Source organism: Salvelinus namaycush, chromosome 6 (assembly GCF_016432855.1).
Source record: "Salvelinus namaycush isolate Seneca chromosome 6, SaNama_1.0, whole genome shotgun sequence".
NCBI classification, from domain to species: Eukaryota; Metazoa; Chordata; class Actinopteri; order Salmoniformes; family Salmonidae; genus Salvelinus; species Salvelinus namaycush.
Genome location: NC_052312.1, coordinates 14,573,384 through 14,644,244, shown reverse-complemented (window position 1 = coordinate 14,644,244; position 70,861 = coordinate 14,573,384). Strand labels below are relative to the sequence as shown.

General features: G+C 40.8%; 7 protein-coding genes and 2 pseudogenes across 7 annotated transcripts; all 9 read left to right on the top strand.

Annotated features, from left to right (window-relative positions):
- Window positions 1–2,039: 2,039 nt before the first annotated feature.
- Window positions 2,040–4,081, top strand: LOC120049666. Its single transcript, XM_038996011.1, has 6 exons — window positions 2,040–2,095; window positions 2,200–2,547; window positions 2,679–3,029; window positions 3,224–3,355; window positions 3,544–3,578; window positions 3,931–4,081. Exons 1-6 carry the CDS (start codon window positions 2,056–2,058, stop codon window positions 4,060–4,062), a joined length of 1,038 nt encoding a protein of 345 aa, XP_038851939.1. The 5' UTR covers window positions 2,040–2,055; the 3' UTR covers window positions 4,063–4,081.
- Window positions 4,082–15,114: 11,033 nt separating this feature from the next.
- LOC120049516 lies at window positions 15,115–17,061 on the top strand. The gene is made up of 6 exons (XM_038995767.1): window positions 15,115–15,151; window positions 15,305–15,667; window positions 15,819–16,169; window positions 16,455–16,571; window positions 16,720–16,769; window positions 16,930–17,061. The coding sequence occupies exons 1-6, from the start codon at window positions 15,115–15,117 to the stop codon at window positions 17,059–17,061; spliced, it is 1,050 nt and encodes a 349-aa protein (XP_038851695.1).
- Window positions 17,062–23,851: 6,790 nt separating this feature from the next.
- Window positions 23,852–26,940, top strand: LOC120049515. Its single transcript, XM_038995766.1, has 6 exons — window positions 23,852–23,855; window positions 23,988–24,329; window positions 24,545–24,889; window positions 25,095–25,125; window positions 25,240–25,289; window positions 26,882–26,940. The coding sequence occupies exons 1-6, from the start codon at window positions 23,852–23,854 to the stop codon at window positions 26,938–26,940; spliced, it is 831 nt and encodes a 276-aa protein (XP_038851694.1).
- Window positions 26,941–27,049: 109 nt separating this feature from the next.
- LOC120049669 lies at window positions 27,050–29,680 on the top strand. The gene is made up of 6 exons (XM_038996015.1): window positions 27,050–27,107; window positions 27,267–27,629; window positions 27,767–28,117; window positions 28,299–28,430; window positions 28,642–28,676; window positions 29,549–29,680. Exons 1-6 carry the CDS (start codon window positions 27,050–27,052, stop codon window positions 29,678–29,680), a joined length of 1,071 nt encoding a protein of 356 aa, XP_038851943.1.
- A 9,604-nt stretch (window positions 29,681–39,284) lies between these two features.
- On the top strand, window positions 39,285–41,928 carry LOC120049667. The gene is made up of 6 exons (XM_038996013.1): window positions 39,285–39,342; window positions 39,484–39,846; window positions 39,985–40,335; window positions 40,534–40,665; window positions 40,863–40,897; window positions 41,791–41,928. The coding sequence occupies exons 1-6, from the start codon at window positions 39,285–39,287 to the stop codon at window positions 41,926–41,928; spliced, it is 1,077 nt and encodes a 358-aa protein (XP_038851941.1).
- An 11,037-nt stretch (window positions 41,929–52,965) lies between these two features.
- On the top strand, window positions 52,966–54,326 carry LOC120049238 (annotated as a pseudogene).
- Window positions 54,327–55,571: 1,245 nt separating this feature from the next.
- Window positions 55,572–56,816, top strand: LOC120049514 (annotated as a pseudogene).
- Window positions 56,817–58,177: 1,361 nt separating this feature from the next.
- On the top strand, window positions 58,178–59,896 carry LOC120049513. The gene is made up of 6 exons (XM_038995765.1): window positions 58,178–58,228; window positions 58,367–58,708; window positions 58,917–59,267; window positions 59,377–59,505; window positions 59,614–59,663; window positions 59,780–59,896. Exons 1-6 carry the CDS (start codon window positions 58,186–58,188, stop codon window positions 59,894–59,896), a joined length of 1,032 nt encoding a protein of 343 aa, XP_038851693.1. The 5' UTR covers window positions 58,178–58,185.
- Window positions 59,897–64,279: 4,383 nt separating this feature from the next.
- On the top strand, window positions 64,280–66,397 carry LOC120049237. The gene is made up of 6 exons (XM_038995475.1): window positions 64,280–64,337; window positions 64,497–64,859; window positions 64,997–65,347; window positions 65,529–65,660; window positions 65,869–65,903; window positions 66,260–66,397. The coding sequence occupies exons 1-6, from the start codon at window positions 64,280–64,282 to the stop codon at window positions 66,395–66,397; spliced, it is 1,077 nt and encodes a 358-aa protein (XP_038851403.1).
- The last annotated feature ends 4,464 nt before the right edge of the window (window positions 66,398–70,861 follow it).

The window sequence follows — 70,861 nt, the reverse complement described above, 5'->3', positions numbered from 1 at the left end:
AGAAAGACTTTTATACAGCAACCTGTGTCTGAGACAGTCCAGCCAGGAGACTCTTTGACTCTGAACTGTACAATACACACTGAGACCTGTGTAGGAGAACACAGTGTCTATTGGTTCAGACATGGCTCAGGAGAATCCCGTCCAGGAATCATTTACACCCATGGAAACAGGAGTGATCAGTGTGAGAAGAGACCTGAGGCTGGGTCTCCTACACAGATCTGTGTGTGTCTACAACCTCCCCAAGAGGAACCCCAGCCTCTCTGATGCTGGGACTTACTACTGTGCTGTGGCCTCATGTGGGGAGATACTGTTTGGGAACGAGACCAAGCTGGACATTCATGGTAATTTCTTTCACTTCGTTTTTAATAGGAAACATTTGTTGTGTCATGTTAGCTGAATAAATTATTATTACTATATTAATTTACTGTTGTATTGCTAGATAATGAGCATAATAAATCATGTAATTCTTTGGTTTCAGAGTATGATGTCCCCCTGTGTAACGCTCGTCGTTGGAACAGCTCGTCGTTATTCCCGTATGGTGAAAAACACAGACACAGGAAACAACCACCCACAACACACAATGACAAACAGGCTACCTAAATATGGCTCCCAATCAGAGACAACGACTGACACCTGCCTCTGTATGAGAACCATATTAGGCCAAACACATAGAAACAGACAACCTAGACATACAACATAGAATGCCCACCCACATCACACCCTGACCAAACAAAAATTAGAAACATACTAAGCAAACTATGGTCAGGGCGTGACACCCTGACTCCCACTGCTCTTGCACTGGTCACATCAACCATTGTGGTTGTGATTGTCATCATTCTATTGACATGTTGGATATGCAAGGAAAGGACCAGAGGGCCTGAAGGAAGAGTCAGGCTTACAGATGTTTTGCATGTTTCCTGCATATGACTAGTTACACTAATATACTTGCTGTTGTGTAATTTTTCATTGACTATAATTTTTACGATGTCCAAACCATATTGATTGTTTTAGCGTGATAGCTTGTATACGTAACAAGTTATTTTCTTCTTGTTTTTAATTTGAAGATGAAACTGATAGATCACCAACCCCACCAGTCAATCAGGTAAACTATTTGTTGTATCACGTTCTTCTCCATCTCAAAAGGGTTTATCTAGTAGATGTGACAAGTATAATGTCTTGTTATGGCTCCACCTCTGTCACACAGAACCAAGACAGTGACGTGGTAAACTATGCAGCTGTGAGTTTCACCACCATGAAAATCCCCTCCTCCAGAAGAGAGAGAGCCCAGACCAGCAGAGAGGATGCAGAGTACTCTGAGGTCAGGTACCTTCAGCAGGAGTGAGACATGGGAAGAACCTCACCACATTGAACGCAAACCACATCCATCTGTCAATAGAAATAACTTCAAAGGCCTTGTGACGACTGGTAAAAAAAAAATAGATTTTAGGACGTAACTAATAGCTAAATAAAATAGGAAATAGCTCTACTTGTAACCTAGAAAAGCAACATGTATTCGAATATTCGATGAGTAGGCTTTCATTGTTTCTCCATTGTCTTAAATATGCAAATGACCTCTTAACTGAATAAATGTTGCTGATCAAAAATCACTGCTTAATTTATGAGTTTGTCGTTACATCCAAGTGTATTTTCATCACGTTATATGTTAACGTTTAGATATATTAAACTGTCAAAAAAATATACCCTGAAGTTGAACTGTAAAGTCAAAGTAAAGACAGGGAAGTCCCTAAGTAGGTTTGAGTTTCCTTACTCACAACATGGGTGACCCTCTGATCCAAACATCATATTTTCAGGCTGTGTTTTCTTGTATCTAGGCTCTCAAAGTGACACTGATTCAAACTTCATAGAAGGACTGTTTCTGTTCCACATATGACCAACTGAACAGCCAATCAGGTGTTCAGCTGAACACATTTAATAGACCAATCAGACCCCACCTAGATCTAACCAATCAGACCACAGATGTGTGATTCAATGTATTTTTACAAGTTGCACACTACAAATCACCCCTGATCCAGAAAAGCTAGGAGCGAGGACAAGATGGTTGAGCTCTTGGTCTGTCTTCTTCTCTGCAACTCCTGTAAGTGACACATTTCCTAAGATAGTCTACTTTCAATCTGGGTTCAATAATAAGTGTTTGGTATACTGTCTTTTTCTTAATGGAAATACTGGGTTTTGTTTCAGATGTGACCAAATCATCTGAGATTTCTCAGCCTGCTCCATTCATAGCAGCAAAGTTGGGGGACAACGTGACAGTTGAATGCCATGTAACCAGTAAGGTTGATCACATGGTGTGGTACAAGATGACCACTGGCAAGAAACTACAGTGTGTGGCAAAGGCAGAGATCTTTTACAAACATGCACATTATTTTGGTAACTTTAGAAATGGGCGTTTTGGTATATTGATAGAAGTAGGGATATTTCACCTAAATATATCTTCAACAATGCAAGAGGACATTGGGATGTACTACTGTGGAGTTTTGCACTTAAACTTCATAGAGTTTGGACCTGGAACCACCTTGATGCTTAAAGGTAATGCAATTACTTGTAAGAAGAAAATAAAGCTTGAAGTCATACGCTGAATAATGATATGCTGAAACATAATATGTGACAAGATTTAAAAAATATTTTTTACGATAAATCAATTACATTTCATTTCAAAGGGGAAGAGTTGAATAGTAAAACTGTTGTCCAGCAGCCTGCGTCTGAGTCAGCCCAGCCAGGAGACTCTGTGTCTCTGAACTGTACAATACACACTGAGACCTGTGCAGGAGAACACAGTGTCTATTGGTTCAGACATGGCTCAGGAGAATCCCGTCCAGGAATTATTTCCACCCATGGAGACAGGAGTGATCAGTGTGAGAAGAGCCCTGAGGCTGGGTCTCCTACACAGAGATGTGTCTACAACCTCCCCAAGAGGAACCTCAGCCTCTCTGATGCTGGGACTTACTACTGTGCTGTGGCCTCATGTGGGGAGATACTGTTTGGGAACGGGACCAAGCTGGACATTCAAGGTAATTCCCAATTAATATGTAAATATCCCCAAAATATACTGTATATTCATGCAAACGGCCTACCTCCAAATGATCCCATACATTTGTCTCAACAAGCTATACAATATCACCATCAGCTTTTGATTACATACTGTTTGATGATCTACCTAAGCGCTCGTGAGTACAATATGAATTCACTGATACCCTTTCCACAGTTCCAGAACATGATTCTCCATTTGATATGAGTCCTACTGTTCTGTCGTTGGTCGTCTCTAACATCGTTCTGGGGATAGTGTCCCTTCTACTTGTCTGGGCGCTGTGCAAGACTCTGAACAGAGATAGCAGAGGTATTACTTTATATCTAATGTATCTAATGTTATAGCTGATGTATCTAATGTTACATGCATCTCTATGCAATGTACATTCTGTAAATATCAGTTAGATGCCCAACATATATGCATTGTTAAAAAAAGAGATGGATTGTCATACAAAATAATAGCTTATAATAGCTTCCTCTATTTCAATCTCTTTGAAGGGAGGACAGATGTCCCAACGTCCCACGGCAATCAGGTAAATTTGTCAACATTTATAAATACAGTATATTTTCAGTTTTTACAAGAAACTGCCATTTAACTTTCTTTACAGCTAGTATTCAGCTTATTTGTGCGTTTTATGTTATTAAGCTTTCTTGGAAGTTATAGGTCACTGTACTAAATGTAGCCTTCTGATCTTTGTGCTCGCTGTTAATTCTTCCATGGAACTTCTGTCTCTGTTCCACTGACTGTCAGGTCGTTGTAGTGGGTGTACAGTCTGTACAGTCATGTCTTTTCTAGAGTGTTTTCTTCCACAGGAGAATAGAAACATTATATAGTAGATCATGCTGTCATCATAATGGTTTTCCTCATGGCTCCACCCCCCTCAGAATCAAGACAGTGACGTGTTGAACTATGCAGCTGTCAGTTTCACCCCCAAGAAGAAGTCCTCCTCTAGAAGAGCAAGAGAGAAGACCAGCAGAGAGGATGCAGTGTACTCTGATGTCAGGCATTTGCAGTGAAAGATGTCACCACTGTCACAAAGACACCAAGAATAACCATTTTACTTTTTGTAGCCTAATAAAACTGATTTTAGTAACTGAAATTAGTAGGGAACTTACAATGCAACAAATAAACTGTAACTTTAACATTGTCTATATATTATATTGATATAATCCTGTAATGCCTTAAATTGCCATAACTTTTTACAGCTTTTTATTGTAAGAAAAAATCATCTGACAGATTCCAATTTTTGCTGTATGACTGTGTGTTTTTAACATAATAAACCATTCATTTATACACTCCGTACATCTATATTCTCTGTCTACAGAACATCTCTGCCACCACATATACAAATATACAATATGATTAAAAGTAATAGCAGTTTAGCTGAATATGTGTCAGGCTCCATCACACCATTAGAAATGGAGGAACACCAACACACATCTATTTCTTATCACAGATGAAGTGCCTTTTTATTTAACTGTTATTTAACCAAGTTTAGAGTTGCTGAGATACAAATACATTTTTCAGGAGAGACCATGAGAATCTCTCTGACTCTACATACTGGACACAGATATACATGTATATGATTTACAATAAATGCGCTCTTTGTAAGAAGTGCAGTGTCGGTTTACACACCTACCAGGCAGTAGCGGTGCGTGGGTAAAATCACTGGGGAAGCCAAGCCATATTACAACCTATGTGTTGTGATAATTGTGTTGTTTGCTCTATAACCTGTTATATGCCTTGAGACAGTGATATGTAGGCCTAATTACCGAGACAATAAGACACAGTGGCAGAATAAATTCAACCACATCTTTGTTTTTATCACAAAACCAGATACAAACCTCTATCCAGTGAAGTCCACAAAGCATGTAAAGTATCAGACAGTTACATGACCTACCGCATGGTCAAGCAAGTTTATGTTTCCGACATTTTTAAACCACTTAACAACTATTGATTTAGAACCACAAAGAAAATCCACTTTTCCAGCACCATTTCAATTTCAACATTTCAACGTCATTAAATCACCTCTGCTTAGTCTAATACATTGACAACTAAAATATGCAATAAACAATTTAGTCCAATTAACATGAACTTAATATGATGTGGCTGTCCATGGTTCTGATTTCTGTGTGCGTGTGTGTGTGTGTGTGTGTGCATGCATGTTTGTGCAATTAGAAAAACATGTTGACTCACCCTACATGTAGAGAAACGCCCACGCCATCCTCCTCTCTTTCATGTTGGCGAAACGGTCTTTCACTCTGTCATACAGTACACGCTGTAATTTTTTGTTGTCCTACTGTGTGCTACCTGGCTAAAATGCTTGCTCGCTAGCATAACTTCCGTTCATGGGCAACGTTAGCTAGTTAACATTAGCCATATACATCTATCTATATATTGAACTTCCATCCTCTCAGGCCAGGGGCACGACAATGTATGAATTAATGGTTGGATCAGAATCAACGTTATAATCATTGGCCAGTACGGAGAATTAAGTAAAACCACAAGTCCAAATCCCTATCTCCATCCACGGCTAATTTCGGGAAAGGAACAATTTTAGTCAGCTTGCTAGCTAGCAACCGAAGGACAACAACACATCGATGCAACAATACAAGTTTTTCTGTCAATGACGTATCCTGTCAATTGGATTTGATAGTAGTGATGCCAAATCCAAGCTTGCTTCCCTTGACACTTGATTTTGGTGCGCCAGGACCATTCACAGTTGAGCTCGCTCAGTTTACCTCAACGCTAATTGGCAAATTTTGTAGACTTTTTTTGTCAAAGGAGGCCAGACGGGCGGCAACAATGTCGTACTCGTTTGGACCAGACAGTATCAGATAGATGGCCTAGAAGTAGAAAGATAGAGTGCCGCTGTTTCGCTCGCTCGGATGCTTTCTCCTGTGACATACATTCAGCCTCTTGCGAATTGAAGGAAAATTATGAAACACAAAGAGTCAAAAGATAAAAGAAAAACATTCTTCTCCACTGTAGAGTCAGTGTTACCCTGGATATGGCTGAAACACACACCGTGACATGGACTTGTACCCATGTAACAACATACCATGAAAAAGTGCAATTCCGGGGAGATTTCGCTGAGATGTCTAATTTTGAGCTGCAAAGGATGATTTGAGTTTTAATTTGGAGTATTCTGGTATAATGAATACTATTTTGGAGATGGTGCATCTCTCATGATTCAAGGTCAGTGAAGAAACAGAACATTTAGTAGCAAACTATGTTTCCAATTAGAATTTCTGAATGTCAAAATGTTGTGTGGTTCTCTTTAGCCAATGAATAAATTAAAGTGAACGGAGCCGAGCTGGACATTGAGGGTAAGACCTTGTAAAAGATGTTTATATATATATATATATATATATATATATTATTTTTTTTACAAATTCTGAGAGGTATGCATTCTACTCACACGGGGCACCAAATGTAGGTACAGTTACTATAAATTATATGTGGGAGGTTTCTGGTAAGCAACTTTAAGAATTCCCTCCTTTTAAACATATGTATGTATTTTTCTCCTTCTCAAAAGAGCCAAGCCGGATTGCTGAACTTCATAATGTTTGTTCTGGTTGATATCGTTATTATCCTGATAGCAACCCACATTCTCTTGTGGAGGAGAGCTCTGCAAAAAAGTAAGCAGTGTGATTAAGTTTGACTTTGTTAAACTGTATACAAAATATATGATATATGAATGCCATATATTAATGTAATCAATTAATATTATATCAGGTATGAATGCCAAACAATAATACACAAAAAATTAGTTTTGTTTTTTAATTAGGGGTGACCATGGACTTTTTTCTTGAAGTTATACTGCTACACATTCTCAATAAAATCTCAAACAAACAAATCAGAGCGTGGAAAGGGCAGGGTGGAGACATATCTGAGACAAGTTGTGTATGCTCCCATTAAGCAATAACTGTGAAATACTTCCCATCAGTCTTGTTTGAGTATATTAATATATCATACTGTAAAAAATTGAATTTTCAATTAAGATTCATTTATTGAAAGTCTGAACAGAAATATCAAAAAAGTATTACAAGTGAATCTGCATCGTCAACATTTTGGATCACCATTTTAACTTGGCATTGTCAACGAAGCTGACGATCACTGAAACATTTGAACAGACAGTAAACCACATTTGTGTTTGTAACAGCTGAAGGATTGAGAAACTGAATCATTGAATTGATCTATTTTCTTACGAGGTAGATGATGAAGATGATGATCAGACAGCAGACGAAAGCTTCAGTTCTTATGATGCAGAGGAGGACAAGGGTCCTCATATCTGCTTCAGTCGCCACTTGAATGTCACCACCTGAAAGAATTAAACCGTTTATATTTCCTATTTTTTTGTATCATTGTATAGTATTGGCTCTCCTGGACTGGATTCTCCTGAGCCATGTCTGAACCAATAGACACTGTGTTCTCCTGCACAGGTCTCAGTGTGTATTGTCCATTTCAGAGCACCCAGTCTCCTGGCTGGACTGACTCAGACTGTCCCATTGTCACTTTGAACCAGTTGTTGTAGTTGCCGAGGTCCCCGGTGATGAAGTATTCCATATTAACTGTGTCTCCAGGGACAAAGGTCTTCAAACATCAGACTGGACAAGAGCAAGAGACAAAGCTGAAAAATGTGATTAATCGAAGACCTCAATCTCAATCTAGTCCATGCATGTTCAGGTACTATACTGAAAAGTGTAGTATTCAGACCCCTTGACGTTTTGTAAATTTCGTTACTTTAAAGCCTTATTCTAAAGTGTATAAAAAATGTATGTTGTCACCAATCTACACAGAATACCCCATAATGACAAAGCAAAAACATATATCATTTTTTTGGGAAAAAATACCTTATTTACATAAGTATTCAGACCCTTTGCTATGTGACTCGAAATTGAGCTCAGGTGCATCCTGTTTCCATTGATCATCCTTGAGATGGATTGGAGTCCACCTGTGGTAAGTTCAGTTGACTGGACATGATTTGGAAAGGCACACACGTGTCTTTATTAGGTCCCACAGTTGACAGTGCATGCCAGAGCAAAACCCAAACCATGAGGTCGATGGAATTGTCCATTGAGCTCCGAGACAGGATTGTGTCGAGGCACAGATCTGGGGAAGGGTCCCAAAAACATTCTGCTGCATTGAAGGTCCCCAAGAACACAGTGGCCTCCATCATTCTTAATTGGAAGAAGTTTGGAACCACCAAGACTCTTCCTAGAGCTGGCCGCCCGGCCAAATTAGGCAATTGGGTGAGAAAGGCCTTGGTCGTGGATTTGACCAAGAACCTGATGGTCACTCTGACAAAGCTCCAGAGTTCATCTGTGGAGATGGGAGAACCTTCCAGAAGGACAACCATTTCTGCAACACTCCACTAATCAGGCCTTTATGGCAGAGTGGACAGACGAAAGCCACTCCTCAGTAAAAGGCACATGACAGCCCGCTTGGAGTTTGTCAAAAGGCAGGGACTGGGAGACTAGTCAGGGGACTGGGAGAAAGAAAAAAGGAAAAAAATGAAATCTTTAAAGGGAAAGATTAACGGAGCAAAGTACAAAGAGATCCTTGATGAAAACCTGCTCCAGAGCACTCAGGACCTCAGACTGGGGCGAAGGTTCACCTTCCTACAGGACAAAGACCCTAAGCACACAGCCAAGACATCACAGGAGTTGCTTCGGGAGAAGTCTCTGAATGTCCTTGAGTGCCCCAGCCAGAACCCGATTGAACATCTCTGGAGAGACTTGAAATTAGCTGTGCATCGTTCCTCCCCATCCAATCTGACAGAGCTTGAGAGGATCTGCAGAGAAGAATGGGAGAAACTCCCCAAATACAGGTGTGCCAACCTTGTAGCGTCATACCCAAGAAGATTCGAGGCTGTAATCGCTGCCAAAGGTGCTTCAACAAAGTACTGAGTAAAGGGTCTGAATACTTATGTAATATTTCAGTTTTTATTTTACATTTTTATAGATCTTCAGAAATGTCTAAAAACCTGTTTTTGCTTTATCATTATTGGGTGCTGTTTGTAGATTGATGAGGAAAAAAATACATGTAATACATTTTAGAATAACGCCGTAACCTACCGAAATGTGGAACAAGTCAAAGGTTTTGATTACTTTCCGAATGCATTGTATATTTCAATCTTAAATACATAGGCAAGATCTTTTGTTTCAATAGTAAGTTTGCGCTATTACAGCGGGCTCTGTCTGCTCCAAATAACTGAGAAATGGCCAGACAGAGTTTTGTCGTTGTCCTCTGTAGATAGATCCCCATCATGTGTATACCAATGGAGGCTCCTCAGAGGAGGAAGGGGAGAACCATCCAACAGTGGATTTCAAAAAAATAAAATAATGAACCAATAAATAAGTTATCCGTTTTACATACAACTATACTAAATTTATTCACCTCACCAAATAATTGGCTAAAACACACTGTTTTGCAATGAAGTTCTACAGTAGTCTCAGCAGCACTGTAGGGCAGCACCATGGTTTAGCCGGAGGACAGCTAGCTTCTATCCTCTTCTGGGTACATTGACTTGAATACAAAACCTAGGAGGCTACACCATAAATAGAGCGGTTTCTGTTTTCTTCCTACAAATGTGGCTCTATCTTTGGAATGGTTTAAACTACAAGCCAGAACAGAGTGGACAAGACCAGGCACTAACTCAGACTGGGGACTCATTAATGATGATGTTCTTTTCTACACAGAATATCATACAAAATGATTGCCTGGTGATCATCTGAACTTCCCATTGCCTTTCTGATGCATTTCAGTCACTTCAAACCTTACTTCCTTCAGATTGAAAACCTGTCAAAAGTATTGTTAGACTGATTTGAAATAGACTGTCATAGCTCCAATTATAAAAGCAAAAATTGACCTTTGATTACATGGGTTTGTGTCAAAAAAAGTTGGGGAATCCCTGGGTTAGTAGCTCTTATACCCAGACAGATCTGCATGCTATGATCATGAGGGAAAAACAAGTATGGGTAGCTGCAGCCCTATATGGTGACAGGTGTTTGGGGCGAGCTAATCAGCTAATTGGGCAGAGTTTTTGGAACTGAAGACCGTTTTGCTGAATGGACTGAATAACAAGTCAATAAGCCGGCGACCAGTGCACCGGTGTTGTATCAACGTGCCTGCCGAATTGAAGAGCTTCTTACTGGGAAGCTATTTCACGGTCGTGTCGCGGAGGTAGCTAATGTGGCAATGTTTTACCATCATTATTTTATTTCAAGTAGGATAGCAGCATACACAAAAACGAATATTGATTAACATCTAGTTGTCACCTTGATAGATATATACATACAGTATATTACTCAATGGGGAGGGAATTACCGGCAACAACACCGGAACACAGTGCCCTTCGCTCCCCCTTGCCAAGCACTACTGTCTGGCAACAGCGTGGGACGTAGCTACCTAGTAGCCAATATCAGGGTGACAGTCACAGTAAGCACACACATACAACACATGAAGCAACAGTACACACATCATCAGTACTTTTAATAAAAAATTAACAATCGTCAGTTTCATAACTGAAAATGTACAATTATTTGTGTAAAACTAACAGAGAAATATGACTCGGAGTCATGCTCTGGCTTCAAAACAGACGTCCAAACTCCTGTGGTATTGGTAGCTCAATGTATCGTAGCTGCGTGGTAAGAAACTGATGAAAAACACACACCGCTCAATCAAAACAGTCTAACCTATAGCAGATCACTTTCAACACACCAACTCCTCACGCCCACTACTTTCCTTTCGACACACCTACTCGGCCATTCTCCAGTCACCATACTGGACTGCAGCTACCCCACTTTTAGCAAAAACACCTGAAAAGACCTGTCTACCTTTGTAGCTGTATCTACATTCAGGCTATGTTTAGGGTTATGGTTAGGAAGGGGTTACGGCTAGGACTAGGGTTAGGGCTAAGGTTAGTGCTATGGTCAGAGTTAGGCTAGGGCTGGGGTTAAGGCTTAGGGCTAGTGGATAGTTAGTTTGAACATGTATAAACCATCTGTACGGTGAAGCCTTGGGGTCATTTATGAGCCCCACCAAACCTAAATCAGCTGTTTCCAAACTTTTTTGTCCTGCGACCCCATTATGATATCCAATATTTTTCGAGACCCCACCATGTAAAAAGAGTGATGTAATCAACGGCCAATGTTAACTTTTTAATTGGTGACAGTCTAGTACAAATCAAATCAAATCAAATGTTTTTTGTCACGTGCGCCGAATACAACAGGTGTAGACCGTGAAATGCTTACTTACAAGCCCTTAACCAACAATGCAGCTTTAATAAAAATTTAATGTAAGAAAATATTTACTAAATAAACTAAAGTAAAAAAATAAAAGAGCAACAAGAAAATAACAATTACGAGGCTAAAAACAAGGGGTACCGGTACCGAGTCAATGTGCTGGGGTACAGGTTAGTTGAGGTAATGAAGGTAATATGTACATGTAGGTAGGGGTAATGTGACTATGCATAGATAATAAACAGCGAGTAGTAGCAGCGTAAAAAAAGGGGGCGGGGTATATGCAAGTAGTCCGGGTAGCCATTTGGCTGTTAAGGAGTCTTATGGCTTGGGGGTAGAAGCTGTTTAGAAGGCTTTTGGTCCTAGACTTGGCACTCCGGTACCACATGCCGTGCGGTAGCAGAGAGAACAGTCTATGACTTGGGTGGCTGGAGTCTTTGGCAATTTTTAGGGCCTTCCTCTGACATCGCCTGGTATATAGGTTCTGGATGGCAGGAAGCTTGATTCCAGTGATGTACTGGGCCGTATGCACTACCCTCTGTAACACTTTGCAGGCGGATGCCGAGCAGTTGCCATACCAGGCGGTGATGCAACCAGTCAGGATGCTCTCGATGGTGCAGCTGTATAACTTTTTTAGGATCTGAGGACCCATGCCAAATCTTTTCACAATATCACATTTGACGTTGTCCGTAAGCTTGAGTTCATTTGCACACAAAAAAACATACAATGATGGAAAGACATGTGTGTTGTCCTTGTTAATGCAGACAGAAAAGAGCTCAAACTTCTTAATCTTAGCCTAAATGTTGTCCCGCACTTTGAATATAGTTACGGAGAGTTCCTGTAATCCTAGATTCAGATCATTCAGGCAAGAAAAACATCACCCAGATAGGCCAGTCGTGTGAGAAACTCGTCATCATGCAAGCGGTCAGAAAAGTGAAAATTATGGTCAGTAAAGAAAACTTTAAGCTCGTCTCTCAATTAAGAAAAACGAGTTAATTACTTTTTTACCTTTATTTAACTAGGCAAGTCAGTTAAGAACAAATTCTTATTTTCAATGATGGCCTAGGAACAGTGGGTTAACTGCCTTGTTCAGGGGCAGAACGACAGATTTTTACCTTGTCAGCTCAGGGATTCGATTTTGCAACCTTTCACTTACTAGTCCAACGCTCTAACCACTAGGCTACCTGCCACCCATACTAATACTTTGCCCCTTGATAACCAGCACACTTCTGTATGTTGTAAAAGCGTTACATGGTCGCTGCCCATATCATTGTATAATGCAGAAAATACACGAGAGTTCAGGGGCCTTGCTTTAACAAAGTTAACAATTTTCACTGTAGTGTCCAAAATGTCTTTCAAGCTGTCAGGCATTCCCTTGGCAGCAAGAGCCTCTCGGTGGATGCTGCAGTCTACCCAAGTGGCGTAGGGAGCAACTACTTGCACGCTCGTTACCACTCCACTATGTCTCCCTGTCATGACTTTTGCGTCATCAGTACAGATACCAACACATCTTGACCACCAAAGTCCATTTGATGTCACAAAGCTGTCCATCTATCCTCTCATGTTGTCCTGGTTTCCAGTGGTTTGCAGAAGAAGATTCCTTAATTGACCCCTCATAAACGTAACGGACATATACCAGGTGCTGTGCCATGCTCGCCACGTCTGTTGACTCATCCAGCTGTAACGCATGTAATTCACTGGCTTGTATGCGAAGCAGTAATTATTACACAACATCTCCTGCCATGTCACTGTGTAGTGAAACAGTGTTGTTTGAGGAAGTCATTGTCTGTATAGTTTTTTTTGCCTTTTCCCCCAGCATTGTCCCAGCCATATCCGCGGCAGCAGGAAGAATAATGTCCTCCAAAATAGTATGGGGCTTGCCTGTCCTAGCCACTCGGTAGCTTATGTCGTGGCAATTTCCTGTATTACCAAATGAGGAGAGTTACAAACCACACACCAGTCAGAGTTATACTTAAACTTAAACTTTATCTTTAATAATATGAGCTTTACCATAGCCCTGTGACTTTCAACAATTCACTATCTATAATGAATTGTTAAGAGTCCCAACATAATGGCAACCGAGATATTTTATAGAAAAGATACACCCCTCTCAACTTACATGACGAACCACAGATCTTAGGAAAACCCCAGATCTTAGGAAAACTTCACAATGGGCCTTTTACTTGAGAAAGGAGTATCCCTTAGCCAGATTGCATTCGCTATAAATTATCGCTCAGTTTGGTCTCTAAAACGAGTTTCTAATCTCGTTCCTGGTACTTCATAGTACCAAACCATTACCTTATCCAAGGCATAACTCAATTGTCAACTCTATATACTCCCATCTCAAGTAAACCCCCTCTTCTCCCCACTCCTGGACAAGCTCACTGAGGGGAGTGACTTGCGCACAGACATTGTGGAGCCAAGAGATAATTGGTTCCCCCTTAATGACGCCATCCCCACATGGTTTAACAGATACATTCACATATGAAGACAATGTTCCATTCTGTACTCCTCCCTTTCTGATATTCTGCATATTACCAGAGACATGTAAAAGACAAGCCTGACATCTCCCCTTTCTGGGCCCCAAGTGATTGAGCCCTAGCTGAGAAGGGAAAAGTGCAACTGCCAAGAGTATAGTCCAAAGGGATACATTCTAATGACAAGTATCTCACATAAGCATATAATGTAAATAAAACATCTTATTTATCTATGTTACCCAACTAATTCTGATTAATCCGCCACACTCACCATACAAGACTCTTCTAGCCCCTTCTTATTAATGGTATCTGTTGCTTTTATACATGTTTTACTATTCGAAAGTCGTCTTTATTCTCACTCAAAAAACTCCCGTGGCTTATTTTTTTTCATTTCTAAATGTCTGCGCAAGAGTGAAGGTTTCCCGCTTGAGAGTAACAGTAAATGCTAAATTGTAATTATTTCGGTAAACACCAGACCCCTGCCTCTCAGTTAGATGTACAATGTCAAGAATACAAACCACAAGCTAAAAGCATTTTCCAAACCCTAAACTGTGCAGGGTTTCATAAACTATGGGTCCTGAGTTATGAGAATACATCTATAATCACACACTATTTCTTCTTATTTAGGGTCTTTGGAGGTCGAATTTGGGTCATGAGAGGACAGTCAATTTCTCATTTGGGTCTCGAGTTGAAAACGTTTAAGAACCCTAAAACATTCAACAAGAGGACAAAGTGCAGATAAAGAATGTGTGCCATCTCAATAGTTTTGTTACCTCTTCCTTCATGAAAAAATAAAGGTATTGGAAACAAACAAAGGTTTGAAATTAGGCCAACAAAAATATATATTATTCAATGCTCATATAACTAATATCAGAATTTAATGTTGATGATGAAAATCAAGAGCCAGAAATGTGATTCTATGCAGAGGTGGGTAAATGTACGTTATGGATGATTACTTTAACGCTTGGGTTGGGCTGAGTTGGGGTCGGTAGTATCAATTACTGTTTCCTGTCCAAACATCAAAAGAGAAATCATTTTAGAAAATGTTTCATTTCTCTCAAAAAATAAACAGTTGTATCAAGCAAATTTTTGACTGCGTGATCCAGTAACTCTTACTTAACTTTATAATGTCGTCTTAAAAAGTAACTCCCGTGAAGCTCAAACTATAGTAAGCCAGAGGACACACGTCTAAGATTGTAGTCAGCCAATAAAATCTCTAGTTTCAGTGTTCCCTCCTATTGTATGATGGGTTCCTTTTAAAGTGCCATCATATATAAGGTGGATAGAAAGTCCCCCCTGTCAGACCCACAGACTATACAGTGCAGAAGAGACTAATGTTACAATGATGGATAGAGAAGTATTTATGTTTTACATCAACTTGGGTAAGTGTAAGACATTTAATTTAGTTCCTTTTTTAATCATTTGAAGTATGTTGTTTTAATATGATAAGTGAAGTGGATGTTCTGTCTGTAACGGGTAGAAATGGTTTATCCATGTCTTTGTTTTTGATCTATTTTGTTTTTTTGCTTTGACAGTTTGTGCTTTTACCAAACCAAACGTAATCCAACCAACCCCTGTGATGGTTACTGAGCTGGGAGGCACTGTGACTCTCACTTGCTTTCGTCCTAATGTGTCGGTGACCAGGTTTCATTGGTTCAAGCAGAGTTTTGGACAGGAACCCATCCACATGACGTCCTCTTTTTATGGTGGCCATTATTATTCCAACAACTTTATCAAGGACTTTACTGAGACCAAACGTTTGGTTGTGAGGAGAGGAGACTACAGCTGTAACTTGACCATATCAAAGACAGAGCCAGGGGACTCAGCTACATACTATTGTTCCACTACAGTCATCTATGAGCAAACATACGGAGAGGGAACTGTTTTAATTGTCAAAGGTAACTAAACATTTGCTTCGTCAATTACAATTTGTGTGGCCCTACATGTTGGTATGTTTGTACAACTGCTTCATCAAATGCTAGTAATGAATACATGGCTTTTCGTGTTTTTCACCCACTTAGTTTTACTTTAGTTGCTCACCTTCTTCAGACTCAGAGTCCAACAGCATGTCTGTGCTCCAGCAGCCTGTGTCTGAATCCGTCCAGCCAGGAGACTCTGTAACTCTGAACTGTACACTACACACTGAGACCTGTGCAGGAGAACACAGTGTCTATTGGTTCCGACATGGCTCAGGAGAATCCCATTCAGGAATCATTTACACCCACAGAGACAGGAGTGATCAGTGTGAGAAGAGCCCTGAGGCTGAGTCTTCTCCACAGAGCTGTGTCTACAACCTCCCCAAGAGGAACCTCAGCCTCTCTGATGCTGGGACTTACTACTGTGCTGTGGCCTCATGTGGGAAGATACTGTTTGGGAACGGGACCAAGCTGGACATTGACCGTAAGTGATACTTCTGACATTCTGTTTCATATATCTTCAGATTTCTTCAGATATCTTTGTATTTCTACATCGTTCAGATATCTTTGTTTTTCTATATCATTCAGATATCGATGTTTTTCTATGTCATTCAGATATCTTTGTTTTTCTATATCTTCAGATATCTTTGTATATGAGAGAAGAAAGTATGACTCTCAGATCAGGCCGAGTCTTGTTGGTGTCTCTAACATTGTCATAGCTTTATCCCTCAGTGTCTCAGTGTCTCTATCCCTATTTGATGTTTCACAGATGGTTGTAAGGAGGACCATCTTCTGTTCATGTACTGCCTTGGCGTAGCATTGGGTCTGTGTGTCATCCTCATCATTGTCCTTACTTGTGTTTTGTACAAGATGAGCGAGTGCATAGGTAAGCAATAGTATTGTGCAAGATACAGTATGCTTATCAATTGTTGGTACAGTTACATTAGTTGACATTTTTTTGTCAAAATTGGTCATAAACGCTCTTCATTGTATTATGATAATGATTATATTGATTATTTGTGTTTGATTAAAAGGAACCAAACTTCAGCCAAGTGCTCCTGCAGTCCCCAGTCATTATAACCAGGTAATCTGACCTCACACTTGTTTAGCTGTTGCTGAACCAATGTATTTTTCCTTCAATCAAAATATGAAAATATGCATTTTATTAGAGGATTGTTTCACTATACCGCAATATTTAGTATAATACCAAATATTTGGATTTTCATTTTTGTTATTCCTTTTAGGATCAAGAGTCTGTTACTCTCCATTACGCCGCTCTGAACGTTGTCCACAAGAAACCAAAGGCCAGGAGACAGAGGAGCGCCATGGAGACAGAAACTGTGTACTCTGGTGTGAGACTCCACAACATGGACTGAAATGTCAACTTTTCCTCTTTAATTGTCACGCCCTGGCCTTAGTATTCTTTGTTTTCTTAATTATTTTAGTTAGGTCAGGGTGTGACATGGGGAATGTATGTGTTTTTTGTAGTGTCTAGGGTGGTTGTAAGGTTTAGGGGGTTTATTAGAGTAGTTGGGTTTATGTTTAGTATAGTAGTCTAGCTGTGTCTATGGTTGAGTGTAGGTATCTAGGAAAGTCTATGGTTGCCTGAATTGGGTCTCAATTAGAGACAGCTGGTTATTGTTGTCTCTGATTGGGAGCCATATTTAAGGCAACCATAGGCTTTAGCTGTTTGTGGGGAATTGTCTATGTCAGTGTGTAATGGTCAGTGTCAGCACCATTTTGTATTTATAGCTTCACGGTCGTCTGTTTGTTGTTTTGTTTTGTTTTTTCCTTCTTTAAATAAAAAAAAACACATACATTCCCCATGTCACACCCTGACCTAACTAAAATAATTAAGAAAACAAAGAATACTAAGGCCAGGGCGTGACATTAATAACTTGAATTGATTCTGTGTGTTCTACACTGTATGTTTGACTGTGGATTTTTCATTGTAAGTTACAATTACTTACAGATCAATTTTACATTGATACTGATGTTCCATTTTGATCAAATAAAACATTCAACTGCTTTCATAGAGAGGAATTGTTTGATTTTTATTCATATTTTTCTCTGTCGTTACATTTCTACAACACTTTCACCCACAGATTCAGTGTGCAACAACCATCTCAAGCCTATCCTCAATGTAAAAAATATGGTTGGTTGCAAAATAACTGTAAATATGTATCTATTGCTGGTGTTTGAGCCTCTCAAACTGTCTTCTTTTAGCTATATCCTGTATCACAGCTCTCTGTGGTGTTCTGACTGCCCTGAATAGATTATCCACTCACGTAAACTCAACTCTAACCCCCAGCAATGACCGTGGGTCCTCACCACACTCTCTTTTCACACACCATCAAAACCACCAACATTCATGTCACTAAGAGTTCAACTCTCTCTCTCCATAAGAAAAGACTGAACTAAAAATTTACTTCTTAGCTAAATATACTTTGAACCGAATTGATATGGTTGAGATATGGTTGAGTGATATCAAATATGACAATGTTCACATTGTAACGGAGTAGTTACAATGGACAAAATGTGAATATGTATAAGTGCACTTTGCAGGACTGCAATCCATTTGTCATTCAACAGGGAGCAGCAGTGAACATGGAAGTCCCCATAACTGCCTCAACAGTAGAGTTGGCAGCAACTTGTAGAAGTGTTCAAAATGTTCACTAATTTGATGAAGTATCATTAACATCATTGCTTTTCTGTGATAGTTCATGTGTCTAGCTGAAATTTGCAGTCAATCAAATTCCAGAAAAGACTATATGTATCTATGAAGAATCTATAACATGGTAATATAGTTATTACATGCTTATTACACATCTATAACATGTTAGAAATCATTTCCAGCGTATTTAAATAGCAACCACCAAACAGGCCAGACAGTCATCATCCCTGGATCATTACTACTAACCTCAACATAGTTATAATAAAGTGTTGCTTAGTAACAAGGAGCAACAATCACTCAACATGAAACCGGTAGTAGATTGAACTGTATGATGAAGACAATGACTCATTTGTTTGAGTGTGTAGTTTTGTAATTGAGTTCCAGGGAGTCTTTGCATGAGTAATGTCTTGACCTTCTTTTTGACGAGTTGATAGCATGACACTCACATCCCCCCACACACAGCTAACAAGTTCACAGGTACTTGCGGTCTGCTCTAAGTACAAGGCCTTATCTAGGCTTTGGTCAGGCCTGCTGGCCTTGTACACACAGGACCCTCCTACCTGCTCTCTGTGTCTCTGTGGTTTTCAGCAGGATGTCTATCTGGTGTCAGTCTGTTGTTTTCGCATTTGTTACTGTTGTTCATGTTTCTACTGACAGCTTGCAGTCACAGCAAACCAGTTCTTTATAAACTTACTTGGATATAAATAGCTTTCTGAAATCAGTTACAAACCACAAATAACAGCTAATGAACTCTATTTGAGCTCTCCAAGTTTAGCATCTGCGTCATGTGCGTCATGTGTGATACAGAACCATCTATTCTATATCGATGGGCTCAGAGGAAGGGGCCATTTTATTATGATGTCATGGGAGAACTAGTGCATTCTCAGTCAGACAAGTGCAGGGTTCTACTGCAGGGTTCTCTGTAAGGAGACCAATAGAGGAGGATACTCCTTCTGATAGATTGCCTCCTATGAGAACCACACTAACCAGACAGTGATACAGAGTGGATTACGTGTGTCATGTGTGTTGGTTATATTAGGCTGGTGAGTCCAATCAGCTGTTACACTAAAGTTAATGCATGTTTCTGTGAATGATACGGAATGAGACTGCCATACAATTGACTTGTTTCATGCTGTAGGTGTTTATCCCATATACACTCCCACTGCTCTACCCCTGGTCACTCTTATACTTTTACAAGTCAGTCATTTAGAAGATGCTCTTATCTAGAGCAATTCACCGGATTAAGTAGGGTTAAGTGCGTTATCCAGACAGGTGAGAAAACAAAAAGCCTACTATGTTGACCCAGGGTTCTCCAGAGAGGTGAGAAAACAAATGGACTACTATGTTGACCCAGGGTTCTCCAGAGAGCTGAGAAAACCACAAACCACCAAACAAGTAAAACCTTTAAGACAGTTACTTGCATTCTACAGCATCTTGTGTCTCAGTGAGTCCAGCCAGTAGACTGTGTGACTCTGTAGGGTGCAATAGACCACAAGACCATGGTCGTCTGAATGAGGCGTCAAGAAAGAAGATTGGGTCCAGTTCAACCAATCACCCATTAGCCCTTTGTTGAAGTGCTATACACATGGGTAGACTTTCTCCACTCAATATGTTATATTCAAAGATGGTGTCACTGTTGAAGATATTTCTAATTCTCAAACAAATGGGTAAGTTATATAACTTTACCAAGGACTTCACTGGGACTAAACGTCTGAGTGTGAAGAGAGGAGTTGACAGCTTTAACCTGACCATATCCAAGACACAGTTTATTTATTTTTATTTAACCTTTATTTAACTAGACAAGTCAGTTAGGGGACTCAGCTACGTACTACTCTGCTGCTATTTAAATGGGCAAAGTCAAAGGTAACCTAACTTAGTTCTATATTTTGGATATTAATTTTGCATCCATGATATTCTAAATATACACTATAAATTGTGTATTGTAATTGTAAATAAATCTAGCAGGACAATACAATTTACAGAGCATGATATTAATATGTCACTCTTTTCAGATTTAGAGTCCAAGAGTATGTCTATTGTACAGCAGCCTTTGTCTGAGTCAGTCCAGCCAGGGGACTCTGTGACTCTGAACTGTACAATACACACTGATATCTGTGTAGGAAAACACAGTGTCTATTGGTTCAGACATGGCTCAGGAGAATCCTGCGCAGGAACCCTTGTCACCCATGGAGACAAGAGTGATCAGTGTGAGAAGATCCCTGAGGCTGGGTCTCCTACACAGAGCTGTGTCTACAACCTCCCCTCAGCCTCGCTGATGCTGGGACTTACTACTGTGCTGTGGGGAGATACTGCTTGGGAACGGGACCAAGCTGGACATTCATAAGAACTGCAGTGTGAAGGAAAAGCAGCCAACAAGTGCTCAACATATGTGGGAACTCTTTCAAGACAGTTGGAATATCATTCCAGGTGAAGCTGGTTGAGAGTATGCCAAGAGTGAGCAAAGCTGTCATCAAGGCAAAGGGTGGCTACTTTGAAGAATCTAAAATATTTTGGTTACTATATGATTCCATATGTGTTATTTCATAGTTTTATGTGTTCACTATTATTCTACAATGTAGAAATTAGTAAAAAATAAATAAAAACCCTTGAATGAGTGTGTGTGTCCAAACTTTTGACTGGTAGTGTATGTCAGTAGACTAAATTGCTTTTCTGAAATCCCTGCATATGTTGCTACTTTTAGCATCAATAAAATTCCATTAAACAACTGATACTGGCTAAAATAGACTTGTTCCTTCTCTTGTGTTCTGTACATACAGTATGTCTGTATGAATGTGTGCAGAGGCCTTCTGCAGACCCAACCTACTGATAAATGCTAATCCCACCCATGGTCACACCCACACAGCGAGATGTTTACAGGTACCTGCACACTGTGGTCTGCTGTGAGCACAAAACAAGTCCGTCTCTACGCTTTGGACAGGCCTGCTGGCCTTTTCCACACCCTGTGTCTCTATGTGGTTTTCAGCAGGATGTCTATGTGGTGTCACTCTGTTTTCTCTCATTCTTTCAATGTTGTTCACAACCATGACAATAAGCATCACAGTCCATTTATATACTGTATGCCATGTAGCCTGTATCTTGTCACTTACAAGATCATAGGTTTAATTCATTCAAACTACAATCATTTGTTTACAGAGTTTAAAGAAGAAATTGTATCAATGTATATTAGGCTACAGTGAAGAGGCCTACCCACCGAGGTACACCCCTACTAAACGCTCAACTAGTAGCCTACATTTGAGTTAGTACATGAATGACAGGGATTAGACTGACTTTCATTCTGTAGGTGTTTCCTCCACATACCCTCACAGTAATGCTCCACCCCTGTTCACTCTACAGTGGTGGCCAAAAGTTTTGAGAATGACACAAATATTAATTTTCACAAAGTCTGCTGCCTCAGTTTGTATGATGTCAATTTGCATATACTCCAGAAAGTTATGAAGAGTGATCAGATTAATTGCAATTAATTGCAAAGTCCCTCTTTGCCATGCAAATGAACTGAATCCCCCAAAAACATTTCCACTGCATTTCAGCCCTGACACAAAAGGACCAGCTGACATCGTGTCAGTGATTCTCTCGTTAACACAGGTGAGATTGTTGACGAGGACAAGGCTGGAGATCACTCTGTCATGCTGATTGAGTTCGAATAACAGACTGGAAGCTTCAAAAGGAGGGTGCTGCATGGAATCATTGTTCTTCTTCTGTCAGTCATGGTTACCTGCAAGGAAACATGTGCCGTCATCATTGCTTTGCACAAAAAGGGCTTCAAAGGCAAGGATATTGCTGCCAGTAAGATTGCACCTAAATCAACCATTTATCAGAGCATCAAGAACTTCAAGGAGAGCGGTTCAATTGTTGTGAAGAAGGCTTCAGGGCGCCCAAGAAAGTCCAGCAAGCACCAGGACCGTCTCCTAAAGTTGATTCAGCTGCGGGATCGGGGCACAACCAGTACAGCAGGCAGGTGTGATTGCATCTGCATCACAGTGAGGCAAAGGCTTTTGGAGGATGGCCTGGTGTCAAGAAGGGCAGCAAAGAAGCCACTTCTCTCCAGGAAAAACATCAGCGACAGACTGATATTCTGCAGAAGGTACAGGGATTGGACTGCTGAGGACTGGGGTAAAGTCATTTTCTCTGATGAATCCCCTTTCCGATTGTTTGGGACATCTGAAAAAAGATTGTACGGAGAAGACATGGTGGGCGCAACAATCAGTCCTGTGTCATGCCAACAGTAAAGCATCCTGAGACCATTCATGTGTGGAGTTGCTTCTCAGCCAAGGGAGTGGCTCACTCACAATTTTGCCTAAGAACACAGCCATGAATAAAGAATGGTACCAACACATCCTCTGAGAGCAACTTCTCCCAACCATCCAGGAACAGTTTGGTGACGAACAATGCCTTTTCCAGCATGATGGAGCACCTTGCCATAAGGCAAAAGTGATAACTAAGTGGCCCAGGGAACAAAACATCGATATTTTGGGTCCATGGCCAGGAAACTCCCCAGACCTTAATTCCATTGAGAACTTGTGGTCAATCCTCAAGAGGCGGGTGGACAAACAAAAACCCACAAATTCTGACAAACTCCAAGCATTGATTATGCAAGAATAGGCTGCCATCAGTCAGGATGTGGCCCAGAAGTTAATTGACAGCATGCCAGGGCGGATTGCAGAGGTCTTGAAAAAGAAGGGTCAACACTGCAAATATTGACTCTTTGCATCAACTTCATGTAATTGTCAATAAAAGCCTTTGACACTTATGAAATGCTTGTAATTATACTTCAGTATTCCATAGTAACATCTGACAAAAATATCTAAAGTCACTGAAGCAGTAAACATTGTGAAAATTAATATTTGTGTTATTCTCAAACTTTTGGCCACGACTGTACATATCAGGATATGATCTATGTATAACAGTCCCCCCTACAGGTCATCAGGAGTACTGCCTGTAACTGTTGCATGGGGTGGGGATAAATCTATTTAAAGCACACGTTTAATACCAAGAGCATGGAGGTACATGATGTGTAATGTATAATTTAAAATGTACTGCATAGTTACCAGATAACATTATACTTTCAACCCACTTTAACGAAGGACATACATTTATTCTCTTTAAACACTGCCTCAGTATTGGACATCTTTGATTCAGTTGGTGCCTAAATAGCAAACTAAACAATGTTTAAATATATTTATCATCTAGACACCACAAAGTGTGTATGTTTCACCCACCCTCTCCAAAATATCCTATACAGTAAGCATTGGTTCAGTTTTCATGGATTCTATGAGTGATTTTCAGTTACGAAGACCATGGTTGGCTGAATAAGGTGTTAACAAAAATGACACGTCCAGTTCGACCAATCACCAATAACCCCAAAGTTGAGGTGTCGTCTACATGGGTGGAGTTTTCCACTCAACACACAGGTTGTGAAGAGGACAAGTTCAAAGATGATGTCACAGTGTCTGATACTGGCACTTCTTGTAGCGATGGGTAAGTCCAACTGTGATATTTCTCTGCTTAAGGGATGTAGACTTAGGTACTTTATTGATGCAATTCATCAAATATTTTGGGTATATAAAGGACTTGTGTAAGTAATGGATCATGTTTCTGTGTGTATTCTAGCTGCTGCACAATCCTCAGAAATGCATCTTGTTACAGCCAATGTTGGAGAGACAGTGACTTTGCACTGCTTCTATAGAGGCAACATGGCACGGTACTTTATGTGGTACAAGCAAACAATGGGTGACAATCCTCAACTTTTATCAGTCTTTTACAAGTATAACAAGAATGCAACATTTTTCCATGAATTTAAGGGTAACACTCGCTTCTCAGTGCAAAGCGGTGAAGGAATTAATCACTTAAAGATCTCAGACATGCAGCTCTCTGATTCAGCCACATATTACTGTGGGAACTCTTATGCCAACCAGGTGGAGTTTGGAGCAGGAGTCATTCTCATTGTGAAAGGTACAACATCTGAATTTAGAGAGGAAGGAAATAGTAACTAATGTTCTGCACCTATAATGTTAAGGGGTTTTTTCACTTTATGTTTTGGATACAATGGCTTAATGATGCTGTATTTGCATGATCAGATATGACTGTGTATGATTTCAACAATGTTAACTTGGGACACAACATTGGGAACAGATTTACTGACTAATAAATCCTCTTGTCAGGTTCAGGGTCCAGAAGCATGACTGTGCTCCAGCAGCCTGTGTCTGAGTCAGTCCAGCCAGGAGACTCTGTGTCTCTGAACTGTACAATACACACTGAGACCTGTGTAGGAGAACACAGTGTCTATTGGTTCAGACATGGCTCAGGAGAATCCCATCCAGGAATCATTTACACCCATGGAGACAGGAGTGATCAGTGTGAGAAGAGCCCTGAGGCTGGGTCTCCTACACAGATCTGTGTCTACAACCTCCCCAAGAGGAACCTCAGCCTCTCTGATGCTGGGACTTACTACTGTGCTCTGGCCTCATGTGGGGAGATACTGCTTGGGAACGGGACCAAGCTGGACATTCAAGGTAGGTGATACGGCTTGTATCTTTATTATATTTTACAAATCTTCTGTGTGGAATACACATTGACTTAGTGTTCTGAAGGTCCTTTATCAATGTTTAAATGTCCACAGGCCATAGGGCAGACCTTCTTCTCTTGGTGTACTGCCTGGGTGTAGGATTGGCTTTCTCGTTAATCCTGATCATTGTCCTTGCGTGCATCATGTACAAGATGAACCAGAGAAAGTGTCTGCAGTGCAGAGGTAAGTGACTACATTTTAGAAGTTGCTCTTCTTTAATATCACTACCTACAGATGTATCTGTGTGGTCTGGTTTGGTATGTTTAAAAAAAAAATCTTTGGTGTGTTTCTTTTCAGGATCAGTCGCTCTGACGACATGTCCAGCAGTCCCTTCTACGGCTGCAGAGGTAAATACAATTCCTTACATTTTGTATTACCATAAAAATATGTATGAAAATGTTTATGTTAAATAATAACATATGGTATTATTTCCCCCTCCCCTAATTATAATTGTTTCTCACAGGCCCAAAATGCAGACCATCTCCATTACGTAGCTCTGAATCTGAGCAACAAGAAGAACAGGTCTAGAAGACAGAGAGGTCACATGGAGACAGTGGTGTACGCTGGGATCAGACAGTAGAACTGGATGAATGAAACAGTCCAATGAATTCTCTTTTGATCAACTCTCACTGTATTAACATTATTGTCTGTATTACTGTAACATATTATTAATGTAGCTACTTGAATTAAGTGCATTGCTTCTCTGCCAAATTCATTTTAAACGGACTTGCTTGTAATAAGATGAATAAAGCATTTAACAACAGTCAAGACAAAGGAAGTTGAAGGTATTTATTTAGGCCATACTCAGGATCTTTAAAGGTGCAATATGCGGAAATCGCTATGCCATTTCCTGGTTGCTAAAATTCTAATAGTTCACCGAATTTCAGTTTATGTGACATAACAACCAATGTATAGAGAATCATTGTTCCATCTAAACCGCTGTGAAATATATTTTAAATAAGCAAAAATATTGTATTTTCAGCTGTTATAAACTAGTGTACAAAACCGAAAGTTAAAGCAAAATGCAAAAACTAAAATTAAGAACAGGAAGCTTAGAAATAGAGTGCCTAGAATAGATATACCGCTTCTTAGACTTGCTTTTAATGAGAATTAAAGATCTATAACTCAGATTTCTATGTGAATTTGGTCAGGTCGACCAAAAAGGAACATATTGCAGCTTTAATTTGTAGTGTTAAACCATTTTTTAATCTCTTCTTGTGCCACTAACATGCCCTCAAACACACAGCAACCTATTTACAGTAAGTCTGCAGTATGTGATGAACACAAGATGAGGATGTACCTGTGCTTTGTTAGCGCCTGCTAGCTTTGTACACAGGACCCGCTACTCTCTCTCTCTCGCTGTCTCTCTCGCTGTCTCTCTCGCTGTCTCTCTCGCTGTCTCTCTCGCTCTCTCGCTCTCTCTGTGGTTTTCAGCCGGATGTCTCAGAACTCTTAGCTATCTCATACTCTAGGCTATACTACTTGCTCTTCAAGTTGACCATTGTAACAACATTAAACCAAGTCTTTTGATGAGGCATCTTATCTACACAGAGTCGACTGAAATCTGTGAAAAACATAATGAGCTATTTATTAGGTAATTTCACCTCGAGCTGTAGTTCTTAGTCAAACACAACACAGTTTTAACTGTGAAGTATTATCATCACCTATAGGCCTAGAGGAATCTGCCTCCTCAATAACAAAATCATGGGAAGGGATTCTATCCATTCAATCCAATTGAATGTCCTGAATTAGAGATTGTTTTCCATAGATGTTTTTTAGTGAGGTGAAGTTCACAACTATGATTGTGGTGACGTAGACAACAGTATCTGTAGTGATAAAGAATAAGGGATTCCAAACTTGAATGATTATACCTAAATTTGTCCTAAATATTTAAGGATAAGAATATACCTATAATAAAATCTTTCTGTGTCTGATTCAGTCCAGCCAGGAGACTCTGTGACTCTGGACAATGTGAAGAAGATTGTCGCAACGGAATAAGGCGTCAACAAAAATGATGTGACCAGTTCGACCAATCACTTGTAACTCCATTGTTGAAGTGTTGTCTACATAGGTGGACTTTTTCCACTCAAGACAAGTTGTGAGGAGAATGACACCTTCAAAGCGGATCACACTGTGTCTGATATTTCCACTTCTTGTAGAGATGGGTAAGTCCAACTTTTATATTTCTCTGCTTATGACATGTCCGCCCTTGATTTGAATGCTTGGGATATCACATGTAATACTTTACAGACACTTTGAATATTCTAAATTGTATTTTGGGTATGTAACAGCAAATATACTATATTGTTCATGTTTCTTAATAGATGTAGTAGCTGGTACTGGGTCCTCATCTATACTTCAGGACAGTGGTCTCATATCAGCCAACGTTGGAGACACAGTGATTGTGCACTGCTTCTATAAAGGCCACATTGACATGTATTTCTCCTGGTACAAGCAACCCTTGGGAGATAAGCTTCAACTCTTCTCAACCGCCTTTAAGTTCGACAGGAACGCAACATTATACGATCAGTTTAAGGATAACCCTCGATTCTCAGTGGAAAATGGCCAAGAAAAGAATCACCTAAAGATCTCAGATATGCAGATCTCTGATTCAGGCACATACTACTGTGGGAACTGTTATGGCAACAAGGTGGAGTTCGGAGAAGGAGCCATTCTCATAGTAAAAGGTACATCATTGTATAACTTAATTTACATATATACAGTGTAAATATGAGGTATTATCTTATTCAGATGAGATGTTGAGTTGGAAAATGTCTACAGTAATTTTCTAGAGATTAAATGGGTTTATTGAACTTCTTGTCAGGTTCAGGTTCCAGAAACATGACTGTGCTCCAGCAGCCTGTGTCTGAGTCAGTTCAGCCAGGAGACTCTGTGTCTCTGAACTGTACAATACACACTGAGACCTGTGTAGGAGAACACAGTGTCTATTGGTTCAGACATGGCTCAGAAGAATCCCTTCCAGGAATCCTTTACTCGCATGCAGACAGGAGTGATCAGTGTGAGAAGAGCCCTGAGGCTGGGTCTCCTACACAGAGCTGTGTCTACAACCTCCCCAAGAGGAACCTCAGCCTCTCTGATGCTGGGACTTACTACTGTGCTGTGGCTTCATGTGGGGAGATACTGTTTGGGAATGGGACCAAGCTGAACATTCAAGGTAAATCTCATTTAATCTGTAAATATCCCCAACAATACTGTATATTCATGCAAACGGCCTACCTCCAAATGATCTCATTAACTTGTCTCAACAAGCTATACAATATCACCATTAGCTTTTGATTCCATATTCTACTGTTTGATGATGATACACTATGAATTCACTGATACCCTTTCCACAGTTCCAGAGCATGATTCTCCATTTGATCTGAGTCCTACTGTTCTGTCGTTGGTCGTCTCTAATATCGTTTTGGGGATAGTGACCCTTCTACTTGTCTGGGCGCTGTGCAAGACTCTGAACAGAGATAGCAGAGGTATTACTTTATATCTAATGTACCCAATGTATCTAATGTTATAGTTGATGTATCTAAAGTTTCATGCATCTCTACGCAATGTACATTCTGTAAATATCAGTTAAATGCCAACGTATAAGCACTGTTAATTAACTACATGAGTTTAAAAGAGATAGATTGTCATATAAAATAATAGCTTATAATAGCTTCCTCTATTTCAATCTCTTTGAAGGGAGGACAGATGTCCCAACATCCCAGGGCAATCAGGTACATTTTACAACATTTATAAATACAGTATTTTTTCAGTTTTTTCAAGAACTGCCATTTAACTTTCTTTACAGCTAGTATTCAGCTTATTTGTGCTTTTTATGTTATTAAGCTGTCACATCTGCTCCTGCAACGGCCTCTACTGCTCATCCTGTGTCTCCTTGACCTGCCGCCACTCCCCCAGTACTCTCTGCCTCTCCCCCTCTCTCTCTCTCTCTCTGTGTGTGATTGTGATGGAGGAGACAGGTGTGCTGGAGTCAGAGCAGATCCCCACCAGCTGCAACCTGTTCCATAATCAAGATCTCTGCAAATACGCAGCCCTGCCACTTCCACACTGCCAGATTGTAATCTCTGCTCATTCTGCCCGCTCTGACTCTGGTCCCTGTCTCCTGTCCCACGTCTCATCATCCTGCTTCTCTGTCCTGGATTCCCCACTCTACTACTCCCTTGGATTCCACCCCAGACCTGCTTACCCTGTACCAACCCCTCTCGCTCCAGCCTCAGCCTCCGCACCTGGTTTCAGAACCCGCCTGAGTTTCCCCTGACCTGCACTCCATCTCCCCCCTGTGTTTCAATATATGCCTTGGTTACTTCATCCCCGTCTCCTCATTTGAGTCTGCTCTTGGTTTCCCCTGTAACATAAGCTTTCTTGGAAGTAATAGGTCACTGTACTAGATGTAGCCTACTTATCTTTGTGATCATTGAACTTCTGTCTGTCACTGTTCCACTGACTGTCAGGTCATTGTAGTGGGTGTATAGTCTGAACAGTCATGTCTTTTGTAGAGTGTTTTCTTCCACAGGAGAATAGAAACATTATATAGTAGATCATGCTGTCATCATAATGGTTTTCCTCATGGCTCCACCCCCCTCAGAAACAAGACAGTGACGTGTTGAACTATGCAGCTGTCAGTTTCACCCCCAAGAAGAAGTCCTCCTCTAGAAGAGCAAGAGAGAAGACCAGCAGAGAGGATGCAGTGTACTCTGATGTCAGGCATCTGCAGTGAAAGATGTCACCACTGTCACAAAGACTACAAGAAGCAACATTTTACTATTTAGTAACTTAAATGACTTTGTAGTTCACAATTCAAAAAGAAAATGTAACTTTAACATTGTCTTTATGTTAGATTTACATAATGATCCTGTCCATCCTTACATAGCCATAACATTTCACAGCTTGTAAGAAATCTTCTGATAGAGAATCCCATTTTTGCGGTATGACTGTGTGTTTTTAACATAATAAACCATTCATTTATACACTCCGTACATCTCTATTCTCTGTCTACAGAACATCTCTGCCACCACATATACAAACATACAATATGATTAAAAGGAATAGCAGTTTAGCTGAATATGTGTCAGGCTCCATCACACCATTAGAAATGGAGGAACACCAACACACATCTATATCTTATCACAGAAGAGGTGCATTTTTGATTTAACCTTCATTTAATTATGTTTAGTCTCGTTGCGATACAAATATATTTTTCAGGAGAGATCATGAGAATCTCTCTGACTCCACATACCGCACATAGATATACACTTTGTATTGTAAGAAGTGCAGTGCCGGTTTACACACAAACCAGGTGGTAGTGGTGCATGGGTAAAATCACTGGAGCCATATTACAACCTACAGTATGTGTTGTGATAATTGTATTGTTGTCTCTATAACCTGTAAATTCATATGCCTTGAGACCGTGATATACAAGCAAAAAGGCCGAGACAATAGGAAGACACATTGGCAGTATAAATTCATATTTTCGGACCACTAAACTAAGATTGATTTAGAACCACAGAGAGTTATCGCAAGTCACAACGAAAACAGGAACTGCCTACACTATCCAAGCACCATTTCAACTTCAACATTTCACCCCCAAGCCATAAGACTCCTGAACAGGTAATCAAATGGCTACCCGGACTATTTGCATTGTGTGCCCCCCCACCCCCCCAACCCCTCTTTTATGCTGATGTAACTCTCTGTTTATCATATATGCCTAGTCACTTTAACTATACATTCATGTACATACTACTTCAATTGGGCTGACCAACCAGTGCTCCCGCACATTGGCTAACTGGGATATCTGCATTGTGTCCCACCTCCCACCAACCCCTCTTTTACACTACTGCTACTCTCTGTTCATCATATATGCATAGTCACTTTAACCATATCTACATGTACATACTACCTCAATCAGCCTGACTAACAGTGTCTGTATGTAGCCTCGCTAGTTCTATAGCCTCGCTACTGTATATAGCCTGTTTTTTTACTGTTGTTTTATTTCTTTACTTACCCATTGTTCACCTAATACCTTTTTTTCACTATTGGTTAGAGCCTGTAAGTAAGCATTTCACTGTAAGGTCTACACCTGTTGTATTCGGCGCACGTGACAAATAAACTTTGATTTGATTTGATTTGATCACCTCTGCTTAGTTTAATACCGTGACAACTAAAATATACCAAAAATGATTTAGTCCAATCAACGTAAGCTAAATATGATGTGGCTGTCCATGGTTCTGATTTTTGTGTGGTTCTGCATCTCACTAAGTACTGTACTGCATGTGCATATCTAGACTGCCTAGTCCATATCTCCTGTGTTTTAGTAGCTATTTACTGGAAGATAACTGATAATGTCTTCTACCTTGACTCAACTTATTGACTTGGCTTTACTGTAACTCTCATGCAAATTGTGAATTGATTGATTTATGTCTACATCAATTAGCCAAACATGAGCCCGTTACCTCTGGTGGATTTACAGCATGAGCAAATAATTCCCTCTCCAACTATGTACTCTGGCTTGTGTGTTCTAGATGGTACCATGCATCCCATTGTATCTCAGTCTGTGCTGACAGATTCAATGCCCTTAGGGGATCTGTGACTCTGGAGTGCTTCTCCACTGTAGACTCAGTGTTATCCTGGATATGGCTGAAACACACCGGGACATGGACTTGTACCCATGTGACAACCTACAATGAAAAAGTCAGATTCCAGGGAGATTTAGCAACTACGTCTCATTTTGAGCTGCAAAGGATGATTTGAGTTTTAATTTGAGCCTTTGGAATGTTGCCCATACTGATGTTGGATCGTATCATTGTGGAATATTCTGGTATAATTAATAACATTTTGGAGAAACAAAGTTTAATTTCTGAATGTCAAAATGTTGTGTGGTTCTCTTTAGCCAATGAATAATCAACTCAAGTGAACAGAACCATTCTGGATATTGAGGGTAAGACCTTGTAAGAGCTGATTATAATTTCTTTAATGTTTACAAATTATTTCTAGAATGTCCTCCTCACACGGGGCACCAAATGTAGGTACAGTTATTAGAAATTATGTTTTTTGGGGGGTCAGCAACCTTGAAACGCTTGGAGTCAGGAAGCAGGCGCAGAAGGTGAGTTCAATGGTATGAAAAGGCAGATAAAGTGAAAGTGATAAGCGTACTGTGAAAGTGAAAGTGATAAGCGTACTGAACATGAATAAAACCAATACTGCCTGATGACTGAGGCTACTGAGGGCTAAATAAAGGGAGTGTAATCAAGGTGATGATGAGGTCAAGGTCTGCGTAACGATGGGGAGCAGGTGTGCCTAATGATGGTTGCCAGGACCGATTGTTAGTAGACCAGCGACAACGAGCACTAGAGCGGGGGAGCGGGGGTAGGTGTGACAAGCCTTAAGAATTCCCTCTTTAAACATACTGTAGTTATGTATTTTTCGCCTTCTCAAGAGAATCAAGTCGGATTGCTGAACTACATAATGTTTGTTCGAGTTGTTATCATTATTATCTTGATTGCATTACACATTCTCTTGTGGAGGAGAGCTCTGCAAAAAAGTAAGCAGTGTGACTAAGTTTGACTTTGTCATACTTTATACAAAATATATGATATATGAATGACAAAAATTAACCTCTTAGCGCACGGATCCCGCTAGCCGGATCAAAATCGACAACATCCGGTGAAGCTGGAGCGCGCCAAATTCAAGTTACAAAATCGTAATATTAAACATTCATGAAAATACAAGTGTCTTACATCGTTTAAAAGCTTACGGCGAAAGCATACCATGCGATTTTCTGAGGACAGCGCCCCACACCAAAATACTTTTCCAACCAGCACAGGCGTCTCAAAATCCCAAATAGCAATAAAATAAATCACTTACCTTTGAAGATCTTCCTCTGTTTGCAATCCCAACGGTCCCAGTTACACAACAAATGGTAATTTTGTTCAATAAAGTCCTTCTTTATGTCCCAAAAATGTCCGTTTAGTTGGCGCGCTTGATTCAGTAATCCACTCATTCAACATGCATACAAACGAATCCAAAAAGTTACCAGTAAAGTTCATCCAAATAAGTCAAACGATGTTTCTAATTAATCCTCAGGTACTCTAATATCTAAATAAATGATAACATTTAAGATGGAGAATAGTATGTTCAATAGGGAAGATAAATAACGAAGAGCGCGCACCTCATTCAGAGAGAGACACCTTGGAAAAACTACAACTACTCAACTATTTAAAAAAAAACAAGCCTGAAACCCTTTCTAAAGACTATTGACATCTAGTGGAAGCCATAGGAACTGCAATATGGGAGCTATTTATTTGTACATAGACAAGCATTGAAATGGACTGTGACCTCAGAAAAACATTTTCCGGATGCATTTTCTTCGGGTTTTCACCTGCCATATCAGTTCTGTTATACTCACAGACATTATTTTAACAGTTTTAGAAACTTCAGAGTGTTTTCTATTTAATGCCACCAATTATATGCATATCCTAGCATCTGGGCCTGAGTAACAGGCAGTTTACTTTGGGCACGTCATTCATCAAAACTTCCGAACACTGCCCCTAGCCCTAAGAGGTTTATTAAATAAATCTTCTTCAGGATTGGTGGGTCCCTGCGGAACAGTTGAGCTAACGTAGGCTAATGCGATTAGCATGAGATTGTAAGCAACAAGAACATTTCCCAGGACATTGACATTTCTAATATTTGCAGAAAGCTTAAATTCTTGTTAATCTAACTGCACTGTCCAATTTACAGTAGCTATTACAGTGAAATAATACCATTTAATAATACCTCTGACAAAATGTTTAGGTCTGTCATTAAAGGACCACCAATCATCTAAAGAGAGTGACTTTATCTTTCTTTCTCATGTAGATAAGAAAAAGAATAATTAAGAAACAATAACGCAACGTTTTTAGTCTGTCATTAAAGGGTCACCAAGTGATTTAATAAAATGTCATCTAATAGGACATTGTAATGGAACGATCAGTCTAGTAGGAGAGGATGATGATGGAACCATGTACCTTCTTCCCCTGGTTGTGATCCTGGGTGTTGTGACTGCTGTTCTACTGATAGTCATTCTCATCCTGGTCCTCAAGATCAGACGAGACACAAACAGACACAACACAGGTAGGAGCCCATTTCATGATAATATGGGACCTTTGAACTATACCTTTAATGTGGATGTTTTTCCCATGATATACTGTACACAGATGATCAGAAGAGACAGTGTTCTCACTAGAATGGAATGATCCCTTAATCTGTTCTTTCGTCTCTCTTTTATATCATATTGAAAAATGATCAGGTAAATACTGCATGATTAAATACTGAAATATAAGCAGTTCAGAAATTGTGGAAATAACATATGTTGGTTATGTCATGATGTTTGCAAATCTACAGAACCAAGACACAGATACATTGAATTATGCCGCCCTGAATTTCACCTCCAAGAAGAGGAAGATGGAGAGGAGAAGAGAGAAGGAGCTGGACCCCCATGTAGTGTATGCTGCTACAAGATGACAAAGGATGGAAGAGGAGGATAATTAGTTGTCCAGATCTTTGAATACAAGTTTAAATCTTGCTATATTGTATCTGTGTAGTTATATTAAATGTATTGAAATGTGAATCAATCAGTCTCCGTAGTGTATCTTTGTTATTTGTACCTTCTGCAAATTAGTTAGCCCACACAGCTCAGTGGTACAGGGTGTGGTTAGAGAGGAGGAGTTGGAAATCAAATCACATCAAATCAAATCCAATTTCATTGGTCACATACACATGGTTAGCAGATGTTATTGCGCGTGTAGCGAAATGCTTGTGCTTCTAGTTTCGACAGTGCAGTAATATCTAACAAGTAATCTAACAATTCCACAATAACTACGGTACCTAATACACACAAATCTAAGTAAAGGGATGGAATAAGAATATATACATATAAATATATGGACGAGCGATGACCGAGCGGCATAGGCAAAATGCAATAGATGGTATAAAATACAATTAGATGAGTAATAAAAGTGACTAGTGATCCATTTATTAAAGTGGCCAATGATTTCAAGTCTGTATGTAGGCAGCATCCTCTCTGTGTTAGTGATGGCTGTTTAACCTGTTGAGGACAGAGGGCGCTGTTTTCACTTTGGGGGAAAATCGTGCCCAAATTAAACTGCCTCGTACTCAATTCTTGCTCGTACAATATGCATATTATTATTACTATTGGATAGAAAACACTCCCTAGTTTCTAAAACCGTTTGAATTATATCTGTGAGTAAAACAGAACTCCTTTTGCAGCAAACTTCCTGACAGGAAGTGGAAAATCTGAAATCGATGCACTGTTCTAGGGCCTGCCTATAAAGGTCCTTGATATTTATTAGAATACATGCACTTCATACGTCTTCCACTAGATGTCGACAGGCAGTGAGAGAAGAAATGGAGTGTGTAACTTGATCTGGGGTCGAATAATAGCTCTCGGCATGACGTGTCACCAGTTTCCTGTTTTCTGGAGAGCGCTTGAAGGGACCTGGATTTGCCTTCTGATAAGCTGTCGTTATGGACGACTAATATCTCCGGCTTTGATTTTATTTGATACATGTGACAATATCATCGTAAAGTATGTTTTTTCAATATAGTTTTATTAGATTATTGAAATTTATTCGGGACGTTAGGCGTGTTGCGTTGTGTGCCTTTGTTCAGGAAGGAGAGCTTAGCGCCACTTTGCTAGCTTTCCGTGCTAATTGACTGGAGAAGAGGACATTCTAAATCCAAACAACGATTGTTCCCGACAAAGGACCCCTTGTACAACATTCTGATGAAAGATCATCAAAAGTAGGACCCATTTTATGATGCTATTTCATATATCTGTCGAACATGTTGTACTAGTCGTTTGCGCCCAGATTTTGGGTACTCTCTCGCTATACCTAAGCTGGATGTCGTAATGAAGTTATTTTTAGAATTCTAACACGGCGATTGCATTAAGAACTAGTGTATCTATCATTTCCTATACAACATGTATTTTCTAGTAACGTTTATGAATAGTTATTTGGTCAGAATAGTTGGAGTGTCATAAAAATATCCGCACATTCTGGGAAAAAGATGCTACGTTAGCACAATGTATAACCACTGATTTCAGCTCTAAATATGCACATTTTCGAACAAAACATAAGTGTATGTATAACCTGATGTTATAGGACTGTCATCTGATGAAGAATATCAAGGTTAGTGAAAATTAATATCTTTTGCTGGTTTATTCCCTATCGCTAACGTGCCTATTGCTATCGCTAACGTGCCTTGATGAATGAATGCGGTAGTGTGGTAGGCTATTGTAGTAAGCTAATATAATGCTATATTGTGTTTTCGCTGTAAAACACTTAAAAAATCGGAAATATTGGCTGGATTCACAAGATGTTTGTCTTTCATTTGCTGTACACCATCGATTTTTCAGAAATGTTTTATGATGAGTATTTAGGTATTTGACGTTGGTGTCTGTAATTACTCTGGCTGCTTCGGTTCTATTTCTGACGGTAGCTGTGATGGTAGCTGCAATGTAAAACTGATTTATACCTCAAATATGCACATTTTTCGAACAAAACATAGATTTATTGTATAACATGTTATAAGACTGTCATCTGATGAAGTTGTTTCTTGGTTAGTTTGGTTGGTTCTTGGTTAGTTAGGTTGGCTTTGTGCATGCTACCTGTGCTGTGAAAAATGTCTGTCCTTTTTTGTATTTGGTGGTGAGCTAACATAAATATATGTGGTGTTTTCGCTGTAAAACATTTTAAAAATCGGATATGTTGACTGGATTCACAAGATGTGTATCTTTCATTTGCTGTATTGGACTTGTTAATGTGTGAAAGTTAAATATTTCTAAAAAATATATTTTGAATTTCGCGCTCTGCCTTTTCAGTGGAATGTGGGAGGAGTTCCGCTAGCGGAACGCCAGAGCCAGACAGGTTAACAGTCTGATAGAAGTTGTTTTTCAGTCTCTGTCCCAGCTTTGATGCATCTGTACTGACCTCGCCTTCTGAATGGTAGCGGGGTGAACAGGCAGTGGCTCGGGTGGTTGTTGTCCTTGATGATCTTTTTGGCCTTCCTGTGACATCGGGTGCTGTAGGTGTCCTGGAGGGCGAGTTGTTTGCCCCCGGTGATGCGTTGTGCAGACCGCACCACCCTTTGGACAGCCCTGCGGTTGTGGGTGGTGCAGTTGCCATACCAGGCGGTGATACAGCCCGTCAGGATGCTCTCTTCACCACACTGTCTGTGTGGGTGGACCATTTCAGTTTGTCCGCGATATGTACGCAGAGGAACTTACCACCTTCTCCACTGCTGTACCGTCGATATGGAGAGGGGGGTGCTCCCTCTGCTGTTTCCTGAAGTCCACGATCATCTTCTTTGTTTTGTTGATGTTGAGTGAGAGGTTGTTTTCCTGACACAACACTCCCAGAGCCCTCACCTCCTCCCTGTAGGCTGTCTCGTCGTTGTTGGTAATTAAGCCCACTACTGTGTGTTGTCTGCAAACTTGATGATTGAGATGGAGGCGTGCATGGCCACGCAGTCATGGGTGAACAGGGAGTACAGGAGGGGGCTGAGCACGCACACTTGTGGGAACCAGTGTTGAGGATCAGCAAAGTGGAGATGTTGTTTCCTACGTTCACCACCTGGGGGCGGCCCGTCAGGAAGTACAGGACCCAATTGCACAGGACAGGGTTGAGACACAGGGAAGTAACATCTGTTTAATGGCTGCAGAGGAGTTGTTGCCTCTGTAACCGATGTGAAATGGCTAGCTATTTAGCGGGGTGCGCGCCAATAGCGTTTCAATCGGTGAATCACTTGCTCTGAGACCTTGAAGTAGTTGTTTCCGGGGTAACGGGTAACGATGCTTCGAGGGTGACTGTTGTCTGTGTGCAGAGGGTCCCTGGTTCGAGCCCAGGTAGGGGCGAGGAGAGAGACAGAAGCTATACTGTTACATTGGTGCCGTGACCCGGATCACTGGTTGCTGCGGAAAAGGAGTAGGTCAAAAGGGGGGTGAGTGTAACCGATGTGAAATGGCTAGCTAGTTAGCGGGGTGCACGCTAATAGTGTTTCAATCGGTGATGTCACTCGCTCTGAGACCTTGATGTAGTTGTTCCCCTTGCTCTGCAAGGCCTGCGGCTTTTGTGGTGCGATGGATAACGATGCTTCGAGGGTTACTGTTGTCTGCAGAGGGTCCCTGGTTCAAGCCCAGGTAGGGGCTAACTTAGATCTCTGTTGTGTGTGTTAGTGATTTGGTAATGTTTTTATAGGGTGACCCTGAGGGACAAAGTACCCAACAGTAGACAATTGCATTATACTGATCACTTCTAAAGACAAATAAAGAGTGAAACCAAAATTGCCTTTGTCATGATGTTATTCCACCCTTAGTATTTCCTGTCTTGGCTTTGCACTAATCACAGCCCCCTATTCCGAGAAGCACCTTATAAGGAGAATATGATTGGGGTCTGAAGTAGAGAAGGGGCCGGTGAGGGTATGCATCACTTCCTGTGGTGTGAGTGACAGGAAGGAGCAGCTCAGTGTAGAGTGAGACCTGCTGAGGTGAACATCACTGGGTCTCTCATAAACTAACACTGGGGGATGAAATGTCCCTTATATTCTCTCTCTCTGTCTCTCTCTCTCTCTCTCTGTCTCTGTGGTTTTCAGCCAGATGTCTCAGAACTCTTAGCTATCTCATACTCTAGGCTATACTACTTGCTCTTCAAGTGGACCATTGTAACAACATTAAACCAAGTCTTTTGATGAGGCATCTTATCTATACAGAGTCGACTGAAATCTGTGAAAAAACACAATAAGCTATTTATTAGGTAATTTCACCTGGATCTGTAGTTCTTAGTCAAACACAACACAGTTTTAACTGTGAAGTATTATCATCACCTATAGGCCTAGAGGAATCTGCCTCCTCAATAACAAAATCATGGGAAGGGATTCTATCCATCCAATCCAATTGAATGTCCTGAATTAGAGATTGTTTTCCATTGATGTTTTTTAGTGAGGTGAAGTTCACAACTATGATTGTGGTGACGTAGACAACAGTATCTGTAGTGATAAAGAATAAGGGATTCCAAACTTGAATGATTATACCTAAATTTGTCCTAAATATTTAAGGATAAGAATATACCTATAATAAAATCTTTCTGTGTCTGATTCAGTCCAGCCAGGAGACTCTGTGACTCTGGACAATGTGAAGAAGATTGTCCTTCCTGGATAAGGCGTCAACAAAAATGATGCGTCCAGTTCGACCAATCACCTGCAACTCCATTGTTAAAGTGTTGTCTACATAGGTGGACTTTTTCCACTCAAGACAAGTTGTGAGGAGGATGACACCCTCAAAGAGGATCACACTGTGTCTGATATTTCCACTTCTTGTAGAGATGGGTAAGTCCAACTTTTATATTTCTCTGCTTATGAGCTGTCTGCCCTTGATTTGGATGCTTGAGATATCACATGTAATACTTTACAAGTTTTGTTTGGGGTATGTAACAGCAAATATACTATATTGTTCATCTTCCTTAATAGATGTAGTAGCTGGTACTGGGTCCTCATCTATACTTCAGGACAGTGGTCTCATATCAGCCAATGTTGGAGACGCAGTGATTGTGCACTGCTTCTATAAAGGCCACATGGACATGTATTTCTCCTGGTACAAGCAACCCTTGGGAGATAAGCTTCAACTCTTCTCAACTGTCTATAAGTTCGACAGGAACGCAACATTTTACCATGAGTTTAAGGATAACCCTCGATTCTCAGTGGAAAATGGCCAAGAAAAGAATCACCTAAGGATCTCAGACATGCAGCTCTCTGATTCAGGCACATACTACTGTGGAAGCTCTTATGGCAACAAGGTGGAGTTCGGAGAAGGAGCCATTCTCATAGTAAAAGGTACATTTTAAAATAACTTAATTTACATATATGCAGTGTAAATATGAGGTATTATCTTAATCAGATGAGAGGTTGAGTTTGAACAATTTCTACAGTCATTTTCTAGAGATTCAATGGGTTTATTGAACTTCTTGTCAGGTTCAGGGTCCAGAAACATGACTGTGCTCCAGCAGCCTGTGTCTGAGTCAGCCCAGCCAGGAGACTCTGTGTCTCTGAACTGTACAATACACACTGAGACCTGTGTAGGAGAACACAGTGTCTATTGGTTCAGACATGGCTCAGGAGAATCCCTTCCAGGAATCCTTTACTCGCATGTAGACAGGAATGATCAGTGTGAGAAGAGCCCTGAGGCTGGGTCTCCTACACAGAGCTGTGTCTACAACCTCCCCAAGAGGAACCTCAGCCTCTCTGATGCTGGGACTTACTACTGTGCTGTGGCCTCATGTGGGGAGATACTGTTTGGGAATGGGACCAAGCTGGATATTCAAGGTACATCTCATTTAATCTGTAAATATCCCCAACAATACTGTATATTCGTGCAAACAGCCTACCTCCAAATGATCCCATACATGTATCTCAACAAGCTATACAATATCACCATTAGCTTTTGATTCCATATTTTACTGTTTGATGATCTCCCTAAGCGCTCATGAATACAATATGAATTCACTGATACCCTTTCCACAGTTCCAGAACATGATTCTCCATTTGATATGAGTCCTACTGTTCTGTCGTTGGTCGTCTCCAACATCGTTCTGGGGATAGTGACCCTTCTACTTGTCTGGGCGCTGTGCAAGACTCTGAACAGAGATAGCAGAGGTATTACTTTATATCTAATGTATCTAATGTTATAGCTGATGTATCTAAAGTTTCATGCATCTCTATGCAATGTACATTCTGTAAATATCAGTTAAATGCCAACGTTTAAGCACTGTTAATTAACTACGTGAGTTTAAAGGAGATAGATTGTCATATAAAATAATAGCTGGCCTTCCTCTATTTCAATCTCTATGAAGGGAGGACTGATGTCCCAACATCCCAGGGCAATCAGGTAAATGTTACAACATTTATAAATATAGTATATTTTCAGTTTTTACAAGAAACTGCCATTTAACTTTCTTTACAGCTAGTATTCAGCTTATTTGTGCTTTTTATGTTATTAAGCTGTCACATCTTCTCCTGCAACGCCCTCTACTGCTCATCCTGTGTCTCCTTGACCTGCCGCCACTCCCCCAGTACTCTCTCCCTCTCCCTCTCTCTCTCTCTCTCTCTGTGATTGTGTGGGCGGGGACAGGTGTGCTGGAGTCAGAGCAGATCCCCACCAGCTGCAACCTGTTCCATAATCAAGATCTCTGCAAATACGCAGCCCTGCAGCCCTGACACTTCCACACTGCCAGATTGTAATCTCTGCTCATTCTGCCCGCTCTGACTCTGGTCCCTGTCTCCTGTCCCACGTCTCGTCATCCTGCTTCTCTGTCCTGGCCTGGGTTCCCCACTCTACTACTCCCTTGGATTCCACCCCAGAGCTGCTTACCCTGTCCCAACCCCTCTCGCTCCAGCCTCAGCCTCCGCACCTGGTTTCAGAACCCGCCTGAGTTTCCCCTGACCGGCACTCCATCTCCCCCCTGTGTTTCAATATATGCCTTGGTTACTTCATCCCCGTCTCCTCATCTGAGTCTGCTCTTGATTTCCCCTGTTCCACTCCTCGTAACATAAGCTTTCTTGGAAGTAATAGGTCACTGTACTAGATGTAGCCTACTTATCTTTGTGATCATTGAACTTCTGTCTGTCACTGTTCCACTGACTGTCAGGTCATTGTAGTAGGTGTACAGTCTGAACAGTCATGTCTTTTGTACAGTGTTTTCTTCCACAGGAGAATAGAAACATTATATAGTAGATCATGCTGTCATCATAATGATTTTCCTCATGGCTCCACCCCCTCAGAATCAAGACAGTGACGTGTTGAACTATGCAGCTGTCAGTTTCACCCCCAAGAAGAAGTCCTCCTCTAGAAGAGCAAGAGAGAAGACCAGCAGAGAGGATGCAGTGTACTCTGATGTCAGATACCTTCAGCAGCAGTGAACGATATCACCACTAGCACAAAGACTACAAGAAGCAACATTTTACTATTTAGTAACTTAAATGACTTTGTAGTTTACAATTCAACAAAGAAAATGTAACTTTAACATTGTCTTTATGTTAGATTTACATAATGGTCCTGTCCATCCTTACATAGCCATAACATTTCACAGCTTGTAAGAAATCTTCTGATAGAGAATCCCATTTTTTTGCGGTATGACTGTGTGTTTTTAACATAATAAACCATTCATTTATACACTCCGTAAGTCTCTATTCTCTGTCTACAGGACATCTCTGCCACCACATATACAAATATACAATATGATTAAAAGGAATAGCAGTTTAGCTGAATATGTGTCAGGCTCCATCACACCATTAGAAATGGAGGAACACCAACACACATCTATTTCTTATCACAGAAGAAGTGCTTTTTTATTTAACTGTTATTTAACCAAGTTTAGAGTTGCTGAGATACAAATACATTTTTCAGGAGAGACCATGAGAATCTCTGTGACTCCACATACCGCACATAGATATACACTTTGCATTGTAAGAAGTGCAGTGCCGGTTTACACACAAACCAGGTGGTAGTGGTGCGTGGGTAAAATCACTGGAGCCATATTACAACCTACAGTATGTGTTGCGATAATTGCATTGTTTTCTTTATAACCTGTAAATTCATATGCCTTGAGACCGTGATATACAAGCCTAAAGGCCGAGACAATAGGAAGACACATTGGCAGGATAAATTCACATTTTCGGACCACTAAACTACTATTGATTTAGAAACACAGAGAGTTATCGCAAGTCACAACGAAAACAGGAACTGCCTACACTATTCAAGCACCATTTCAACTTTAACATTTCACCCCCAAGCCATAAGACTCCTGAACAGGTAATCAAATGGCTACCCGGACTATTTGCATTGTGTGCCCCCCCACCCCCCAACCCCTCTTTTACACTGATGTAACTCTCTGTTTATCATATATGCCTAGTCACTTTAACTATACATTCATGTACATACTACTTCAATTGGGCTGACCAACCAGTGCTCCCGCACATTGGCTAACTGGGATATCTGCATTGTGTCCCACCCACCACCCACCACCCCCTCTTTTACACTACTGCTACTCTCTGTTCATCATATATGCATAGTCACTTTAACCATATCTACATGTACATACTACCTCAATCAGCCTGACTAACAGTGTCTGTATGTAGCCTCGCTAGTTCTATAGCCTCGCTCCTGTATATAGCCTGTCTTTTTACTGTTGTTTTATTTCTTTACTTACCTATTGTTCACCTAATACCTTTTTTTCACTATTGGTTAGAGCCTGTAAGTAAGCATTTCACTGTAAGGTCTACGCCTGTTGTATTCGGCGCATGTGACAAATAAACTTTGATTTGATTTGATCACCTCTGCTTAGTCTAATACCGTGACAACTAAAATATACCAAAAACGATTTAGTCCAATAAACTTAAGCTAAATATGATGTGGCTGTCCATGGTTCTGATTTCTGTGTGATTCTGCATCTCACTAAGTACTGTACTGCATGTGCATATCTAGACTGCCTAGTCCATTTCTCCTGTGTTTTAGTAGCTATTTACTGGAAGATAACTGATAATGTCTTCTACCTGGACTCAACTTATTGACTTGGCTTTACTGTAACTCTCATGCAAATTGTGAATTGATTGATTTATGTCTACATCAATTAGCCAAACATGAGCCCGTTACCTCTGGTCGATTTACAGCATGAGCAAATATTTCCCTCTCCAACTATGTACTCTGGCTTGTGTGTTCTAGATGGTACCATGTATCCCATTGTATCTCAGTCTGTGCTGACAGATTCGATGCCCTTAGGGGATCTGTGACTCTGGAGTGCTTCTCCACTGTAGACTCAGTGTTATCCTGGATATGGCTGAAACACACCGGGACATGGACTTGTACCCATGTGACAACCTACAATGAAAAAGTCAGATTCCAGGGAGATTTAACAACTACTTCTCATTTTGAGCTGCAAAGGATGATTTGAGTTTTAATTTGAGCCTTTGGAATGTTGCCCATACTGATGTTGGATCGTATCATTGTGGAATATTCTGGTATAATTAATAACATTTTGGAGAAACAAAGTTTAATTTCTGAATGTCAAAATGTTGTGTGGTTCTCTTTAGCCAATGAATAATCAACTCAAGTGAACAGAACCATTCTGGATATTGAGGGTAAGACCTTGTAAGAGCTGATTATAATTTCTTAAATATTTACAAATTCTTTCTTGAATGTCCTCCTCACACGGGGCACCAAATGTAGGTACAGTTATTAGAAATTATATGTGTTTTGGGGGTCAGCAACCTTGAAACGCTTGGAGTCAGGAAGCAGGCGCAGAAGGTGAGTTCAATGGTATGAAAAGGCAGATAAAGTGAAAGTGATAAGCGTACTGTGAAAGTGAAAGTGATAAGCGTACTGAACATGAATAAAACCAATACTGCCTGATGACTGAGGCTACTGAGGGCTAAATAAAGGGAGCGTAATCAAGGTGATGATGAGGTCAAGGTCTGCGTAACGATGGGGAGCAGGTGTGCCTAATGATGGTTGCCAGGACCGGTTGTTAGTAGACCAGCGACGACGAGCACTAGAGCGGGGGAGCGGGGGTAGGCGTGACAAACCTTAAGAATTCCCTCTTTAAACATACTGTAGTTATGTATTTTTCGCCTTCTCAAGAGAATCAAGTCGGATTGCTGAACTACATAATGTTTGTTCGAGTTGTTATCATTATTATCTTGATTGCAACACACATTCTCTTGTGGAGGAGAGCTCAGCAAAAAAGTAAGCAGTGTGACTAAGTTTGACTTTGTCATACTTTATACAAAATATATGATATATGAATGACAAAAATTAACCTCTTAGCGCACGGATCCCGCTAGCCGGATCAAAATCGACAACATCCGGTGAAGCTGGAGCGCGCCAAATTCAAGTTACAAAATCGTAATATTAAACATTCATGAAAATACAATTGTCTTACATCGTTTAAAAGCTTACGGCGAAAGCATACCATGCGATTTTCTGAGGACAGCGCCCCACACCAAAATTATTTTCCAACCAGCACAGGCGTCTCAAAATCCCAAATAGCAATAAAAGAAATCACTTACCTTTGAAGATCTTCCTCTGTTTGCAATCCTAACGGTCCCAGCTACACAACAAATGGTAATTTTGTTCAATAAAGTTCTTCTTTATGTCCCAAAAATGTCCGTTTAGTTGGCGCACTTGATTCAGTAATCCACTCATTCAACATGCATACAAACGAATCCAAAAAGTTACCAGTAAAGTTCGTCCAAATAAGTCAAACGATGTTTCTAATTAATCCTCAGGTACTCTAATATCTAAATAAATGCTAACATTTAAGATGGAGAATAGTATGTTCAATAGGGAAGATAAATAACGAAGAGCGCGCACCTCATTCACGCGCGGAACAAGACTACATTTCTAATGAGAGACACCTTGGAAAAACTACAACTACTCAACTATTTTTCAAAAAACAAGCCTGAAACCCTTTCTAAAGACTGTTGACATCTAGTGGAAGCCATAGGAACTGCAATCTGGGAGCTATTTATTTGTACATAGACTAGCATTGAAATGGACTGTGACCTCAGAAAAACATTTTCCGGATGCATTTTCTTCGGGTTTTCACCTGCCATATCAGTTCTGTTATACTCACAGACATTATTTTAACAGTTTTAGAAACTTCAGAGTGTTTTCTATATAGGATATATGCATATCCTAGCATCTGGGCCTGAATAACAGGCAGTTTACTTTGGGCACGTCATTCATCAAAACTTCCGAACACTGCCCCTAGCCCTAAGAGGTTTATTTTAAATAAATCTTCTTCAGGATTGGTGGGTCCCCTGCGGAACAGTTGAGCTAACGTAGGCTAATGCGATTAGTATGAGATTGTAAGCAACAAGAACATTTCCCAGGACATTGACATTTCTAATATTTGCAGAAAGCTTAAATTCTTGTTCACCTCTTTGGGCTGCAGGGGCAGTATTGAGTAGCCTGGATAAAAGGTGCCCATTTCAAACGGCCTTTACTCAATTCTTGCTCGTACAATATGCATATTATTATTACTATTGGATAGAAAACACTCTCTAGTTTCTAAAACCGTTTGAATTATATCTGTGAGTAAAACAGAACTCATTTTGCAGCTAACTTCCTGACAGGAAGTGGAAAATCTGAAATCGATGCTCTGTTCTAGGGCCTGCCTATAAATGTGCTTGATATTTATTAGTATACATGCACTTCATACGCCTTCCACTAGATGTCAACAGGCAGTGAGAGAAGAAATGGAGTGTATAACATGATCTGAGGTCGAATAAAAGCTCTTGGCATGACGTGACTCCAATTTCCTGTTTTCTGGAATGCGCGAGAAGTGACCTGGTATTGCCTTCTGTAAAGCTGTCGTTATAGACGACTAATATCTCCTGCTTTGATTTTATTTGATACATGTGACAATATCATCGTAAAGTATGTTTTTTCAATATAGTTTTATTAGATTATTGAAATTTTTTCGGGACGTTAGGTGTGTTGCTTTGTCTGCGTATGTTCAGGAAGGAGAGCTTCGCGCCACTTTGCTAGCTTTCCGTGCTAATTGACTGGAGAAGAGGACATTCTAAATCCAAACAACGATTGTTCTGGACAAAGGACCCCTTGTACAACATTCTGATGAAAGATCATCAAAAGTAGGACCCATTTTATGATGCTATTTCATATATCTGTCGAACATGTCAACTAGTAGTTTGCGCCCAGATTTTGGGCACGCTCTCGCCATAACGTAAACTGCATGTCGTAATGAAGTTATTTTTAGAATTCTAACACGGCGATTGCATTAAGAACTAGTGTATCTATCATTTCCTATAAAACATGTATTTTTTAGTAATGTTTATGAATAGTTATTTGGTCAGAATATGTGAGTGTCAGAAAAATATCCGGACGTTGTGGGAAAAAGATGCTACGTTAGCACAAGGTATAACCACTGATTTCAGCTCTAAATATGCACATTTTCGAACAAAACATAAGTGTATGTATAACCTGATGTTATAGGACTGTCATCTGATGAAGCTTATCAAGGTTAGTCAAAAATTATATATCTTTTGCTGGTTTGTTACGATCGCTAACTTTTGCTGCTGGTAAATGGCTTGTGTTTCTGGCTATTGTGGTAAGCTAATATAATGCTATATTGTGTTTTCGCTGTAAAACACTTAAGAAATCGGAAATATTGGCTGGAATCACAAGATGCCTGTCTTTCATTTGCTGTACACCATGTATTTTTCAGAAATGTTTTATGATGAGTATTTAGGTATTTGACGTTGGTGTCTGTAATTACTCTGGCTGCTTCGGTGCTATTTCTGACGGTAGCTGTGATGGTAGCTGCAATGTAAAACTGATTTATAGCTCAAATATGCACATTTTTCGAACAAAACATAGATTTATTGAATAACATGTTATAAGACTGTCATCTGATGAAGTTGTTTCTTGGTTAGTTTGGTTGGTTCTTGGTTAGTTAGGTTGGTTTTGTGCATGCTACCTGTGCTGTGAAAAATGTCTGTCCTTTTTTGTATTTGGTGGTGAGCTAACATAAATATACGTGGTGTTTTCGCTGTAAAACATTTTAAAAATCGGACATGTTGGCTGGATTCACAAGATGTTTATCTTTCATTTGCTGTATTGGACTTGTTAATGTGTGAAAGTTAAATATTTCTAAAAAATATATTTTGAATTTCGCGCCCTGCACTTGAAGTGGCTGTTGTCATATTGTGCCCGGCTTCGGGCTTGCAGCCCAAAGAAGTTAATCTAACTGCACTGTCCAATTTACAGTAGCTATTACAGTGAAATAATACCATATAATAATACCTCTGACAAAATGTTTAGGTCTGTCGATAAAGGACCACCAATCATCTAAAGAGAGTGACTTTATCTTTCTTTCTCATGTAGATAAGAAAAAGAATAATTAAGAAACAATAACGCAACGTTTTTAGTCTGTCATTAAAGGGTCACCAAGTGATTTAATAAAATGTCATCTAATAGGAGATTGTAATGGAACGATCAGTCTAGTAGGAGAGGATGATGATGGAACCATGTACCTTCTTCCCCTGGTTGTGATCCTGGGTGTTGTGACTGCTGTTCTACTGATAGTCATCCTCATCCTGGTCCTCAAGATCAGACGAGACACAAACAGACACAACACAGGTAGGAGCCCATTTCATGATAATATGGGACCTTTGAACTATACCTTTAATGTGGATGTTTTTCCCATGATATACCGTACACAGATGATCAGAAGAGACAGTGTTCTCACTAGAATGGAATGATCTGTTAATCCATTCTCTCGTCTCTCTTTTATATCATATTCAGGACCTGATTCTCAATGACAACCACAAAATGATCAAGTAAATACTGCATGATTAAATACTGAAATATAAGCAGTTCAGAAATCGTGGCAATAACATATGTTGGTTATGTCATGATGTTTGCAAATCTACAGAACCAAGACACAGATACATTGAATTATGCCGCCCTGAATTTCACCTTCAAGAAGAGGAAGATGGAGAGGAGGAGAGAGAAGGAGCTGGACCCCCATGTAGTGTATGCTGCTACAAGATGACAAAGGATGGAAGAGGAGGATAATTAGTTGTCCAGATCTTTGAATATAAGTTTAAATCTTGCTATATTGTATCTGTGTAGTTATATTAAATGTATTGAAATGTGAATCAATCAGTCTCCGTAGTGTATCTTTGTTATTTGTACCTTCTGCAAATGAGTTAGGCCACACAGCTCAGTGGTACAGGGTGTGGTTAGAGAGGAGGAGTTGGAAATCAAATCACATCAAATCAAATCCAATTTCATTGGTCACATACACATGGTTAGCAGATGTTATTGCGTGTGTAGCGAAATGCTTGTGCTTCTAGTTTCGACAGTGCAGTAATATCTAACAAGTAATCTAACAATTCCACAACAACTACGGTACCTAATACACACAAATCTAAGTAAAGGGATGGAATAAGAATATATACATAAAAATATATGGACGAGCGATGACCGAGCGGCATAGGCAAAATGCAATAGATGGTATAAAATACAATTAGATGAGTAATGCAAGTGACTAGTGATCCATTTATTAAAGTGGCCAATGATTTCAAGTCTGTATGTAGGCAGCAGCCTCTCTGTGTTAGTGATGGCTGTTTAACAGTCTGATAGAAGTTGTTTTTCAGTCTCTGTCCCAGCTTTGATGCATCTGTACTGACCTCGCCTTCTGAATGGTAGCGGGGTGAACAGGCAGAAGCTCGGGTGGTTGTTGTCCTTGATGATCTTTTTGGCCTTCCTGTGACATTGGGTGCTGTAGGTGTCCTGGAGGGCGGGTAGTTTGCCCCCGGTGATGCGTTGTGCAGACCGCACCACCCTTTGGACAGCCCTGCAGTTGTGGGTGGTGCAGTTGCCCTACCAGGCGGTGATACAGCCCGTCAGGATGCTCTCTTCACCACACTGTGTGGGTGGACCATTTCAGTTTGTCCGTGATGTGTACGCAGAGGAACTTACCACCTTCTCCACTGCTGTCCCGTCGATATGGAGAGGGGGGTGCTCCTTCTGCTGTTTCCTGAAGTCCACGATCATCTCCTTTGTTTTGTTGATGTCGAGTGAGAGGTTGTTTTCCTGACACAACACTCCCAGAGCCCTCACCTCCTCCCTGTAGGCTGTGTTGTCGTTGTTGGTAATTAAGCCCACTACTGTTGTGTCGTCTGCAAACTTGATGATTGAGATGGACGTGTGCATGGCCACACAGTCATGGGTGAACAGGGAGTACAGGAGGGGGCTGAGCACGCACACTTGTGGGAACCAGTGTTGAGGATCAGCAAAGTGGAGATGTTGTTTCCTACGTTCACCACCTGGGGGCGGCCCGTCAGGAAGTCCAGGACCCAATTGCACAGGACGGGGTTGAGACACAGGGAAGTAACAACTGTTTAATGGCTGCAGAGGAGTAGTTGCCTCTGTAACCGATGTGAAATGGCTAGCTATTTAGCGGGGTGTGCGCTAATAGCGTTTCAATCGGTGACATCACTTGCTCTGAGACCTTGAAGTAGTTGTTCCCGGGGTAACGGGTAACGATGCTTCGAGGGTGACTGTTGTCTGTGTGCAGAGGGTCCCTGGTTCAAGCCCAGGTAGGCGTGAGGAGAGAGACAGAAGCTATACTGTTACATTGGTGCCGTGACCCGGATCACTGGTTGCTGCGGAAAAGGAGGAGGTCAAAAGGGGGGTGAGTGTAACCGATGTGAAATGGCTAGCTAGTTAGCGGGGTGCACGCTAATAGTGTTTCAATCGGTGATGTCACTCGCTCTGAGACCTTGATGTAGTTGTTCCGCTTTCTCTGCAAGGCCTGCGGCTTTTGTGGCGCGATGGATAACGATGCTTCGAGGGTGACTGTTGTCTGCAGAGGGTCCCTGGTTCGAGCCCAGATAGGGGCCAACTTAGATCTCTGTTGTGTGTGTTGGTGATTTGGTTATTTTTTTATAGGGTGACCCTGAGGGACAAAGTACCCAACAGTAGTATTGCATTATACTGATCACTTCTAAAGACAAATAAAGAGTTAAACCAAAATTGCCTTTGTCATGATGTTATTCTTCCCTTAGTATTTCCTGTCTTGGCTTTGCACTAATCACAGCCCCCTATTCCGAGAAGCACCTTATAAGGAGAATATGATTGGGGTCTGAGGTAGAAGAGGGGCCGGTGAGTGTACGCATCACTTCCTGTGGTGTGAGTGACAGGAAGGAGCAGCTCAGTGTAGAGTGAGACCTGCTGAGGTGAACATCACTGGGTCTCTCATAGACTAATACCGGGGGATGAAATGTCCCTTATTCTCTCTCTCTCTCTCTCTCTCTCTCTCTCTCTCTCTCTCTCTCTCTCTCTCTCTCTCTCTCTCTCTCACTCTCTCACTCTCTCTCTCTCTCGCTCACCAGATTTACAGTCCACCTGTCAACAGATTGTGGGGATGGTGATGCATTTAATCGTTGATTGGGGGGGGGGGGGGGGTGGTTAGTGCACACACTCTTTTCACACCTCTCTCTCTTTTTCTGTTCATCTGGAACGTTAACAAACAGTTATGTCAAGAATACAAACCACAAGATAAAAGCATTTTTCAAACCCTAAACTGTGCAGGGTTTCAAAAACGATGGGTCCTGAGTTATGAGAATACATCTATAATCACACACTATTTATTCTTATTTAGGATCGTTGGAGGTCGAAATTTGGATCATGAGAGGACAGTCAATTTTTAATTTGGGTCTCGAGTTGAAAACGTTTAAGAACCATACAGCAGTCAACAAGAGGACAAAGTGCAAAGTGCAAAAAAGACTTCTTCATCTCAATAGTTTTGTCAACTCTTCCTGTATGAAAAAAAGTTATTAGTATCAAACAAAGGTTTGAAATTAAACCAACAAAAACATATATTATTCAATGCTATTGCTGTTATAACTAATATTAGTATTTAATGTTGATGATAAAACCCAAGAGCCAGAAAGGAAGCTTTTATGCAGTGGCGGGTAAATTTACATTATGGATTACTTTAACCTTTGGGCTGGGCTGGGTTGGGGTCGGTAGTATCAACAGCACTAGAGATCGTTCACTGTTTCCTGTACAAACATCAAAAGAGAAATCATTTCAGTAAATGTTTAATTTCTATCAAAAAAGAAGCAGCCGTATCAAGCCGATATTTGATTGTCTTGATCCAGTAACTCAGACTTTGCTTTATAATGTCTTCTTAAAAAAGTAATTCCCAGGATGCTCAAACTATGGTGAGCCAGACGACACACTTCTAAGATTGTAGATAGACTTGTTCCTTCTCGTGTGTTCTGTGCATACTGTATGTCTGTATGAATGTGTGCAGATGGCTTCTGCAGACACAACCTACTGATAAATACTAATCCCACCCATGCATGCACCCACACAGCGACATGTTTACAGGTACCTGCACTCTGTGGTCTGCTGTGAGCACAAAACAAGTCCGTCTCTACGCTTTGGACAGGCCTGCTGGCCTTTTACACACCCTGTGTCTCTATGTGGTTTTCAGCAGGATGTCTATGTGGTGTCACTCTGTTTTCTCTCATTCTTTCAATGTTGTTCACAACCATGACAATTAACAACACAGTCCATTTATATACTGTATGCCATGTAGCCTGTATCTTGTCACTTACAAGATCATAGGTTTTATTCATTCAAACTACACTCATTTGTTTCCCTTGATTAAAGTAGAAAATGTATTAATGTATAATAGGCTACAGTGAAAAAACCTACACACCGAGGTACACCCCTACTAAACGCTCAACTAGTATCCTACCACTTGAGTTAGTACATGAATGACAGGGATAAGACTGACTTTCATTCTGTATGTGTTTCCCCCACATACCCTCACAGTAATGATCCACCCCTGTTCACCCTACGTATCAGCACATGTTCTATGTATAACAGCCCCCCTACAGGTCATCAGGAGTACTGCCTGTAACTGTTGCATGGGGTGGGGCTAAATATCTAAGGCACACAACTGAGTTTGACAACAAGAGGAAACAGGTACATGCGTGTGTAATGTATGCTTGAAAATGTACTGCATACTTACCAGATAATATTATACTTTTCACCCAATTAAATTAAGGATATTCATATATTCTCTTTACACACTGCCTCAGTATTGGACATCTTTGATTCAGCTGGTGCCTAACTAGCAAACTAAACAATGTATAAAAACAAAAAAAACATCCTCTGGACACCACAAAGTGTGTATGCTTCACCCACCCTCTCCAAAATATCCTACACAGTAAGCATTGGTTCACTTTGCATGGATTCTATGAGTGATTTTCAGTTACGAAGACCATGGTTGGCTGAAAAAGGTGTTAACAAAAATGACGCGTCCAGTTCGACCAATCACTTGTAACCCCATAGTTGAGGTGTCGTCTACATGGGTGGACTTTTTCCACTCAACACACAGGTTGTGAAGAGGACAACTTCAACGATGATGTCACAGTGTCTGATACTGGCACTTCTTGTAGCGATGGGTAAGTCCAACTTTGATATTTCTCTGCTTAATTAAGGGATGTAGACTCAGGTACTTTAAAGATGCAATTCATATATGTATTTTTTTTTGTATATAAAGGACGTTTAAGTAACGGATCATGTCTCTGTGTGTATTCTAGCTGCTGCACAATCCTCGGAAATTCATCTTGTTACAGCCAATGTTGGAGAAACAGTGACTTTGCACTGCTTCTATAAAGGCAACCTGGCACTGTACTTTATGTGGTACAAGCAAACAATGGGTGACAATCTTCAAATCTTATCAGTCTTTTACAAGTATAACAAGAATGCAACATTTTACCATGAATTTAAGGGTAACACTCGCTTCTCAGTGCAAAGCGGTGAAGGAATTAATCACTTAAAGATCTCAGACATGCATCTCTCTGATTCAGCCACATATTACTGTGGGAACTCTTATGCCAACCAGGTGGAGTTTGGAGCAGGACTTATTCTCATTGTGAAAGGTACAACATCTGAATTTACAAAGAAAGGAAATAGTAACTAATGTTCTGCAACTACAATCTTTAGTTTTTTTCCACTTTATGTTTTGGATACAATAGCATAATTATGCTGTATTTGCATAATCAGATATGACTGTGTATGATTTCAACAATGTTAACTTGGGACACAACATTGGGAACATATTTACTGACTTATAAACCTTCTTGTCAGGTTCAGGGTCCAGAAACATGACTGTGCTCCAGCAGCCTGTGTCTGAGTCAGCCCAGCCAGGAGACTCTGTGACTCTGAACTGTACAATACACACTGAGACCTGTGTAGGAAAACACAGTGTCTATTGGTTCAGACATGGCCCATGAGAATCCCATCCAGGAATCATTTACACCTATTGAGACAGGAGTGATCAGTGTGAGAAGAACTCTGAGGCTGGGTCTCCTACACAGAGCTGTGTCTACAACCTCCCCAAGAGGAACCTCAGCCTCTCTGATGCTGGGACTTACTACTGTGCTGTGGCCTCATGTGGGGAGATACTGTTTGGGAACGGCACCAAGCTGGATGTTGAGTGTGGTCACTCTGATGATCCAGAGATGAGAATCTTGGTCCTTCTCTCCATCATAAGAACTGGTGTTCTCCTCTGCTGTCTGACCATCTTCATCATCATCTACACCACCAGGAAATTGATCAATCTAAGACAAATGTCGATGGACTTTTTGCAGTAAATGTTGGAAATATCATCACTATTTATTGAAAATGAGTATTTATTGAGATTGCTGAGTATTTTCATATTGCCTTTTATTAATTAATGGTCTGTGACCTTGTTTAAAAAGTTATATGTCAGTTGAAATTCCCTGTATATGCTGCTTCTTTTAGCATTAATAAATATCCATTTAAACAACTGATACTGAATAAAATAGACTTGTTCCTTCTCTTGTGTTCTGTACATAAAGTATGTCTGTATGAATGTGTGCAGAGGGCATCTGCAGACCCAACCTACTGATAAATACTAATCCCACCCATGGTCACACCCACACAGCGAGATGTTTACAGGTACCTGCACTCTGCGGTCTGCTGTGAGCACAAAACAAGTCCGTCTCTACGCTTTGGACAGGCCTGCTGGCCTTTTACACACCCTGTGTCTCTATGTGGTTTTCAGCAGGATGTCTATGTGGTGTCACTCTGTTTTCTCTCAATCTTTCAATGTTGTTCACAACCATGACAATAAGCATCACAGTCCATTTATATACTGTATGCCATGTAGCCTGTATCTTGTCACTTACAAGATCATAGGTTTAATTCATTCAAACTACAATCATTTGTTCACAGAGTTTAAAGTAGAAATTGTATTAATGTATATTAGGCGACAGTGAAGAGGCCTACACACGAGGTACACCCCTACTAAACGCTCAACTAGTAGCCTACATTTGAGTTAGTACATGAATGACAGGGATAAGACTGACTTTCATTCTGTATGTGTTTCCCCCACATACCCTCACAGTAATGCTCCACCCCTGTTCACCCTACGTATCAGGACATGTTCTATGTATAACAGTCCCCCTATAGGTCATCGGGAGTACTGCCTGTAACTGTTACATGGGGTGGGGCTAAATCTATCTAAGGCACACAACTGAGTTTGACAACAAGAGGATACTGGTACATGTATGTGTAATGTATGCTTGAAAATGTACTGCATACTTACCAGATAACATTATACTTTTCACCCAAATAAATTAAGGATATTCATATATTCTCTTTAAACACTGCCTCAGTATTGGGCATCTTTGATTCAGCCTGTGCCCACATACCAAACTATACAATGTTTAAAAAACATGAATTATCATCTAGACACCACAAAGTGTGTATGCTTCACCCACCCTCTCCAAAATATCCTACACAGTAAGCATTGGTTCACTTTGCATGGATTCTATGAGTGATTTTCAGTTACGAAGACCATGGTTGGCTGAAAAAGGTGTTAACAAAAATGACGCGTCCAGTTCGACCAATCACTTGTAACCCCATAGTTGAGGTGTCGTCTACATGGGTGGACTTTTTCCACTCAACACACAGGTTGTGAAGAGGACAACTTCAACGATGATGTCACAGTGTCTGATACTGGCACTTCTTGTAGCGATGGGTAAGTCCAACTTTGATATTTCTCTGCTTAATTAAGGGATGTAGACTCAGGTACTTTAAAGATGCAATTCATATATGTATTTTTTTTGGTATATAAAGGACGTTTAAGTAACGGATCATGTCTCTGTGTGTATTCTAGCTGCTGCACAATCCTCGGAAATTCATCTTGTTACAGCCAATGTTGGAGAAACAGTGACTTTGCACTGCTTCTATAAAGGCAACCTGGCACTGTACTTTATGTGGTACAAGCAAACAATGGGTGACAATCTTCAAATCTTATCAGTCTTTTACAAGTATAACAAGAATGCAACATTTTACCATGAATTTAAGGGTAACACTTGCTTCTCAGTGGAAAGCGGTGAAGGAATGAATCACCTAAAGATCTCAGACATGCATCTCTCTGATTCAGCCACATATTACTGTGGGAACTCTTATGCCAACCAGGTGGAGTTTGGAGCAGGACTTATTCTCATTGTGAAAGGTACAACATCTGAATTTACAAAGAAAGGAAATAGTAACTAATGTTCTGCAACTACAATCTTTAGTTTTTTTCCACTTTATGTTTTGGATACAATAGCATAATTATGCTGTATTTGCATAATCAGATATGACTGTGTATGATTTCAACAATGTTAACTTGGGACACAACATTGGGAACATATTTACTGACTTATAAACCTTCTTGTCAGGTTCAGGGTCCAGAAACATGACTGTGCTCCAGCAGCCTGTGTCTGAGTCAGCCCAGCCAGGAGACTCTGTGACTCTGAACTGTACAATACACACTGAGACCTGTGTAGGAGAACACAGTGTCTATTGGTTCAGACATGGCCCATGAGAATCCCATCCAGGAATCATTTACACCTATTGAGACAGGAGTGATCAGTGTGAGAAGAACTCTGAGGCTGGGTCTCCTACACAGAGCTGTGTCTACAACCTCCCCAAGAGGAACCTCAGCCTCTCTGATGCTGGGACTTACTACTGTGCTGTGGCCTCATGTGGGGAGATACTGTTTGGGAACGGCACCAAGCTGGATGTTGAGTGTGGTCACTCTGATGATCCAGAGATGAGAATCTTGGTCCTTCTCTCCATCATAAGAACTGGTGTTCTCCTCTGCTGTCTGACCATCTTCATCATCATCTACACCACCAGGAAATTGATCAATCTAAGACAAATGTCGATGGACTTTTTGCAGTAAATGTTGGAAATATCATCACTATTTATTGAAAATTAGTATTTATTGAGATTGCTGAGTATTTTCATATTGCCTTTTATTAATTAATGGTCTGTGACCTTGTTTAAAAAGTTATATGTCAGTTGAAATTCCCTGTATATGCTGCTTCTTTTAGCATTAATAAATATCCATTTAAACAACTGATACTGAATAAAATAGACTTGTTCCTTCTCTTGTGTTCTGTACATAAAGTATGTCTGTATGAATGTGTGCAGAGGGCATCTGCAGACCCAACCTACTGATAAATACTAATCCCACCCATGGTCACACCCACACAGCGAGATGTTTACAGGTACCTGCACTCTGCGGTCTGCTGTGAGCACAAAACAAGTCCGTCTCTACGCTTTGGACAGGCCTGCTGGCCTTTTACACACCCTGTGTCTCTATGTGGTTTTCAGCAGGATGTCTATGTGGTGTCACTCTGTTTTCTCTCAATCTTTCAATGTTGTTCACAACCATGACAATAAGCATCACAGTCCATTTATATACTGTATGCCATGTAGCCTGTATCTTGTCACTTACAAGATCATAGGTTTAATTCATTCAAACTACAATCATTTGTTCACAGAGTTTAAAGTAGAAATTGTATTAATGTATATTAGGCGACAGTGAAGAGGCCTACACACGAGGTACACCCCTACTAAACGCTCAACTAGTAGCCTACATTTGAGTTAGTACATGAATGACAGGGATAAGACTGACTTTCATTCTGTATGTGTTTCCCCCACATACCCTCACAGTAATGCTCCACCCCTGTTCACCCTACGTATCAGCACATGTTCTATGTATAACAGTCCCCCTATAGGTCATCGGGAGTACTGCCTGTAACTGTTACATGGGGTGGGGCTAAATCTATCTAAGGCACACAACTGAGTTTGACAACAAGAGGATACTGGTACATGTATGTGTAATGTATGCTTGAAAATGTACTGCATACTTACCAGATAACATTATACTTTTCACCCAAATAAATTAAGGATATTCATATATTCTCTTTAAACACTGCCTCAGTATTGGGCATCTTTGATTCAGCCTGTGCCCACATACCAAACTATACAATGTTTAAAAAACATGAATTATCATCTAGACACCACAAAGTGTGTATGCTTCACCCACCCTCTCCAAAATATCCTACACAGTAAGCATTGGTTCACTTTGCATGGATTCTATGAGTGATTTTCAGTTACGAAGACCATGGTTGGCTGAAAAAGGTGTTAACAAAAATGACGCGTCCAGTTCGACCAATCACTTGTAACCCCATAGTTGAGGTGTCGTCTACATGGGTGGACTTTTTCCACTCAACACACAGGTTGTGAAGAGGACAACTTCAACGATGATGTCACAGTGTCTGATACTGGCACTTCTTGTAGCGATGGGTAAGTCCAACTTTGATATTTCTCTGCTTAATTAAGGGATGTAGACTCAGGTACTTTAAAGATGCAATTCATATATGTATTTTTTTTGGTATATAAAGGACGTTTAAGTAACGGATCATGTCTCTGTGTGTATTCTAGCTGCTGCACAATCCTCGGAAATTCATCTTGTTACAGCCAATGTTGGAGAAACAGTGACTTTGCACTGCTTCTATAAAGGCAACCTGGCACTGTACTTTATGTGGTACAAGCAAACATTGGGTGACAATCTTCAAATCTTATCAGTCTTTTACAAGTATAACAAGAATGCAACATTTTACCATGAATTTAAGGGTAACACTCGCTTCTCAGTGCAAAGCGGTGAAGGAATTAATCACTTAAAGATCTCAGACATGCAGCTCTCTGATTCAGCCACATATTACTGTGGGAACTCTTATGCCAACCAGGTGGAGTTTGGAGCAGGACTCATTCTCATTGTGAAAGGTACAACATCTGAATTTAGAGACAAAGGAAATAGTAACTAATGTTCTGCAACTACAATCTTTAGTTTTTTTCCACTTTATGTTTTGGATACAATGGCACAATTATGCTGTATTTGCATAATCAGATATGACTGTGTATGATTTCAACAATGTTAACTTGGGACACAACATTGGGAACATATTTACTGACTTATAAATCCTCTTGTCAGGTTCAGGGTCCAGAAACATGACTGTGCTCCAGCAGCCTGTGTCTGAGTCAGTCCAGCCAGGAGACTCTGTGACTCTGAACTGTACAATACACACTGAGACCTGTGTAGGAGAACACAGTGTCTATTGGTTCAGACATGGCTCAGGAGAATCCCGTCCAGGAATCATTTACACCCATGGAGACAGGAGTGATCAGTGTGAGAAGAGCCCTGAGGCTGCGTTTCCTACACAGAGCTGTGTCTACAACCTCCCCAAGAGGAACCTCAGCCTCTCTGATGCTGGGACTTACTACTGTGCTGTGGCCTCATGTGGGGAGATACTGTTTGGGAACGGGACCAAACTGGACATTCAAGGTAGGTGATACGGCTTGCATTTTTTAAAAATATTTTACTAATGTACAGTGTAGAATATTAATTTCCTTGCTATTCTGAGTGTCCTCTATCAATATTTGAATGTCCACAGGCCATAGGGCAGACCTTCTTCTCTTGGTGTACTGCCTGGGTGTAGGATTGGCTTTCTCGTTTATCCTGATCATTGTCCTTGCGTGCATCATGTACAAGATGAACCAGAGAAAGTGTCTGCAGTGCAGAGGTATGTGACTACATTTTAGAAGGTGCTCTTCTTTAATATCACCATCTACAGATGTATCTGCAGTGGAAGAAGGAGTTGCATCTTTATCTTTGGTGTGTTTCGTTTCAGGATCCGTATCTCTGACAGCATGTCCAGCAGTCTCTTCTACGGATGCAGGGGTAAGTAGAATTTCTTACATTTTGTATGACCATAAAAATATGTATGAAAATGTTTATGTTAAATAATAACATATGGTATTATTTCCCCCTCCCCTAATTATAATTGTTTCTCACAGGCCCAAGATGCAGACCATCTCCATTACGTAGCTCTGAATCTGAGCAACAAGAAGAACAGGTCTAGAAGACAGAGAGGTCACATGGAGACAGTGGTGTACGCTGGGATCAGACAGTAGAACTGGATGAATGAAACAATCTAATGAATTCTCTTTTTATCAACTCCCACTTTATTAACATTATTATCTGTATTACTGTACCTAAGAAATTTCAATTTACTTGAATTAAGTGCATTGCTTATCTGCCAAACTCATTTTAAATGGACTTGCTTGTGATAAGATGAATAAAGCATTTAACAACAGTCAAGACAAAGGAAGTTGAATGTATTTATTTAGGCCAAACTCAGGCATCTTTAAAGGTGCAATATGCAAAATCGCTACGCCATTTCCTGGTTGCTGAAATTCTAATAGTTCACCTAATTTCAGTTTTGGTGACAAAGCAAGCAAAGCATAGCGTAGTGTCATGACGTTGCCCTCTTTGGGTACAGCGAGCACCATCCCCCTCTCTCTGCCTCCTACAACCAGGCTGCTGTGGTCAGAGAGGTCGTAAATTCCTAGGGAAGATCCTGCCTCATGGCCACACAGTATAGAGACAGAGTGAAGTTTCATAGAGAACAAAGGAATTTCTTCCATCTCACAGAACTTGAGGTTCGAACAACATTTATGTTCCGGAGAAGGTATAAAAGATCGGTGAAGAATCCAGTTACAAACTGGTCCGTTTGTTACAAGTTTGTAAAACTCATGAGAGACGGTGCAGCCATATTACCATAACGCTGTTTATATAATAGCCTCAGATATGAGGTTTACATCTAATTGTTGTATAAGATGAATGAGTGAGGAAGATACTTTTTGTAAAATTGTGTAATGTTATTTTGGACTGCTTAATGAAGGAAACTCCAATTCCCTTTTGATTTTAACTAAATCAGAGGACCGCCCATGAGCCCAGTTAGGGTCGGGCATCCTGGGACAGGCCCTTTTCTGCAACTCCCGAATAAAACCCACACTTGTGTCGTCTATCAGCAGACCATGTTTCTCTCAATCACGAGAGGACAAAGGTTGCAGACCAGCTTACCTCAATAACGAGAGGGCCAAGGTTTGAGACCAGACTGCTGAATCTTTTAACCATCCCACGTGGTTAAACTCTTAGACTATCGATACCGACAGAATAAGAACAAATCTTTGATATTAATTACTAGTCTGCAGCTAGGAATTAGGTATCATTGAACGCGAAGAACGACAACCGCCGAAACACCTATCCATAACGACATGAATGAATGTCACTCTGAACAATCCACTCTAACCACGACAGAGAGAGAGAGAGAGAGAGAGAGGACGGAAACTCTCCAACAGAAATTAACTTTTCAGCAGAGATCCCGACGACACACTGAGCGTAAATATATATATTGATTGCAATTGTTCCCGAATGAGTGAGCGTTTCTGTGCAAGTTCATGTGCAAAGGATTAGCATTTCAATTGTTATAATTATCAACTCTGTAGTGACTTTTCATCTGACCCCCACTCCCCTCTTGTCTAACAAGCCGCCATGCCGGTTTCACCCACTAGGGCACATTCCCCTATCATTTCTTGTAACCATATTTACTTAGTTTGTTTGTTTATGCATTTCTGTGAATTACTTAGTTAGTAAAATTAAGACAATTGCTGTATGGATGACTCATAGTGAAGACTGGGTTCGTGCAGATAACCAACAATTTACGACGTTTGAAATGAGACTAACGTGAGGTAAAGTAAATAAATCATTGATTAAGAAGACTAATTGATCAGATTTGAAAATATCTGAAAAGTTATATTAGGAAAATTATAACTTTGTAATCTGAATATTTTCCTTGGTGCCCCGACTTCCTAGTTAATTACAGTTACATGATTAATCAGTTTAATCGCGTAATAATAATTACAGAGAGTTATTTGATAAATAAGTCTTCAATTTAATGATGCCAAAGACACGACAGTAGAGAATCATTGTACCATCTAAACCCCTATGAAATATATTTTCAATAACCCAAAGTATTGTATTTTCAGCTGTTTAAAGCTGGTGTACAAAACCAAAGTAAAAGACGCAAAAACTAAACTTAAGAACGGGAAGCATAGAAATATAGACCATAGAACAGATCTACCACTTCTTAGACTTGCATTAATTGAGAATGAATCAAATCAAATACATTTTATTTGTCACATGCGCCGAACACAACAGGTGTAGACCTTACCGTGAAATGCTTACTTACAAGCCCTTAACCAACAAGGAACTTGAAGCTCTCAACCTGCTCCACTACAGCCCCGTCGATGAGAATGGGGGCATGCTCGGCCCTCCTTTTCCTGTAGTCCACTATCATCTCCTCTGTCTTGATCACATTGAGGGAGAGGTTGTTGTCCTGACACCACACTTCCTGGTCAATGACCTCCTTCCTATAGGTTATCTCATCATTGTCGGTGATCAGGCCTACCACTGTTGAGTCGTCGGCAAACTTAATGATGGTGTTGGAGTCATGCTTGGCCATGCAGTCATGGGTGAACAGGGAGTACAGGAGGGGACTGAGCACGCACCCCTGAGTGGCCCCCATGTTTAGGATCAGCGTGGCAGATGTTTTGTTGCCTACCCTTACCACCTGAGGGGCGGCCCGTCAGGAAGTCCAGGATACAGTTGCAAAGGGAGGTGTTTAGTCCCAGGGTCCTTAGGTTAGTGATGAGATTTGAGGGCACTATTGGGTTGTACGCTGAGTTGTAGTCAATGAACAGCATTCTCACGTAGGTATTCCTTTTGTCCAGAAAGGAAAGGGCAATGTTGAGTGCAATAGAGATTGCGTCATCTGTGGATCTGTTGGGGCGGTATGCAAATTCAAGTGGGTCTAGGATTTCTCGGATGATGGTGTTGATGAGGGCCATGAACAGCCTTTTTCAAAGCACTTCATGGCTACAGACGTGAGTGCCAAGGGTTGTTAGTCATTTAGACAGGTTAACTTGGAGTTATTGGGCACAGGGACTATGGTGTTCTGCTTGAAACATGTAGGTATTACAGACTTGGCCAGGGACAGGTTGAAAATGTCAGTAAAGAAAGATCTATAACTCAAATTTTGATGTGAATTTGGTTGGGTCGCACAAAAGTTACACGTTGTTGCTTTAAGAACGGAAACATAGAAGTAGCGCACTTAGAACAGAACTACCGCTTCGTAGACTTGCTTTCAATGAGAATGACAGATCTATAACTCACATTTCTATGTGAATTTGGTCAGGTTGCCAAAAAAAGTTACGCATTACAGCTTTAATTTGTAGTGTTAAACCGTTCTTATGCCACTAACACGCCCTCAAACACACAGCAACCTATTTACAGTTACTCTGCGGTTTGTGATGAACACAAGATGAGGATGTATCTGAGCTTTTTTAGGGCCTGTTGGCTTTGTACACAGGACCCTCTGCTCCCTCTCTCTCTCTCTCTCTCTTTCTCTCTGGTCTCTCTCTCTCTCTCTCTCTGGTCTCTCTCTCTCTCTCTCTATTTCTCTCTCCAATCTCTCTCTCTGTCTCTCCTCTGTCTCTGTCTCTCTCTCTCTTCTCTCTTCTCTCTCTCTCTCGCTCTCTCTCTCTTTCGCTTTCTCTCTGGTCTCTCTCTCTCTCTCTTTCTCTCTGGTCTCTCTCAATCTCTCTCTCTATTTCTCTCTCCAATCTCTCTCTCTGTCTCTCCTCTATCTCTCTCTCTCTTTCTCTCTCGCTGTCACCCTCTCTCTCTCTTTCTCTGTTTCTCTCTTTCTGTGGTTTTCAGCCGGATGTCTCAGAACTCTTAGCTCTATCATACTGTATACTATACTACCTGCTCTTCAAGTTGACCATTTTAACAACAGTAAACCAACTCTTTTGATGAGGCAGCTTTTCCATACATAGTGGACTGAAATCTGTGAAAAAAGACAATAAGCTATTTATTTGGTTATTTCAACTAGATCTGTAGTTGTTAGTCAAACAAACACAGTTTTAACAGTAAACTATTGTCATCACCTATAGGCCTAGAAGAATCTGCCTCCTCAATAACAAAATCATGGGAATGGATTCTATCCAGCCAATCCAAATGAGTGTAAATCCTGAATTTGAGATTTTTTTCCATTTATGTTTTTTAGTGAGGTGAAGTGACTGTGTGGTGACAGAAGCCCTAGTGGATGACAGTGTCATTCTATGCATACTCCCAACAAGTTCACAACTATCAGTCTCTTGACGTAGACAACAGTAGCTGTAGTGATTAAGAATAAGGGATGCCAAACTTGAATTATTAATACAGCATTTTTACTAAATCTATAAGGATAAGAATATAATACAATCTTTGTGTTTCTGATTCAGTCCAGCCAGGAGACTCTGTGACTCTGTACAATGTGAAGAAGATTGTCCTTCCTGAATAAGGCGTCAACAAAAATGATGCGTCCAGTTCGACCAATCACCTGTAACTCCATTGTTGAAGTGTTGTCTACATAGGTGGACTTTTTCCACTCAACACAAGTTGTGAGGAGGATGACACCTTCAAAGAGGATCACACTGTGTCTGATATTTCCACTTCTTCTAGAGATGGGTAAGTCCAACTTTTATATTTCTCTGTTTATGAGATGTCCGCCCTCGATTTGGATGCATGAGATATTACATGTAATACTTTACAGACACTTTGAATATTCTAAATTGTATTTTGGGTATGTAACAGCAAATATACTGTATTGTTCATGTTTTTTAATAGATGTAGTAAATGGTACTGGGTCCTCATCTATACTTCAGGACAGTGGTCTCATATTAGCCAACATTGGAGACGCAGTGATTGTGCACTGCTTCTATGACGGCCACATAGCCATGCATTTCTCCTGGTACAAGCAACCCTTGGGAGATAAGCTTCAACTCTTCTCAACTGTCTATAAGTTTGACAGGAACGCAACATTTTACCATGAGTTTAAGGATAACCCTCGATTCTCAGTGGAAAACGGACAAGAAAAGAATCACCTAAGGATCTCAGACATGCAGCTCTCTGATTCAGGCACATACTACTGTGGAAGCTCTTATGGCAACAAGGTGGAGTTGGGAGTAGGAGCCATTCTCATAGTAAAAGGTAAATGTACAGATATACGGTGAAAATATGAGTTAATATCTTAATCAGATGAGATATTTATTTAGAAAATGTTGAGTTTGAACACAGTCTACAGTAATATTCTAGAGACTAAATGGGTTAATTGATCTTCTTGTCAGGATCAGGGTCCAGAAACATATCTGTACTCCAGCGGCCTGTGTCTGAGTCAGTCCATCCAGGAGACTCTGTGACTCTGAACTGTACAATACACACTGAGACCTGTGCAGGAGAACACAGTGTCTATTGGTTCAGACATAGCTCAGGAGAATCCCATCCAGGAATAATTTACACCCATGTAGACAGGAGTGATCAGTGTGAGAAGAGCCCTGTGGCTGGGTCTCCTACACAGAGCTGTGTCTACAACCTCCCTAAGAGGAACCTCAGCCTCTCTGATGCTGGGACTTACTACTGTGCTGTGGCCTCATGTGGGGAGATACTGTTTGGGAACGGGACCAAGCTGAACATTCAAGGTAAATCCCATTTAATTTGTAAATATCCTCAACGATACTGTATATTCATGCAAACGGCCTACCTCCAAATGATCTCATTAACTTGTCTCAACAAGCTATACAATTTCACCATTAGCTTTTGATTCCATATTTTACTGTTTGATGATGATACAATATGAAGTCACTGTTACCCTTTCCACAGTTCCAGAACATGATTCTCCATTTGATCTGAGTCCTACTGTTCTGTCCTTGGTCGTCTCTAACATCGTTCTGGGGATAGTGACCCTTCTACTTGTCTGGGCGCTGTGCAGGACTCTGAACAGAGATAGCAGAGGTATTACTTTATATCTAATGTATCCAATGTATGTAATGTTATAGCTGATGTATCTAAAGTTTCATGCATCTCTATGCAATGTACATTCTGTAAATATCAATTAAATGTCCAACATATAAGCACTGTTAATTAACTACGTGAGGTTAAAAATTGATAGATTGTCATAAAAAATAATAGCTGGCCTTCCTCTATTTCAATCTCTATGAAGGGAGGACTGATGTCCCAACGTCCCAGGGCAAACAGGTAAATTTGTCAACAGTTATAAATATAGTATGCTTTCAGTTTTTACAAGAAACTGCCATTTAACTTTCCTTAGAGCTAGTATTCAGCTTATTTGTGCATTTTGTGTTATTAAGCTTTCTTGGAAGTAATAAGTCACTGAACTAGATGAAGCCTTATGATCTTTGTGATTGTTGTTCATTTTTCCATGGAACTTCCTTCTGTCTCTGTTCCACTGACTGTCAGGTCATTGTAGTGGGTGTACAGTCTGAACAGTGATGTCTTTTGTAGAGTGTTTTCTTCCACAGGAGAATAGAAACATTATATAGTAGATCACGCTGTCATCATAATGGTTTTCCTCATGGCTCCACCCCCCTCAGAATCAAGACAGTGACGTGTTGAACTATGCAGCTGTCAGTTTCACCCCCAAGAAGAAGTCCTCCTCTAGAAGAGCAAGAGAGAAGACCAGCAGAGATGATGCAGTGTACTCTGATGTCAGATACCTTCAGCAGCAGTGAAAGATGTCACCACTGTCACAGACTACAAAAATACGTTTTAGAATTTGTAGCATGTACTATGTGTTTTTAACATAATAAACCATACATTTTTACGTTCTGTACATCTCTATTCTCTGTCTACAGTAAATCTTTGCGACCACATATACAATGTGATTAAAAGGAATAGCAGTGCCTTTTTATTTAACCTTTATTTAGTTATGTTTTGTGTTGTTGATATACAAATAGATTTTTCAGGAGACCTGGTTCTCGCAGACCGTGAGAATCTCTCTGACTCCACATACTGCATAGATATACATGAACAGTTGAAGTCGGAAGTTTACATACACCTTAGTCAAATACATTTAAACTCCGTTTTTTTTTTTTTTACAATTCCTGACACTTAATCCCAGTAAAAATGTCCTTTCTTAGGTCAGTTAGAATCACCACTTTATGTTAAGAATGTGAAATGTCAGAATAATAGCAGAGAGAATGATTTATTTCAGCTTTTAGTTCTTACATCACATTCCCAGTGGGTCAGAAGTTTACATACACTCAATTAGTATTTGGTAGCATTGCCTTTAAATTGTTTACCTTTGGTCAAACGTTTCAGGTAGCCTTCCACAAGCTTCCCACAATAAGTTGAGTGAATTTTGGCCCATTCCTCCTGACGGAGCTGGTGTAACTGAATCAGGTTTGTATGCCTTCTTGCTCGCACATGCTTTTTCAGTTCTGCCCACAAATGTTCTATAGGATTGAGGTCAGGGCTTTGTGATGGCCACTCCAATACCTTGACTTTGTTGTCCTTAAGCCATTTTGCCACAACTTTGGAAGTATGCTTGGGGTCATTGTCCATTTGGAATACCCATTTGCAACCAAGCGTTAACTTTCTGACTGATGTCTTGAGATGTTGCTTCAATATATCCACATAATTTCCCCCCCTCATGATGCCATCTATTTTGTGAAGTGCACCAGTCCCTCCTGCAGCAAAGCACCTCCACAACATGATGCTGCCACCCCCGTGCTTCATGGTTGAGATGGTGTTCTTCGGCTTGCAAGCCTCCCCCTTTTTCCTCCAAACACATCGATGGTCATTATGGCCAAACAGTTCTATTTTTGTTTCATCAGACCAGAGGACATTTCTCCAAAAAGTACGATATTTGTCCCCATGTGCAGTTGCAAACCGTAGTGTGGCTTTTGTATGGCGGTTTTGGAGCAGTGGTTTCTTCCTTGCTGAGCGGCCTTTCAGGTTATGTCGACATAGGACTCGTTTTACTGTGGATATAGATACTTTTGTACCTGTTTCCTCCAGCATCTTCACAAGGTCTTTTGCTGTTGTTCTGGGACTTTTCACACCAAAGTACGTTCATCTCTAGGAGACAGAACGCGTCTCCTTCCTGAGCGGTATGACGGCTGTGTTGTCCCATGGTGTTTACACTTGCGTACTATTGTTTGTACAGATGAACGTGGTACCTTCAGGCGTTTGGAATTGTATCCCAAGGATGAACCAGACTTGTGGAGGTCTACACATTTTTTTCTGAGGTCTTGACTGATTTCTTTTGATTTTCCCATGATGTCAAGCAAAGGGGCACTGAGTTTGAAGGTAGGCCTTGAAATACATCCACAGATATACCTCCAATTGACTCAAATTATGTCAATTAGCCTATCAGAAGCTTCTAAAGCCATGACATCATTTTCTGGAATTTTCCTAGCTGTTTAAAGGCACAGTCAACTTAGTGTATGTAAACTTCTGACCCACTGGAGTTGTGATACAGTGAATTATAAGTGAACAATTGTCTGTAAACAATTGTTGGAAAAAATACTTGTGTCGTGCACAAAGTATATGTCCTAACCGACTTGCCAAAACTAAAACTTGTTAACAAGAAATTTGTGGAGTGGTTGAAAAACTAAGTTTATGTAAACTTCCGACTTCAACTGTGTATGATTTACATTAAATGCTCTCTTTGTAAGAAGTGCAGTGTCAGTTCACACACCTACCAGGAAGGGTGTTATTTGTTGTATCTCCCACAAATCAGAGAAACAAGGTTTCTTTCTCTGTAACTGTAAGGCAAGAAGCCTACTGATCACCCTACTGCACCAGTCCATTTGATTCAGGGCAGGCGAGAGTAACCACTCGGGATCGACTGCAAGATGACCCCACTATTATCTGTATGGTGATTCTGCATCTCACTTGTAAGTGCTGTATGTGCATATCTAGACTTCCTAGTCCATTTCACCTCTGTTTCAGTAGCTATTTACTGTAAGATAACTGATAATGTCTTCTACCTTGACTCAACTTATTGACTTGGCTTTACTGTAACTTTTATGCAAATTTCAAATGTATGAATTTATGTCTACATCATTTTGCCAAACATGAGCCCTTTACCTCTGGATGATTTACACCATGAGCAAATTTTTCCATCTCCAACTTCCTCTGTTCTGTGTGTTCTAGATGGTACCATGTATCCCATTATATCTCAGCCTGTGCTGAGAGAATTGGTACCCCTAAGGGGATCTGTGAGTATGGAGTGCTTCTCCACTGTAGACTCAGTGTTATCCTGGATATGGCTGAAACACACACTGGGACATGGACTTCCATCTATTAGGTGTGCAAATAAATGTAGTGCAGGGGTATTTGCGCCTCTGCAGGATGGAAACTACAAGTGTAATGGCTGTGCTCAATGCAATGGCACTTGTTGATCCAAATGTAGAGCCTTCAAACACCCCCAAACAGGGGAAGAGATCACAATCAAAGGTGTTATCACGTTCTCCACTAAGGCAGTTTTTTATCTTATAACTTGTCCTTGTGGTAAAAATGATGTGGGTAAAACCAAGCTCGAATTTAAAGTATGAATCTCGGCGCATTGTATTTCTATTAGGTACTTTTTGGAAGTGAACCACCCTATGTTATATTGGCATTGAACACGTCACCCTCCATAGGAGAGGGGGTGACTTCAACAATTTATTGTTAAAACGAGAGGCTGCCTGGATCTTTTATTTAAAGACCATTGCTCTATTCGGTGTCAACGTAGACTTTGATCTGAAGCCATTCTTTTGATTTTGCTAATTTTTAAATGTTATATTTATATCTGTAAATGAACCAATGATATCAAGCCACACCCAGCCATGCTTACAGACACCTGTACGTGTCCTTTGACAATAATGACACGCAGTGTTCGTCATTATATGTCACGTGTGCTCCCTCTAGGTCACCAGGCTGCTCGTTATGGTGTACACCTGTCACCATCGTTACGCGCACCTGCGCGTCATCAGACTCACCTGGACTCTATCACTTCCCTTATTACCTTCCCTATATATGTCATTGCCTTTGGTTCCTTCCCCAGTTGTTATTGTTTCTGTTTCAGTTCCATGTCTGTGTGTTGTTCGTGTTATATTGCGTTTATTTATTAAAACACTCACTCCCTGCACTTGCTTCCGGGCTCTCAGCGCATGTCGTTACAGAATAACGTCTCACCTAAGGTGTCACGGCTCTTGTCGGAGTGCATGGACCAAAACTCAGCGTGGTAAGTGTTTATGATGTTTTATTAATCAAAAAACACTCGAACAAAATAACAAAGAGAAAAAAACGAAAACAGTTCTGTCAGGTGCAGACACTAAACAGAAAATAACTACCAACAAAACCCAAACGAAAAAGGACAACTTATATATGATCCCCAATCAGAGACAACGATAGACAGCTGCCTCTAATTGGGAACCACACCAACATAGAAATAAAGAAACTAGAATGCCACCCTAGTCACACCCTGGCCTAACCAAAATAGAGAATAAAAACCTCTCTATGGCCAGGGCGTGACAGTACCCCCCCCCCCTTCCAAAGGTGCGGCTGCCGCAAAACCCGACTCTAAAGGGGAGGGTCCGGGTGGGCATCCCTCCATGGTGGCGGCTCTGGTGCGGGACGTAGACCCCCCTCCGCCCGCAGATCCCTCCGCTTTGGTGGCGGCCCTGGTGCATGGACCTTCACTGGAGGAACCGGGCCGCAGATCATCGCCGGAGGAACCAGACCACCGATCATCGCCGGAGGATCCGGACTGGGAACCGTCGCTGCAGGCTCCGGACTGGGGACCGTCGCTGCAGGTTCCAGACTGGGGACCGTCGCTGGAGGCTCCGGACTGGGGACCGTCGCTGGAGGCTCCGGACTGGGAACAGTCGCTGCAGGCTCCGGACTGGGGACCGCCGCTGCAGGCTCCGGACTGGAGACCTTCGCTGCAGGCTCCGGACTGGGGACCGTCGCTTGAGGCTCCGGACTGGGGACCGTCGCTGGAGGCTCCGGACTGGGGACCGTCGATGGAGGCTCCGGACTGGAGACCGTCGCTGCAGGCTCCGGACTGACCCGTGGAGCAGGCACAGGATGAACCGGGCTGTGGGGGAGCAGTGGAGATATGGTGCTTATCCTTGGCACCACTCTTCCAGGCTGAATGCCCACTTTAGCACGGCACCTCCATAGCGCAAGCACAGGTCGAAATGGGC

Excerpts from the sequence above, each read along its gene's own strand:
- LOC120049667 (XM_038996013.1), top strand. The coding sequence starts at position 39,285 with ATGACACCCTCAAAGAGGATCACACTGTGTCTGATATTTCCACTTCTT. Across the intron at positions 39,343-39,483 it reads TCCACTTCTTGTAGAGATGG|ATGTAGTAGCTGGTACTGGG; the intron begins GTAAGTCCAACT and ends CTTCCTTAATAG. Across the intron at positions 40,898-41,790 it reads CAACATCCCAGGGCAATCAG|AATCAAGACAGTGACGTGTT; the intron begins GTAAATGTTACA and ends CCACCCCCTCAG.
- LOC120049515 (XM_038995766.1), top strand. Across the intron at positions 24,330-24,544 it reads AGTCATTCTCATTGTGAAAG|GGTCCAGAAGCATGACTGTG; the intron begins GTACAACATCTG and ends TGTCAGGTTCAG. Across the intron at positions 25,290-26,881 it reads TCCCTTCTACGGCTGCAGAG|TCCAGCCAGGAGACTCTGTG; the intron begins GTAAATACAATT and ends TGTCTGATTCAG.
- LOC120049513 (XM_038995765.1), top strand. The coding sequence starts at position 58,186 with ATGATGTCACAGTGTCTGATACTGGCACTTCTTGTAGCGATGG. Across the intron at positions 58,229-58,366 it reads GGCACTTCTTGTAGCGATGG|CTGCTGCACAATCCTCGGAA; the intron begins GTAAGTCCAACT and ends TGTGTATTCTAG. Across the intron at positions 59,664-59,779 it reads TCTCTTCTACGGATGCAGGG|GCCCAAGATGCAGACCATCT; the intron begins GTAAGTAGAATT and ends TGTTTCTCACAG.
- LOC120049666 (XM_038996011.1), top strand. The coding sequence starts at position 2,056 with ATGGTTGAGCTCTTGGTCTGTCTTCTTCTCTGCAACTCCT. Across the intron at positions 2,096-2,199 it reads TCTTCTTCTCTGCAACTCCT|ATGTGACCAAATCATCTGAG; the intron begins GTAAGTGACACA and ends GTTTTGTTTCAG. Across the intron at positions 3,356-3,543 it reads TCTGAACAGAGATAGCAGAG|GGAGGACAGATGTCCCAACG; the intron begins GTATTACTTTAT and ends ATCTCTTTGAAG.
- LOC120049516 (XM_038995767.1), top strand. The coding sequence starts at position 15,115 with ATGGATAGAGAAGTATTTATGTTTTACATCAACTTGG. Across the intron at positions 15,152-15,304 it reads TATGTTTTACATCAACTTGG|TTTGTGCTTTTACCAAACCA; the intron begins GTAAGTGTAAGA and ends TTGCTTTGACAG. Across the intron at positions 15,668-15,818 it reads AACTGTTTTAATTGTCAAAG|ACTCAGAGTCCAACAGCATG; the intron begins GTAACTAAACAT and ends CACCTTCTTCAG.
- LOC120049669 (XM_038996015.1), top strand. The coding sequence starts at position 27,050 with ATGACACCTTCAAAGCGGATCACACTGTGTCTGATATTTCCACTTCTT. Across the intron at positions 28,118-28,298 it reads GACCAAGCTGAACATTCAAG|TTCCAGAGCATGATTCTCCA; the intron begins GTAAATCTCATT and ends CCCTTTCCACAG. Across the intron at positions 28,431-28,641 it reads TCTGAACAGAGATAGCAGAG|GGAGGACAGATGTCCCAACA; the intron begins GTATTACTTTAT and ends ATCTCTTTGAAG.
- LOC120049237 (XM_038995475.1), top strand. The coding sequence starts at position 64,280 with ATGACACCTTCAAAGAGGATCACACTGTGTCTGATATTTCCACTTCTT. Across the intron at positions 65,348-65,528 it reads GACCAAGCTGAACATTCAAG|TTCCAGAACATGATTCTCCA; the intron begins GTAAATCCCATT and ends CCCTTTCCACAG. Across the intron at positions 65,904-66,259 it reads CAACGTCCCAGGGCAAACAG|AATCAAGACAGTGACGTGTT; the intron begins GTAAATTTGTCA and ends CACCCCCCTCAG.